Source organism: Lissotriton vulgaris, chromosome 8 (assembly GCF_964263255.1).
Source record: "Lissotriton vulgaris chromosome 8, aLisVul1.2, whole genome shotgun sequence".
NCBI classification, from domain to species: Eukaryota; Metazoa; Chordata; class Amphibia; order Caudata; family Salamandridae; genus Lissotriton; species Lissotriton vulgaris.
Genome location: NC_141696.1, coordinates 769,744,361 through 769,816,449, shown reverse-complemented (window position 1 = coordinate 769,816,449; position 72,089 = coordinate 769,744,361).

Genomic DNA, 72,089 nt, shown 5'->3' with positions numbered 1-72,089 from the left:
AGCAGAAAATCATCTCAAACTGAATGCCCTAAAGACTGAATTCCTTCTAATAGTTCCAACCGCACAAATCCCCAAAATGCAAGACTGGCTTAAACACATTACGGCGTTCAACGTCCAACCCTCCATTGTGAACTCAGCGAAGTCACTGGGAATAACATTGGACAGTAACCTTAACATGCAGAAACATATCAGTAGTGCTACAAAGGGAGCAAACTTCCAGATACACACACTGCGGAAAATGAAACCCTTCCTGCCACCCAATGACTTCAAGGAAGCAGCACAAGCTCTAATTATCCCTAGAGTTGAATCTCCAAGCATGATGATGCACCATAGTCACTCCCCGCAGTCAGGGCAATGCTAACCTCTTGATTCTGCCCAACTGAGAGATTTGAAGCATAAAGCTGAGAAAAATACGTGGACCATTCTGCTTCTGGGATTAAAATAGGTTTTGACTTCTCTCTCCCATCACAGAATTTTTCTATCAATGCCCAATACTTCCTAGTGCCCCCAGAAAGAGCCACCTCTCGAAGTCTAACCCATTTTTTGTCTTCAGCCCTCCTACGATCCAATGTCATTTTCCTTTTCCGTACCTGTTTCAGTCTACTTATTTCTCTTTGCCTTTGTATCATGGGCTTCCCAAATTGGTCTCTAATTAAACCATTAATTTCCCAATTTAGTTTTTTAATTTCCCATGGTATTATTACTAATGGAGTAAAATTAGTGACTTGCTTCTTTCTTCCAAAAGTTCTAATTGCAGCCAATAGTACTCAAACCTCTGAACCGGGGTTTCTTGGATGGAAATAAAGACAGTATTTTCGAAGACCTTCTTACAATTTGGAAGCAAATTATTTGACCAGCAAGTATGCCCATTATTACAATTATATGAGACCTTTTCATCCCTCTGAATCCAGAGTTCGGGATTCTCAATTTCTATATCTCTTCTTACAGCTAAAATACTATGGTCCCTCGTATTTGTGGCATATACCTTAAAATGTGTACATACATTAAATATTTGAAAAGATACTGCCATATAATCAATTAGGGAGTGACTGTATACACCCCGGAAGGTATAAGCAGCCGGGAAGTCCTCTGGAAATCTACAGTTTAAAGTTACAAGGTCTAAACTTCTAGGATTTTGCAAAAGTAACAAGCCTTGTTTATCTGACCTTAGATGGAATCGCAATACAGAATCTGGGATGGCCCATACCTCCTCCAATTCGGGGTTTGAAAAATACATAACTGCACTATTGGATAATTTAGGGTTAAAGTCACCCACCATCATTATACATGAGCATTCTTCGTTGTTACTTAACCTTTGCATAAAGTACAGATTGAATCAACCAATACATTTGACGCTCTCCCTGGAGGAATATACATGTTTACTAGTAAAAGAGAAATTGCTTGCCCGAGCTTTCTTCACCAATCCTCAACTTGACTCCGATACAGCATTTTGAGAGGTGCTTGTAGATCACAGGATCCCATCTTATGTCACAGCTAAGTAAAATAGCTAACCCTCCACTTGCATGCCCTTTTACAGATTATTTTGCTGTACAATGATACACATAAAAATTCAAAAAACTGAAAATCCTCCCCCATCCACGTTTCCTGGAGGAAGATTTATTTGGGGTCAAATTCTAATAGTGGTTTAAGCTTGCAACTTGTTTTTCCTACCACCGCTACATTGGATACGATTCTTCTCTAACACTCTCCAGCGAATTCACAAACATATCAACGTCTGGTACCCATCTAGCAGGACCTGCCACAAACATTTTCATCATTCTCAACCTGGCTGTCTATTTTGCCATCTGAAAGGCATTTCCCCTCCCCGCATCATCAGTAATTGCTTTATGAGCACTGCATTTTACTATTGCCAGTCATTTGGGAAGAGTCAAAATTGTCAAAAGTCACTCTATCAGCAGACCATGTTGAATTTTGTTCTCATGTAAAGTCAAGAATCCTCTCTCTGTCCAGATGCTTTCAAAATTATGGGCCACCCCAAAGGCATACTGGCTGTCAGTATAAATATTTACAGCTAGTCCTTTACTTAATTCACATGCTCGCAAAAGAGCTATCAGTTCTGCAGCATGCGCTGATCTCAAACTATAGTGTCCAGAGTGATAATAGCATACAACGCTGTAGTGGTACCATCTGACAATTTGAAGCAAGAGCCATCAACATATAGTTCCCCTTGAGGATCAGATGAAGGAGCATCAGTCAGGTCTACCCATCCCTTCATCTCCTCCTCTGTCTGAAACAGACAATCATGGACATCCTTGTCCTCTTCTTCTGAAGGGAGGGGTAGTTACGTGGCTGGATTCAGTGGACGAAGCTTTCGCAGGAAAACAGATGCCCGGACGCTGGTGGAACAAATACAAGATAAAACATGGCAGCTTAAAGTAAAGTGGAGTCCAGACACTACGTCCTCCAAAGAAAAAACAATAAGATTGCCGAGAAATTTTGAGCAATGCTGTAGATGGTGTCAGATGCCAAAAATCATTCCCAACAAATTCAAGTTTAGGGTGACCCGTGACTTACAGCCAGTCTTCACTACTAGTTGGGCATGGCTTAAGCTGGGCCGTATCACTCACACACAAACATTATAATCCTCCTCTCTTACAATTCCTAATGCCACTTTCCTACCTATAGCTAGCGAAAAACTGGTACAAAGGACCTGCACTAAATTTAACATAGACATGATGGGTGACCTCTATCCGGCTGGCCACATTTTTGATCCCGAGGATATGTCTACCTTTTCGGATGCCACATTCATGGGTCGATTTATTCTGGCCCGCTTACGCTCGGCCCTGCGAGCCCGACTGCCCGACTACCCACTAGAGCCTCCCTCATTTCCCCCCTCACATTGGTAAACACTAGCAGCAAGGGGTTCCATATCATATCCCACTTGTATAGGGCGTGTTCTGACCTGATCCCAGTGGACGATGATAGACTACGTAGCGAATGGGAACTAGACCTAGGCATCCCAATCACTGATGAACAATGGACAGCTTGCTGCAAAGTTACTTGAACCGTGTCTCTCAACAGCAGACATAAACTGATCCACTTTGAATTTTTACGTAGAATTTATATTACACTAGCCAGTAGGCACAGAATAGACACCACCAGACCACATTGTTGTCAGCGTTGTCATGCCCAACAGGCTGATTTCTCACATCTCGCCTGGACCTGCCCACGAGTCCACACTTTCTGGGTGGCGGTACACGATCTTTTAAGTAAAATGATACAGATTCCTCTGGTGCCTTTACCCGAGATAGCCCTCCTGGGATATGTGGTCCAGATCCCCATAAAATTGCGCAGGTTCATAGCTATCTCCCTGCTCCTAGAAATAAAGAGAGTTCGAGATTTATTGGGGTAGTAAGAGGGCCCTGACGTTGGCTGGCTGGATCCAAAGCCTTGCGACCTGTTCCATGAAGAGCGATCTGTATGCTGACACAATTCCGCCTTCTTCCAGACCAAAAGACGTATAGGGCCCCTTCCGCACTTTTCTCGCGACACAGCAGCAAAATCCCCCCTCGCAACAGGAGCAGGGTGTTGTACCGACGGGAATGGGTTAGGGAAATGAGCTACATCCATACACGTACCTGGACCCATGGATCGTGCTGGTAGGTGGGGATTGGGGGTGTTCTGGGAGGGAACCGCTGGACCGTAACGATGATGAACCTATGGACGGAGGTCAATTTATGCCAAATATGATATTGTCACCATTTGCTTGTCCTACTGTGCCTTAATTGATCTATCGTACTGATGGAGTTTAAACTGTACCCTATATATACTGCAATTAAACTATGTGCTCTGCTTTATTTTTCACAAAATGTTAAATAAAGCTTAATAAAAAAGTTTAGGGGACCCGCAGCAACATTGGTTTAACGCGGAGTGGCTAAGGCGCCAAGTGGCACATTGGATGTCATAAAAAAGAGCTTCAGCTCATTCTCTAGGTCCTGAGGATAACCCAAAAACATCAGTGGGTTTGAAACGCGTAGACCTCTTTCTTCGTCCAAACAAGTGTTCTGTGATAAATTTTGCGTATCAGGTCCAAAAGAATATTGCATCAACTAATGAATGTAAGTTTCGTCGGACCTGAAAACATACCAGTTTGGCCTAAGTTCCCCCTGGGCTTGTGTTGCTCCAATTCATTGTACCACAATTTTTCACCATTCCCTTGGGCTGCTTCACTTTTCCTTTCTTCTACTATTTCATGGATTTTGAGCGTGCTCACACTGTGTAAATATTTGTAACTATAAAATATGCAGGTGGCCACTATTTGGTATAATTCAAACTTGATGGTATAGCCTTACACGTGAAATCGCACACACAAACCCCTCCAGCACTCCCTACTGCATCATGCCAACTCACTTCAAAGCCTAACCGAAAAAATGATGCAACCTGGTCTTCATTTACCACCTACTCCGAAGAAAACGTTGGCAAAGTCCTCAGTGCCCTGAACCCGGCCAATCACTTCGCGGACCCGCTTCCTGCAAATGCAGTCAAAGACCTAACTCCTACGCTTCTAACTCTCTGGTCCAAGGTCATAAACTGTTCAATCCAACAAGGTTGCATCCCATATTGCCTCAAAGTAGGCCAAGTATCACCCATACTAAAGAAGCCCATGGCAGATCCTGCGGACCTGAACAAATACTGCCCTATCTCCAATATTCCAACCTTACCCAAGCTCCTGGAAAAATGTGTGCATCTACAACTAACAAAGCATATCGATCACTTCGACCTCCTTAACAAACACCAATCTGGCTTTCGGGCAGGTCATAGCACTGAATCAGCCGTGACACACATAATTAACGACACATTGCAAATCCTCGACCAAAATAGCTCCTGTTTACCCATCCTTCTATACCTCTCCTCAGCCTTCGACACGGTCAAACATGAAAACTTGTTAAACATCCTGGAACACAGAATGGGTCTATCAGGGGCAGTACTAAGTTGCTTTAACTAATTTCTCCAAAATCGGACACAACAATTCAAAGTCAATAAATCCTTGTCCAAACCAGTCCCAGTGACGTTGGGAGTCCCATAAGGCTCCTCACTATACCCTACACTGTTTAATCTCTGCATGGAACCACTCACTGAAATTCTACAAGCCTCCAACGTGCAATATCACATGTACGCAGACGACACACAACTATACCTTAAGATCCACACCCTAGAGGACATCAAAGTACTTAACACAATGCTCAGAAATACCCTTGCCTGGCTAGCAGAAAATCATCTCAAACTGAATGCCCTAAAGACTGAATTCCTTCTAATAGCTCCAACTGCACAAATCCCCAAAATTCAAGACTGGCTCAAACACATTACAGTGTTCAATGTCCAACCCTCCATTGTGGACTCAGCGAAGTCACTGGGAATAACATTGGACAGTAACCTTAACATGCAGGAAACATATCAGTAGTGCTACAAAGGGAGCAAACTTCCAGATACACACACTGCGGAAAATTAAACCCTTCCTGCCACCCAATGACTTCAAGCAAGCAGCACAAGCTCTAATTATCCCTAGAGTTGAATACGGATGTGTCTCTCTGTGCGGACTACCCAAAACCTCTACGGCTCCATTACAAGCTTCAATCAATGCAGCAGCAAGACTCATAACTGGCTCTAAACTAAGCTCCCACATTTCCCCTGATCTACAACTCCTGAACTGGCTACTTGGAAGCCCGAATTCATCTGAAAATAGCATGCCTGATGCACAAAGCCATGCATCACAAGGCCCCCAGCTACTTGGCACAGAAACTGACAATCTCGGGGGGGGGGTCAGACCCTCAAGAAATGCTGAAAAACTACTTCTGCAACCTCAAAAATTCAATAAGAAAAAAACATATAACCGATCCTTCTCTGGGATGGCACCTATAATTTGGAATGCCTTACCCCCTGAAACCAGACTCAACCCTTCCACGACCTCATTCAAAAAGGAAGTAAAAGCCATCCTCTTGGCCAAATTCACATGAATATGATACATAGAAGCAAGCAATCTTGACATTATACTGACCCTCGGTCTCACACTACGAGACAGACCGTTTATCGCTTCTTACTTTGTTCGTCCTTGTATAATACGCCACTGTACATATGTTTGATATTTACCTGCTCCTCTTTTTCTTTTATGTATATGTAACATTTATTGACTGTATAGCGCTCTGATATCTGTCAGAGTCTTGTTTGCGCTCTATAAAACTTTCAAATAATAAATAATAAATATGTTTGTAATGTTTGTATGGTCTTAAAAATATCCCCAATATTCATGTAAATATTAACACAACTGGCTTGTTGCAAAAAATTGAAAAAAGCAACATAAGAACTAAAAAGAAAGAAATATTTATTAAGGTTTACAATCACTACGAGTGTATTGTGTGATTGGTATGAGTGATGTGGTGACTAAGTGTCAGTATTGGCAGTTTTTGTGTTATTTCGATTATAGTTTGGTCCAGCCTTACTGACTAAGGGCCAGAACCCTTTTTTGATCCTTTGGATTCAGTGTGGCACATCTTTTGATAGTAATATGAGGTGCAAAAAATGTTAATTTGTACCCAGTCAGACGAGCACTGGTAAGGTGCTGTGTCTTTGTTTTATTCAAAAGTACATCCACAGCATGCAGTGTCATTACTGTGAGATCATGATTGAGAATGAGCCCTGCCGATTGTCGGATACAGACCGCCACAGCGGCTCTTAAACAACTCGGGAGGGCTCTGGCGATAGGGTCAGGCATAGCAGAAAAATGAGCAAACAGCCTGCGCTTACCTCCAAAGGCTTGTGTTAACACAGAGAATGCACATGCAGTGCTTCGTGTACGTATAATACCTAGGGCTTCTTATAATCAGGCGTGCCAAGCACAGGTGAAGAGCAAAGCGCAACTTTTAATTGTTCAAAAGCATGCTAACATTCATTCGTCTAAGGCAAGGGTTCATGCACATCTTTAGTTATCAAGCGAAGCAGAGGCTTTAGTAATAAAGAATAAACAGGTATCCAGTGCCGACAATACGAGGTGATGCCTATGAAAGCACGCACATCCCTCTGAGTCACAGGAACAAGCATCTTAACAACAGCATCAACTCGCTCAGTTGTTAGCCTCCGACCCTCCTTTGACTGCAGGTGACCTAATTAGGTGACCTGCTGTTGACAATATTAGAATTTGGAAAGAGACACTTTATGTCCTGTTTGTGCCAAATGCTTTAACAATTTACCAGTGGCATCCTGACAACCCTCTTTGGTATCGGAGGCAATAATACATTACCTATGGGAAGAGAGAGAGAGTCCAATTGACTTTTAAAAGCTTGGCTATAAATACTAGGACTTTCAGTGTACCCCTGAGGAACTCTACAAAATTGAAAACTTCTACCCGCTAAAGCGAAGCCTAATAAATGCCAGCTGTCTGGATGACAGGGATGCTAAAAAAGGCATTTTTCAAATCAATAACAGAAAACAATTTAGCTGTGGGAGGAATCATCGTTAAAAGGAAGGTAATATCAGGGACTACTGGAAACTGAGGAACAACTATTTTGTTTATCTCTTGCAGATCAATCACAAAACGATAAACATCAGGATGTGCATCAGGGGAATCCACAGGTGCAGTTTTAGGAATAGGGAGAATGAGGCTACTACACACGTTCGCTACTGTCTCCTCTACCACCCCCGATTTGATCAGGTCCTGTATAATCTGCATCAAAGCTTGTTCCCAAGCCTGTGATATTTTGTATTGGGAAATACGAGGAAATACAACATTAGCTTTGACCTTTAATGAAACTGGTGGTATAAGTAACAAACCCCTTCAAAACAAGTGAAAAAAATCCGACACACTCTCCTCTTTCTTCTGCCAACATTTCATTATCTTATCCCAATCCACTGATCTATGTGGGAGAAGAGAATGCATATAGGTAATAATGCGGCTTGGCATGTCCAAAATTTCAGGCTTCTCACCAGCCTTTCTCTCCTTATCCCATGCCCTAATCTCATTCCAAGTACCACTCAGCTCCGCTGCATGGTCCTGCGTATGCACTTGCCGCCAAATGTCCCCTGGCACCATAAACCCAAAGCACATCTCAATGTCTGCTAAAGTCATGACTGACGGGGAATCAGCCTCTGTTAATTCCTCATAATATGCGGTAACTGACTTTTAAGCACCTCACTTCTCTTACATGGGGTATAGTCCCATTGTTCCCAAAAATGAGCCTCCACCCTCTGCTGAACCACATCTCCATTCTGGTTACGCTGTTCTTGGATCTCAGGGTAAAAAACATGGTGTACCTCTCTCATTGGAAATTGGGACACTGCAGTTGGACTACGATTATGCAATCTTTCTCGATAATCGAGAAGCGCCCCAACATTACCAAAAATGAGTGCAGGGGTCATACCAACTTAATATACACAATCTCGAATATCATAAATACCTTGAGGAGATGGGCCTCCAATACACTGTTCCCACAAACCAATCAATGTAGCTGACATATGCTGAAGGGCATGCTGTTGTACAAACCGGTCAAAATCTTTCATCACACTCTATATATTTTCCACAGTATAAATCGGATTCCAAATCCATTGTCCTGCCTGATTTGCAACCATCTTCTTCTCTTCTTCACCCACATCGGCCCAAATCAATGCCCGCCCCATTCCCTCCCGTGTTGCTACCTAATCCCCTCCTTTTGACCCTCGTACTGGTGTCCCAACACTAACCAACACCATGGATGAAATACCTGGGAAAAACACAAGAGGTACAGATGCAGGTCACAATATCAGCAATGATTGTGTGGTGGGTGTAAGAGAATGAGGAGAAACATGAGGGGAAGTAACAGACACTGTAGGGGGCCTACAGTCACCACACTCGCATGTTGCAAACTGGAGGGGAGACAGAGAGAGCGTGAACCAAAGCTGTTGAATCTGTGGAAAGACCAGAAGGGGGCGGTGGGGTAATGAAGGACTGAAGTGACGGAACAACAGGATATATTTTCTGTCGGGCATAGGAAGGTGGGGGACAAGTGTCCAACAGATCCTCTACAAAAGGATCTTCATCCTCTCAAACAACATAGGACTTATTACATTGCAATCAAAACTTCCTATCTGCAGATTTAGTACCCTTTTGAATTTGCTCCTTATCATAAGCCACCACTTTCTGAACCCTTGTTTGCATTGCCATCTTCCTAGACTCCTTTTCAGCAAATATACACCTCTGTTTAGCTTATTTCTGTCATACCTGCAAAGTATCAAACATCGACTGCCTACTTCTACTAGCAAATAATTAGTCCTGTAAATAATTCAGTTTTTTTTTCATCAAAGGTACCTTCCAGTGGCCACTGAAGCTCAATATTGTCCCTCGTATAAGTGTGCCACAATGTACGAAACATAATAGGACCAATACCGTGCTTCACATAAATCTCAAAACTCGGAGTGCCTTCCGGAGGTGTAGGCTGATTTTCCTCCAGCCCTTGGCCAGTAGAACAACAGCAGCGCTCCAAGCACAACACTTTACTCCAACAAGGCATTCTAGCATCAGACGCATTCACTCTGCACCTAAATCAACACACACACACACACACACACACACACACACACACACACACACACACACCCACACACACACATACACACACACCAAGAACACACAAACCAAAGAGCTCTCCAGGTCAGTCCTCAGACTGCACCAAGACAAGATAGGCTCCAGCCCTAGGCCTTTTCAATATTAAACCAAATTCAGCAAGTGGCCTGGCAGAACATTCAAAACGCTTCATATCACAAGGGTCCACAGACTCACCAAGTTAATCAAGACGGCGCTGCACTTACCAAAACTCACCGGTGCACACGGGTCAGACAAGATTATTCTCCACTACTGACTCTTTGGACCAAATGGTCAGAACCAAGGGTTTCGCCTTTTCAGGACCCCAGCCGAGATGACCACTAGTCGAGGAGCCGCCCAATCAGACAGGCAGGGCAGCAACAAAAACCAAGCTGTATCATATGGGGATCCCCGATCCGCCCATCTGGCCAGATGCAAACCCGACCCCCTCGACCCGATTACGGGTGGGATGGGTCACATGGTGGATTTCCTGTTCGGGCACCAACGGAAGAAAGTGACACACTCGCGTCACCCGGGTCACTTTTGACCTCCTCTTGCAAAAAATGAAGAGTTGATGATGCAGTAGACAATACTAGCAAACTAGTTTATTCACAAAGTACACTGCAGTGGAGACAAGTCTGACCAGCCTCCTGTGATGGCTGACGAGGGACTGACTCTAACAAGCATAATGTTACATTATGTAGGTTGCGGAGCCCACAAAGACACGCCAATTATTAAAAAGTACCAGTAGCTGTTGTAATCCAATGGGGGCACAGAACATAAGTTTTGATTATTTGGCCTGGTATAAGCTATCTACTGTCCAAGGTCGCCTGAGCTATCTTCCCTTCTAGACAGGTGGGAGAAGGCCTCTATGTAACAGAAAAGGCATACGTTAATGAGCAAATTTCAGCATTGGAGAAACAAAACTTACCAAGGACCATTTCTTATAAATGAGCAAGTAACCGTTCTGATAACAAAAGAAAATGGCGTCTTCGAGAGCTAAAATGGTGGCACAGATGTCAACCTTACACAGCATCTGTATTTACTGATTGCGTCCACACACAATATGCAGATATAATGTATTAGCCATATAAATGCTAACATAATATTGGGTAAAACATGAGTAAGAAGATAATGTTACATTTCCACTCTATCACGCAGACACGCAGCCCTTGCGCTCCTGTTGGACTTCCACAGAAAGTCCTGGGGACCACAATGGCTCCCATGGAAACCCACACAAAGCTTTTTTTTTTTATTTGGCCTCAGGGAGAATCCCTCAACCTCACCCCATAAGGTCCAGCCTCCATAGACCTTATTCTTGTTTCAATTTTCAAAACTGAATAATCATGTCCTGAAATGGCAGTCACAACATTTCTCTTCATGTTTCAGTGAACCAATGAGAACGTGAGCTTCAGTGGGATTTTGTGGGAGTCTTTTTTTCACACAGGCGATAGATGACTGATAGAAATAAAACCCCCTCTGCTGGTCAGATTGCACTATTATTTGAGTTTGTGTGGCCATGGGACTCTCGAGAGCATCCCGCGAACACAACTGTTCAGATATACAATGTTTTTTCATCTTAATTTCTCAAAAACTACTGTACCAATTTACAGTAGCTCACAAACAGCATGGTTTGTGGACCAAGATCTAGCTTTCTGACGAATTTTTTATAATCCATTCAGCCATTTTTTTGGTACCAGAGTTCATTTTTCTTATGGAAAATGACATTGAGAAATTGGGTTTTGACACCCCATTTGTTTATCACACCACTTCACAGGACTTCTTCAGGCCTCAGTCAAGTGAAAAATTCTTATAATGATGTATTGTCTCTGATTTTTAGGTAATAAAATTCTTGTTCTGCTCAATTAATTGATGACTATCAAGTCCAGAGCTTCCAAATCGAAAATTTCTTTTTTGTCACAATATTTCATCTGTCGTCCACGAATGGTATCTAAATGTGGTGTAGTTTTTGACACCACACTCAGAGACCATTCGAGGGGGACGGTCTGTCACCAATACTGTGGATGACAGATGTATTTGGAAGCTCTGGACTTGATAGTCATCAATGAATTGAGCAGAACAAGAATTTTATTTCCTCAAACATTGACGATTTTGACTCCAAGGACTCCACCCCCTGGACCAGTCTTTCTTTCTTTAATGGAGAGGAGGGCCCCACAGCCTCCATCTCCGGGCTGATTCATCCCCGGGCCTGTGTGGGGGGACCCGATCTCACATGCATAATTTTTTCATATTTTCCCTGCATGGCCCCCCGCATTTGTATGACTTCACCCCTGGGAGGTGGCGATCCCCGGTATGTGTGCGGAGGCAGGAGCCCATCTATGCTTTATTTTTCAATTATAGACCTAGGGAGGTGGTGGTCCTTGCGGCTATGAGGTATCTGCATGGCTGCCCACATTTGGATGAGTTAGTCCTGGGGCGGTGTCGGTCCTCCGGGCTGTGAGGGGGGTGCATGGCAACCCCGCATTTCCTTTATCTTTGCTAATTATAACTGGTGAAATTCAGTGTTTTATTTTTAGGTCCAAACGCTATTTTGGCACTACCATTTTCACCCAGCTATAATTAGAGATTAACTTTCATTTTTCACAGTATATATATGTAATTCCAGATGTCATCAGTGACGTCATCAGTGATGTCACTGACCATATCATGGGTAATATGTGAGGGCATAAGCACTGCATTGTGGGAGCATTAGTTCTAGTTAGCTCAGGTAACAATAACTGCTGAATTTCACTGGTTTCGTATGTGTGAAATCTGACCCTAACTATAACATCCTGTAACCTTAGTTTACACCTAAAAAACTAAGGTTACAGGGATGTTATAGTTAGGCTCAAATTTCCCACATAGAAAATCTGTGAAATTCAGCAATTATTGTTACCTGAACTAACTATACACCCTGCAATGCACTGCTTATGACCTCACATATTACTCATGAAGTGGCTAGTGGCATCACTGATGACATCATCCAGTGAGGTTAAGTATTATCTAAGAGTTACTGATTGTTAAACATATATACTAAGCTACTACAAAAGTTACATTTGTATAGTAGCTGTACTATCCATGAGTGATACTACTTTTAGCATACAATATGTAGTGGGTGTGTGACTGTATGTATCTGTATGTAAGTGGTTGTATGTGTGGAGAAGTGGTTGTGTGAGAAGCTCTGTGAGTGAGTGAGTGGCTGTTTAAGTGGGTGCCGCTCGCAGTCGTGTCAGTGACCTGTGAAAGAGGAGGGAATCACTTTGCCATCCATCTGCCCTGAAGTCGGGACCCTCGAACATTGAGCCCGTGTGCTCCTTCTTTTTCGGAATAATTTGGGCCTGGAAGACGGAACTCTGCTTGAGCCTGTGTGCTCCATCCCGGGTTTTGCCCAGCAGCTAAGGGAGTTGAGGCAGTCAGCGGGAGCGGGACTGCGAGGCCCAGAGGTTCTTGCGCCTGGTCATCGCGCGCACCTGGTGCCTCTTCCCGCCCCCTCCTCCCTGTAAGCTCTTAACGACTCACGGCCCCCGCTCCGCGGGAGCCGCTCGCAGTCGTGTCAGCGACCTGTGAAAGAGGAGGGAATCACTTTGTCATCCATCTGCCCTGAAGTCGGGACCCTCGAACATTGAGCCCGTGTGCTCCTTCTTTTTCGGAATAATTTGGGCCTGGAAGACGGAACTCTGCTTGAGCCCGTGTGCTCCATCCCGGGTTTTGCCCAGCAGCTAAGGGAGTTGAGGCAGTCAGCGGGAGCGGGACTGCGAGGCCCAGAGGTGCTTGCGCCTGGTCATCGCGCGCACCTGGTGCCTCTTCCCGCCCCCTCCTCCCTGTAAGCTTTTAACGACTCGCAGCCCCCGCTCTGCGGGAGCCGCTCGCAGTCGTGTCAGTGACCTGTGAAAGAGGAGGGAATCACTTTGCCATCCATCTGCCCTGAAGTCGGGACCCTCGAACATTGAGCCCGTGTGCTCCTTCTTTTTCGGAATAATTTGGGCCTGGAAGACGGAACTCTGCTTGAGCCCGTGTGCTCCATCCCGGGTTTTGCCCAGCAGCTAAGGGAGTTGAGGCAGTCAGCGGGAGCGGGGACTGCGAGGCCCAGAGGTGCTTGCACCTGGTCATCGCGCGCACCTGGTGCCTCTTCCCGCCCACCTCCTCCTCCTACTTAGCCTAGCTTCCAGACGCGTACACGGGACGCGCGCGGACGGAAGCACGGGCAAAGCCCGGGCCAAGGGCGGGCCCGTCTAAGGCCATCATAGGCCGGGGTAGGCTGGGCTGGGCCTACCCTCTTGTGTTAGCTACCTGAGCCTTTGGTTTATAAATCTGTTACCGTTCTTCTAAGCCCTCTACCTATCATTGTTAGAAATGCCCTCACCGGCAAGGGAGGGCACCCCGATGAAGCAGGGAGGGGCTAAAAATAGGACCTTAGATAATTATTTTCCCCGGGCTGCGGGAGAAGGGGACAAGGAGAGTACCCTGGTTAGGCTTAGGGCGGAGCGTAGACGCTCTATAGAAAACCTGAAACATAGGCCCCTCGGTGAAAACTCCACCTCACTTAGTGAGGAACCAAACACAATAGACGATGTTCCCCTCTTGTTGAGGGAATGTACCAATATTCCATCAGATCCAACCACAAGTTTAACCCCTGCCAATAGCCCAAGCCAAAGCAGCGTGACCATAGACCTGATTTCTCAGCCTCCCCCGGCCCCCAAAGCCAAACCCAAGCTAGTTACTGTGCAAGGGGTACATGGGCCCCCACCGAATAAATGCAGGAGGAAGTCGAGGGGTGCTCAGGGTAAAAATAAAACAAAAATCCCCCACTCTGAGTTTGGGAGGCCTTCAAAACCCCCACCACCCACTGAGAGGTTAGTGGAAGAGGTACACTCAAAATCCACTGAACAGGCTGCTACTGCTCCCACCCCGATAAATGACACAGGAAATAATGTAACTAGTGTCTCCCCCTCTGTTGTTCCGCGAGGAAATTTGGAATTCTTGCTCAGGTCCCTATTATTGCCAATCAGTGAGAGCATTAAAAAGGTCGAGATCAGACTCACCATCCTGGAGGCTACATTAAACAGTATGAAAACCTCGTCCGGCCTCCATGGTAGATCCCCAGAGACCATCTCCACTTCCACGGCTCCCCAGAGGCCCTCAAATAGGGCAGAGAGTCTAGCCCTTCCACAGGCTGTTACTGTTGTTGCCCCTCCTCAACCCCCCAGGACTAACTCTGTACCAACCAAGCCACCTAATTCCAGCAGGTCATCTCCCCCTGTAGACCCAGCTCCTTCAACACAACCCAGTGATGGCACTGCTCCCCCACCTTTAATGAAGCTTCCCCCTAGGCCACGTAGGCCCAATCTACCTCCAGAGGCAAACGAGTACACGGTAGTTATGGCTGGTGTTCCCCCACTTGAAGTTCGCGAAGTTGAGAACTTTTGCTCATTGAAAAGCAAGGTAATCAAGTGGTTGAACGTGAATAGACCCCTCCCGGTATATCTAAATAATGAAATCATAATGGTTAGAAGGGTGCCCTGGGTGGGTAAAACATACAAATCCTTAATAGGGGATTGCATATTGGTGAGTTTCAGAGACGCTGGAACTGTTACTCATATATGTCAAGGGAAGAATAGGTCACTGGAATCAACAATTCAAACCCTCCATGTGTCTTTCTTTTTCCCCCCTATCCCAATGCACCCTACTCAAACTCATGACAACTGGACGAGGGTCGTCCGGAGGGGAAGACATCACAAATTTAACACTCGGCCATTATCTCGCCGCCCAAAGCTACCGTTTCACAGCTTCAACCGATTTAGTTGCCTGAACGGTCTTGAGGGGGTTGATTAACACATGGGCAGTCTCTCCAACTCAATGGGCACTGTCTCTCTAGGAGATGGAAAAAAAGGGGTCTCAACACGGGAGTTGGAGCAGCAAAGCCCCCTAGTACAGCAAACTTCATCTAGCTGGGTTGGGGGGCCCGTGCCAGATGTGCCCATGGTTACAGATATGGAAAGCACAGGGGGAAGACATGGGCTGGATACAGGATGGGTAGAGCCAGAGGTGCAAACGGGGTTACAAGGGAGAACAGAGCAGGTCTATGAGGCACTGAGAATTATTTCCTGGAATATAGCAGGTTTGGCAGCTAAATTTAACAACAAAGAGTGGTGTGATTACATTAGTAAATTCCATGTAATCAGTCTGCAGGAGACATGGGCCCTTGATAATAACTTCCACATACAGGGGTATAAATGTTTTTTTGTACCGGCGCAAAAATCTAGATCAGGGAGAGCCATGGGAGGCCTATCCATTTATGTAGATCTAGACCTCCCGGGCAGTTGGTCTACCCCAGATTGGAAATCCCATGTTATGCAAGCAGCACGGTTTACGGGGAAGGGGCTAAGATTCACTGTTTTCAACATTTACAATAATGAGGTTGGGGGAGACCACACCTCACTTGTAGGAGAGTTGGAAGACAGATTGGGCCAGGAAATTACAGCTCAGAAAACGGGGCAGTCACACGCTCTGCTGGTCATGGGAGACTTTAACTGCCACCTATGCTCGGAACTGGTTCCAATAGACACAGAATGGTCTCAATGCCCTGTAGAGAATGGGCCGCATTTCTCCCACACGCCATCAGGGTTAGCTTTTAGTAAGCTCCGGCTTAATTATGACCTAGAGCACACTATCAATATGATGGGTACGCAGAAGGATGGCACCCTCCCACCCACATTCAAGGGCAGAGGATGCTCATCTATTATAGATTATATCCTGGTCTCAAGATCCCTATTAAGTAGAATCATTAGCGTAGGGATTGAATGGAGCAGTTTCAGTGACCACAACCCCCTCGTTTTGGAGCTGATGTATCGGGCGGGCTCAAAAAGCAGAGACCAACGCACAATCATGGAGAAGGTAACAGATCAGGGCAGAAGATTAAGGTGGTCCAAAATAAACGGGGAATCTTTTTACAAGTCCCTGGTGGCCGCTGGTAAATCCGCTATTAATGACTGCTTAGATATAGATGTCCAAGGACTGAGGTTACTTGAAGCATTCGGGCAGAGGGCTGACCTGTTTGATGGCCTATTGAAAACCAGCGCGCCCATAAGGAACCATTGCAACCCTCGATGGTTCGATAGAGACTGCTCAAAGGCTTTGAGGGAGCTTAAAAATAGCCTCAAAATTAAACCAAGGGACTCCCAACAAATTAAGGTGTGTAGGGAGAAATACAAGAGAGAGACCAAGAGGAGGAAACTTGCTCTACAGGGAGAAGCGTGGGCAGATCTAAGAGAAGCAGGGGAAAAAAAGGACATGTCCGGGTTCTGGAGAATTATTAATAAACCTACCTTCCAGGAAAATGACACCCCGGAGATAGCGTCCAACATCCTCCCAGAACAGTGGGTCACTCATTACAGGGGCTTGTATACCTATGAGCCCGGTACTTCCGTGGAGCCACCTGAGATCCCACTTCAGGCCTCAGCGGTAGTATTTACCATTAAAGAGATCACTGTTGGAATTGAGGGTTTGACCAAAAATAAAGCCCCTGGCCCTGACGGAATCCCCCCTGATTTGTTCCTGAGCTGTATAGAACTTTGGGCTCCCATAATGACGAGGGTCATAAATACTTCCATCACCTGTGGTTTTCCACCGTCTTGGTCCAAGGCCATAATTGTGCCGATTTTTAAGAAGGGCAACAGAGACGACCCTAAGTGTTATCGTCCTATCTCCTGATTGATGTATCTGCCAAACTCATGGGTAGGGCGATCCTTAATAGATTGTCCGAGTGGACCGAAGAAAATAACATCCTCTCGGACACTCAATACGGATTTAGGACGGGGAAGTCCACTAGTGATCAATGCCTGAACCTTTACATGCTGACTGCCAAATACATCATGGCCAGTGATGAATCCATTTACATGGGATTCATGGATTTGGCAGCAGCATTTGATCACGTTAATAGGGAGAAACTTTGGGTCATGATGTCTCGTATGGGGATAGAGGGTGGCCTAATTAACATCCTAAGGGAACTTCATAGTGACACTACGGCCAGGGTTCGATTTAACAGGGAGGGGGGATTGACCGACTCATTTCCCTGTAAGAGCGGAGTTCGGCAAGGCTGTATTCTTGCCCCTTTTTTGTTCTCCCTTTATATTAATAATTTGGAGCAGTTTTTATTAGACTTAAAGGCAGATCGCCCAAGGGCAGGGTCGCGTCATATCCCCGTTCTGCTTTACGCAGATGACGCGGTCTTGCTCGCACGCACACCCAGGAGCTTACAAATTTTGATCGACGGATTCGTTAAGTTCATGGGCTCCCTTGATCTTTTTGTTAACCTAGGCAAATCTTATGTGCTTCTGGCTGGTAAAAAACGTTGCTCCAAATTTACTTATAAAATTGGAAGTCACATAATAGAAGAGGTTAAGACATTTCCTTACCTAGGTGTAACTTTCGATGGTGCCTTACAGTTTAACTCCCTGGTTGAGGAGCGCTGCAGTAAAATGATCGCTACTAATGGGGCTATAGCAAGCTATGGCAGGAGGTTAGGCAGATGGAGCCCGGAACAGGTGATGAACCTGTACAGCTCCATATGCTGCTCCAAAGTAATCTATGGGGCAGAGGTATGGGGCTTTGTTAATACCACAAGAATACAACAGGAGGAAAACAAATACCTAAAACCATCCTGAGGGTACCCCCAAGTACTGCTGATTTCATAGCACACAGGGAGCTAGGGAGGCCCCACCTAGATGATTTGGTAAAACTAAGGCCAATTGTGGCCTGGTTAAAAATCTGGGTTAATCCTGATGCGTCACTAAGCAGAGAAATTTTAAAGGATTGCTTAGATAGGGACAAATGTATGCGAATATCATGGCTCAACTATGTAAGGAATACCCTAGAGGAACTAGGTTATGGGAACCTCTTTAACAACCCTGAAACAATTGTAGCCCAGCATAAGATGTTGGTAAAGAAAGCCTTTTTAGAGCAGAAAATGCAACGGAGAGCTGAGGCTGAAGGGCTTAAAAAGACATTGAGGGCCCATAACCTGGTTAAGAGTGTTGAGGGAATGGAGCCATATTTGTACCTCATGCACAATGCTCAGGACAGATTTTTGATGTGTCGCTTTAGACTTAACCTACTCCCATATCTATTGGCATCACCCGCAGGGTTCTCAACAACAATTGAGCAGAAGGGATCCTGCGGCTGCGACAACAGGTCTCCGCAGGATTCCCTTCACTTTGTTCTACTCTGCCCTTTTTTTAAAATGCCTAGGCGCAGATTCCTAGTGGAAATTTTAAAACAAGCCAATTTGGAACATGCTAATGAGGCACTAGTCTATTTACAAAAAGCATCGGACCCTTTAACATTGTGCTGTATAATGAATTTCATCAAAGTGGCGGTCCATTTAAGGGTAACCAGGGAGAAGAATGAAGTTTTAAACAAAAAATGGTTACTGATCTTTTAATGTGTTGCACTCTTCTTTGCTCTTTTGTATTATGTCAATATTAATTTTTATAATTGGGATCTTGAAATTGTTTAATGACTTTTTATTCATGTTTATATGTATGTGCTTTTATGGTGATTTTTAATCATCGACTAAAGAACCCTTGAATTGAATTGAAGTGGCTGTATTGGTGAGTGATTGGGTGTCTCAGTGGTTGTATGGCTGAGTGAGTGGCTCTGTGAGTGACTGCATGAGTGAGTGTGTGAGTGGCAAAATAAGTGATTGAGTGGCTGTTTGGTCAAGTGAGTTGGTGTTTGAGTGGCGGTATTAGAGAGTGTTTCTCTGTGTTAATGGTTGTATGGGTGAGCGAGTGTATGGGGGAGTGCTTGTATGGATGTGTGAATGGGTATATAAGTGGTTGTGTGAGTGAGTGTGTAATTGCTTATATGGGTGAGTGAATGAGTGGTTGTGTTTATAGGCTGTATGGGTGAGTGAGTGGGTGTGATAATGGCTGTATAGGTGATTGAATGGCTGTGTGAGTGGCTGTTTGAGTGAATGAGTGGGTATGTGAGTGTGTCTATGAGGGAGTGAGTGGGAGTGGTTGTGTGAGTACTTCTATAGGTCTGTAGAGGGGCATGTGAGTGGTTGTATAATGATGTGAATGTAAGTGTGAGTGGTTGTATTACACATAACTGGCTGTGTGAGTGGCTAAAGAGGTATAAAAGTGGGTATGTGAGTGCATATAGAGCTTGTATAGATGAGTGAATGGGTATGTAAATGATTGTATGGAGGAGTGTATTGGCGTATGAGTAGCTGTGTGGGTGACTGAGTAGCTCTGTTACTAATTGTATGGGTGAATGAGTGGCTATGTGAGTGTGTGAGTGGGTATGTGAGTGGTTGTATGGATCTGTGATAGGTGTGTTAGTTTTTGTGGGGGTTAGTGAGAGATTGCATTGGTGTGTGAGTGGGTGTGCGGGTGTCTGAGTGGTTATATGGATGATGTCATTATTGATGTCATTTGAGATGTCATCAGTGATGCTACTGACCATGACATGAGTTATGTAATATGTGAGGTCATAAGCAGTGCAATGTGGGGGCATAATTTATTGTTAGATCAGATAACTATAACTGCTGAATTTCACCGGTTTTGTTTTTTCCAGTTAATTTCTAATGCTTTTGAAATCCTATTTGCTAACTATAATGTCCCTGTAACCTTTGTTTTTTTCAGAAAATGTCTACCTTTTTAAATTCCGTTTAATTTCTATAATGTTCCTATAACCTTTCTTTTTTTCAAGCAACATGTATGTTTTTTTAATTTATTTGCTAACATACCATCCTTGTAAACTTTGGTTATTTTAATGAATTGCTATAGTTTTTTTATGTCATTTGAAAATATATTGCCCCTGTAACCTTTGGTTTATTTAGTGAATGGGTCTGTGAGTGGGTACATGAGCATCTGAGTGGTTTTGACAGTGGGTGTGACAGGGTATCAGTATATATGTGTGTGTGTATATTTGAGGGGGTGCATGAGTGTCTGAGTGGGTCAACGAGTAAGTATGAGAGTGTCTGAGTAGGTCTGTGAGTCTGTATGTTAGTGGGCCTGTGACTGGCTCTCCCAGTGTCTGAGTGGCTCTGTGAGTGGGTGTATCACAGTCTGAGTGTGTTGTTAGTGGCAGTGTATGTGCTTTAGTGCGTAATTGGCTGTCTAAGTGTCCAACTGTCTCTGTGGGTATGTGAGCAGATGTGTGAGTGAGTAAGCCACAACAGAACCGCACTTGCACCTTTTTCAAAATAGAGTCCACAGTGTTGTACAAAATTTCTACCCAAGTGAAGTATTTTGTACTGGTTAATTACTAAGTGATACCTTCTTGGATACACATCCAGTATGTATCCTACACTACACATGCATAATAGAGCACAATGAAACATCACCAGTGATGCAATGTAATTATTACTTGTGTGTTTTGTTAAATTGTGTTCACATGAATATTCATATAGAGAAGATGAGAAGAGTACAAAGAGGCACATCATCACAAAACCAGGGTCCCCCCGCTTAACCATACAAATTAAGTGCGTTGTTGTTTGGTCGAGATGTTCTCATAATCCTTAGCATCTACAACACATCACCAAAATCAGGGGAGAAGTGCTGGGTGGCTTTTTGGTAAGCTACTCAGAATCCACACAAAAGGTGGCAAGACCATTGCATACTACTAAGGCGGATAGGGTGGGGCCTAACAAACTAACCCTCAGGTGAGTTTGAACATTTGCTTACTTTTACTCATTTAAGGAGAGAACTATGGACTTTGCTTTCACCAGATAAGGACAATAAAGAATTAATTTGTCACAGTCACAACAGATTGTGCTCCAATATATCATCAATGTATTCATCATTGCAAAACATTGCATATTGTCTTTTGACATAGAATTGCTGAGAAAAATATTTACTGATTTTATGAATTATTTTGTGAAGGTTTTCCAATAATAATATATATATATATATATATATATATATATATATATATATATATATATATATATATATATATATATATATATATATATTCACAGAAAAAACCATAGGTTATAGTGGATATATAGTTAGGAATTTGCATTTACAAAACCTTGAAAATTCAATGAAAAAACCATAGGTTATAGGCCATATATAGTTAGGAATTAGCATTTACAAAACCTTATTTTACTCGCATAAAACCATTGAAATTCCATATATAGTTAGCTAACTATAAGCGCTAACTATATATCGCGCACCCGCAATCCACTGCTGATGATGTCACATATTACATCATTCATGACATGGTCAGTGACATCACTGATGACATCACTGATGACATCTCAAATGACATCACTGATGACATCACTGATCACAACATCCAGTGATTGTATGTGTCTGTAAAGTTTAAATATGTTTCACATATTGAAGAATGAGTGGATGTATAAGTGTCTGGATGAAGAATTTAGTAGGTGCATGACTGACTGTATGAGTGAGTGATTAAATGTGTCTCACTGAGTACATGGGTTAGTGACTAAACTGTCTTAATTCGTGCATCAGTATGTTTGTTGTTGTGTAAGCTGCTGCATGTGTTGATCAGTAGCTATAAGAGTGGCCATATGGGTTATTGATTGGTTGCCCAAGTATTTGAATGGGAGGCTGAGTGTGTGTGTGGGTGGCTGGGAGGTGCGTGACTCTGTGCATAGATGTGTAAGCAGTTGATTCACTAGGAGTATGAGTTCAAGAGTGCATGTGGAAACAGCTATATGGGCGGTTGACTGTGCATGGGTGTGTTGGTGAGTGAATGGATTTCTCATTGCTACATGTGCAAGTAAGTACGTATGTAAAACACAATACATGTGAGAGTTGAGATATATAAATAACTGAACATAAGAGCCAGTGAATGTGTGAGTGACTGTATCGATCACTGTGAGCTTGTATCAGGGATTATATAAGAGAGTAAATATGTGTTATTATATGTTTGAATAAGTAAGATGTGTATAACTGTATAGTTGAGGAAATGGAGGTGTGATTGATTCTTTGCATGACTGACTAGGTGTGTGAGTAACTCCATGGATGAGTGACAGTCTGTGAGTGTCTGTTTATACTGAGTGTATGTAAGGTTATATTAGAGTCTGAAGAGGTTCATTGTATTATCACATGAGTGATGTGATCAGTGATGACAAATGAGATGTCATCAGTGATGTCATTTGAGTTGTCATCAGTGATGTCATCAGTGATGTCATTTGAGATGTCATCATTGATATCATTTGAGTTGTCATCAGTGATGTCATTTGAGATGTCATCAGTGATGTCATCAGTGATGTCACTGACCATGTCATGAATGATGTAATATGTGACATCATCAGCAGTGGATTGCGGGTGCGCGATATATAGTTAGCGCTTATAGTTAGCTAACTATATATGGAATTTCAATGGTTTTATGCGAGTAAAATAAGGTTTTGTAAATGCTAATTCCTAACTATATATGGCCTATAACCTATGGTTTTTTCATTGAATTTTCAAGGTTTTGTAAATGCAAATTCCTAACTATATATCCACTATAACCTATGGTTTTTTCTGTGAATTTCATTGGTTTTTTAATAGCAAATATGAAAAGCTTTAAAATGTCAAGTACGTGATAGATAAAAACATTTTCGTATTTATGCACGCTGATGTGCTTTGAACGCTGCCCCCCCCCCCCTCCCCTCTTTTGCCTTAGTAGTACTCTCTCTTTGCAGATACTGAAGGGTAGTTAACGCAGGCCTTTACCCCCGTTGTAATCCGTCGTGCCTCCTTGTCTCTCCATTTGATTGATTGTTGTCCAAGCATTTACTGTTTTAGAATTGGTTCTCTTTGGATCATTCTCTATTTACAAACAAGCACAAAGTCGCAATACTCTGTTTAGTCTTTGCAGATAGTGAAAAATCGTGTAAAAAAATAAAAGTAATCGAACAAAATCAGTAGGCCACTAATTGGATCTCTTTTTGACCTCGCTAAAATAGAAATATTAGGAACAACCCTTCTTGAGAAATACGAAAATAGTGAGATGAACTGAGCTCCACACCATGAGGGCTGCAAGACAGCTCGGCTCCATCACCCATCCCGCACAAAATAACGACAAACCCTATGCAAATATTAAAAATATAGACAACACACCAGCAAAGAAACAGGGTAAAACATTTTATTAAAAAACTATTTACATAACGTTGGTCTATAAGATGATGTCAGTAGTGGACCGATGTGTGAATAGATCGAAAACAGCACAAGGCTCCAAGATCCGGATAGCAAGCTCCTGGATGTTGGGTGCCATAGTTTAGAGTTCTGAATTTCAGCCTTTTTCAATGCCTGTGCTTTGTTGAATCAAAATGGCGGCTTGACACAAAGCTGACTCAAACGTTGTTACTGATGCTATGCAGACCAAAACTGGTTTTCAGTTTGTACATTTTTCTAGATTTTTCAATCCAAGTTTGGTTGACTTTGTAGAACGATGGCTTCAGATTTTCAACATACGGTGTGGTGGCGCTGACTGGGAGGGGGCGCTTCGCTCCTGCCCCCTCCCCAAGTAAGATTTTCATACGTGAAAGTACGTTAATGGTTTTGGTCCCTGAGATGCTTCGATGTCACTACCATTCTCAAATAGCATAAGTTCTGGATGTTGGGTGCCATAGTTAAGAGTTCTGAGCAGTGCTTGTAACACTGTCTGAAGCTTATTTCCACCTACTGCAGCTTCACTATTCTCAAAGTAAGTGAGTGTCGTTTGTGGACCTGACTGCATTAGAAAACAATGTGATATGTTACCTTCCTAAACAGCTTGACGGAGGCCCCTGAGGGGCGGTGTGATGGCCATGGACTCGGAGAAGACGCTTGGCTCCGACACCCTCCCCAAGTCTTATAGCACTGGTGTAGCCTGAGATCGCCCCCGACATAGGCGGCCGGCTCCCGGGGTCCGGCGGAACTTTTTGCCTTTTGATGACTCTTCAATTCTGGACCTTATCCCACAATCCGTTTGACCTGAAGACAAGCTGTAGTGGGGCGCCCCTTTATCGTTTTAGTTGCTATTCCGCCCGCTTTTGCTACACTGTGCCTCTTCCGCCATTCAGCTGTTTTCCGCCCGCTCTTGCAACTACAGCGTCTCGCTCACCATGTAGTTGAGATGCGCCCGCTCTTGCGGTGCAGCGATAGGCGGCTGCCACAGGACTCTCAAAATGGCGGCCGGCTCTTCGGTTTTGGGCCTGGTCCACTAAAATGGCCCTGGGACACCTTGGAACTCGGACGCTTGTCTGCTAGGGCTTGGGTCCCTTTCTCGAAAAGCGTCCCCTCAGCCGTCAAGATTCTACAAAAGTCTTGGGGGCCTCCGACTCCCGCAGGCTTCTGGTGGGGAGCGGCTGCCATGATTGCTCGTGGAATGGCCACGACGGAGCTACGAGATGGTAGTGGTCTCATGCTGACGCCAGCTTTAGTCTGAAACATCCAGAAACACTGTAGACTACCAATTCGATCAGTTCCGGTAGCGCCCCAACATGACCCGGAAGAGAAGAACTTGCCCTCCCCTCTTTGACTGATGGTTCTTGTTGCCTGTCCCCTCTGTTGTCATTTAACAGAACTTTTTGGACTGCTGAAAGGGGTTGTGTTCTGAACGCTGGTTGGTGGAGACATTTAGACTATATTCTTGACCTACGTTGTCGCGTAATGCGTTTTATGACACGCCGCGTTAGCGCACCCGGAAGTGATCCGAGGCGCGGCGCGCAGCGCGTAACGTAAGCATAACAGGTCATGTGACTTGTTAATAAAACTTTTCATTGGTTCATTTTACTTTTGTTAATTTAATGATGAAAAGCTTGGTCATATGACCTAAAAATTACGCTTTTTATTATTTTCGAACAATATTTTTTTTTCAAACATATGTTATAATATTCCAGGCTAATGTACTTTCCCGGAAAATTTACAACTGTCTTGCAAGTAAAATATATTCCTTTTTCGAGAAAGAGGGCGTTTCTTCCTTCCATGACAGAGCCGTTGAGTAAAAGAGATTCGGCCTGCTGTCTTAGTCGCCGATACGCCTGATTATCAGATTCTTATCGATCACTTTATGTTGCAGACATGAAAAACACAACTGCCCTTCACCATTTATCTTTACTGCGTTCCTACATATTATACCTTTTATCCGTCATGTAATTGGACTGCTTTATTTCACTTGCCTTTTACTGATTCGAAAACAGTCACTAAAAGTAAAAACTTTACAAATGAAAATACTACTACCGTGTTTTGTTTTAAAAACCTTTATTGTGAAAATGTCAGTATACAAATACGGGCCTATAACCACGTGGGCCGGCCACGGAGCAAACTGAAATCGTATATGATGAGGAGACATTTACACTGTAGAAGAACGTAACGAGCGGGCCATTAGGTGACAAGAACAAAGGTGTCTAACAGTTGCGGAATCGGTGGACGTACATTTTGTAATTAAAATACGACAGGGCCACTTACAATAACATTTTCTAGATATACATTTGCGGGCAAAGAGTTACGAGTCTCATTTATACCGGCGCCATTTTGGGCGAGGCCGGGCAGGTCCAAGATATAGTCAAAATGTCTCCACCAACCATCGGCCAGACCAGAACCCCTTTCGGCCCTTTATGCTACAAGATGGTGTCTTCCATTCAGAAAATATTGGTGGCAGCATTTTGAAAGGAAACAGAAACAGCCGTTCTCCTAGTGAGTTTCACATTGTTACATTTAGGAAGAATGTTGAAGAGTAGTATGTGGAAAATCTGAAGCCATTTTTCTACAAACTCTCAATCAGACTTGGATGGAAAAAAAAAACCTGAAGAATGTACAAACTGAAAACCAATTTTTGTCTGTATAGCACCAACAGTAACGCTTGAGTCAGCTTTGTGTCAAGCCGCCATTTTCATTCAATCAATAGCGTCCCCCTGCACACATTCAGGGACCTGGTCGTGTCTTCAGATGAAACGCATTGTAGGAAAAGAAGCAGAAAGGAAAAGGAAAAAAGTTCCGCCGGACCTAGTGAAGCTGCAGCAGGTGCAAATAAGCTTCAGACAGTCTTACAAGCACTGCTCAGAACTCTCAACTGAGGCACTCAACATCCAGGACTTGCCATTCGGATCTTGGCGCCTTGTATTTTTGTTTTGTTTTTGATGGAGGGGAAACAACAAAAAACAGACATTGAAAAAGGCTCAACAGTGCAGGGCGCCTTGTGCTGGTTCCGACCTATTCACACATCGGTCCACTACTGACATCACCTCATAAACCAACGGGGCACCCCACGCCGACTTTCGGCGCAGCATTGTAGGATGGCCACACCAGTGCGGCAATTTGCTGGACACCACCTCGGTGCCATCCAGATCTCGGCGCGTTCATTCAATCAATAGCGTCCCCCTGCACACATTCAGGGACCTGGTCGTGTCTTCAGATGAAACGCATTGTAGGAAAAGAAGCAGAAAGGAAAAGGCAAAAAGTTCCGCCGGACCTAGTGAAGCTGCAACAGGTGCAAATAAGCTTCAGACAGTCCTACAAGCACTGCTCAGAAATCTCAACTGAGGCACTCAACATCCAGGACTTGCCATTCGGATCTTGGCGCCTTGTGCTGGTTCCGACCTATTCACACATCAGTCCACTACTGACATCACCTCATAAGCCAACGGGGCACCCCACGCCGACTTTCGGCGCAGCATTGTAGGATGGCCACACCAGTGCAGCCACTTGCTGGACACCACCTCGGTGCCATCCGGATCTCAGCGCGTTCGAGTCACTGTGCCGGAAGAGTGACCGGAACTCAGCTGAACACGCCGTCTTTCGGCGCAGCATTGTAGGATGGCCACACCAGTACGGCAATTTGCTGGACACCACCTCGGCGCCATCCGGATCTCGGCGCGTTCGAGTCACTGTACCGCAAGAGTGACCGCAACTCAGCTGGACACGCCGTCTTTCGGCGCAGCATTGTAGGATGGCCACACCAGTGCGGCAATTTGCTGGACACCACCTCGGTGCCATCCGGATCTCGGCGCGTTCGAGTCACTGTACCGCAACAGTGACCGCAACTCAGCTGAACACGCCGTCTTTCGGCGCAGCATTGTAGGATGGCCACACCAGTGCGGCAATTTGCTGGACACCACCTCGGTGCCATCCAGATCTTGGCGCGTTGTGCTGCCTTCGGCCTATTCGCACATCGGTCCGCTACTGACGCCGCCTCACGTGCCAACGGATTTTCTACGCTTTTTGTAGCCCTATGTCGCATAACAGGTCATGTGACTTGTTTATAAAACTTTTCATTGGTTCATTTTACTTTTGGTTTCCTAAAGATGGAAGGCTTGGTCATATGACCTAAAAATAACACTTTTCATTGGTTTAGAACATTTTTTTTTCCCAAACGATGAAAGCCCCACCTTGTTTCTGGATCATTCAGACTGAAGCTGGCGTCAGCATGAGAGCACCACCATCTCGTGGCTCCGTCGTGGTCATTCCGCGAGCAATCATGGCAGCCGCTCCCCACCGGAAGCCTGCGGGAGTCGGGGGCCCCCAAGACTTTTATACAATCTTCACGGCTGAGGGGACGCTTTTCGAGAATGGAACCCAAGCCCTAGCAGGCAAGCGTCCGAGTTCCAAAGTGTCCCAGGACCATTTCAGTGGACCAGGCCTAAAACCGAGGAGCTGTCCGCCATTTTAAGAGCCATGTGGCAGCCGCCTATCGCTGCACTGCAAGAGTGGGAGCAACTCAACAACATGGTGAGCGAGACGCTGTGGCCGCAAGAGCGAGCGCAACTCAGCTAGATGGCCGCCACCTGGGGAGGCCCGTTCACGCCGGCTCCCCCACGCCCCCCCCCGGCCGCCGCACGCCAATTTTCGGAGCAGCATTGTAGGATACCAAAACCAGTGCGGCAGTTTACTGGACATCACCTGGGTGCCTGTCGTACATGTTGTGTCAGCCATGTGACACTGGACACAGACCGCTACTGACGAGGCCTCTCCCCGCACCACCCGGGACGCCCCACGCTGTTTTTCTGTGCTGCATTGTAGGATCCCTAAACCAGTGCGGCACCCAGGCGACATCACCTGGGTGCCGTCCAGAACTCTGCACGTTGTGCTGCCTTGGGACTATTCGCACAACAGACCGCTACTGACGAGGCCTACCCCCGCCCCACCCGGGACGCCCCACGCCAATTTTCGGAGCAGCATTGTAGGATCCCTAAACCAGTGCGGCACCCAGGCGACATCACCTGGGGGCCGTCCAGAACTCTGCACGTTGTGCTGCCTTGGGACTATTCGCACAAAAGACAGCTTCTAACCATTGTTGCTTTTTGTGTTGAGAAATGTTTAAATGTTTTTAGTTTTTGTTCCGTTTGTTAAAGTTAGTAGTTAATAAAGTTTTATAACCTTACTTTGTTGGAGTGTTATCTATTTTTTTTAAAACGGGTGAATGGGGCCTTGAATCGGGTTATTGTCATGTGTGGGCTTTGGAAGTGTGCTGCTGCAGGATCGGACATTTCAAACTCAAATGCACGTTCTTTTTCTTACCTTTCCGAAGCATGGAGCGCAATAGCAGGCAGAGAAAGGGTGATGCACGTGTTGAACACTACCTGACCTGGCAAGTTGCTGGCAGTGCCCCCCCGCCCGCTCCTGAAAGAGGGCACACACACACCGCCGCCCCGAGTACTTCACAAATCTTTAAAAGACCATGCGCTTGTTCATGAGGCTTAAATGGTTTATCACCTCTTCTAGAACCCCTGCATCGACCCTCTGACGTTTCCTGGAAAAATTACCATGTAACACAATACCAAGCCCTGTCAGCTGAAACCCCCAAGGAATCGTGGGGCATATTATCAAGGGGGTTTATCTCCGCTTTTTTGGCTTTAAAAACCATGAAAGCGGAGATAAAATTATTTCCCTATTATCAAGCTGTCGCTAACACCAGTTAGTGACAGCTAAAAGGAGATAGCGACCATCTTGGGCCCCGCTTTGCATGTCAGTGATACTTATCACTAATGACATGCAAAGTGGCGTGCCAAGATGTTAGCGACTGGAAACAGTCCCTAACATCGCTACCTTCTATTACCAACTTTTGGAGATATTCGCGCTAAGCGCGAATATCTCCAAAATCTAACACCTGCCCTGAGCAGTTCTTAGCCATGTTATCCAATGGGAGGTGGATAACATGGCTAAGAGCATTAGGTCGATAATACATGAATATCGCTGACTTTTCTGCGATAATAGCAAGGTTTATCTGCGATAAAAATCGCCGATGTGCGGCGATAATTTTTGTCTCTAAACAAGTTAGAGACAAAAATTATCGCTAGTTGTTCGTAATATGCCCCCGGGTTTTTGCTTGCAGAAATCGGGAGGCGGGAGACTAGCACTGAAATCAGTACTCACACGCCTGAATCAGGAGGATTGGCATGTCTGAATTCTCTACAGCTGGGGCCATAAACTACATCCGCAGGGTTAGGTGATAGCCTGGAACCAGCCTGGCATCTAAAATGGCTGCCGTGCACGACAAAATTGTGGCATTCGAAAAAAGGCAAGATGGCGCAGCCGCTGGAAGAGATGTATCAACATATATCAGCCTCCTCAGCCACCCTCAGGAAACATAGGGGATTAGGATATGTCTCCCGCACCCCCTTATACCTAGTACTTTAATTAACGAAGCACAAAATGGCGAATTCCCGTTTCGCTACCAGTTTGCGGCCCAGTTCGCGGCCCGTGAAGCGCTTCTACCGTGAAAAATCATTTTTTTTTTTTTTTCCCCACGGGACCCTTTAATAACCCCAACAACATTCCTAGGGGGTCAAGAGGGGGATACCTTGCCCCCTTTCATTAAATTCCCCCTTAGTTTTTCACCTTTTCTTCTCTCTCGATCCTACCGAGAGACAAGATGGCGGCCGCTCCGGACTGTCACGCAGCAAAAAAAAAAAAAAAGCTCACGCACAGCCGCTGGAAGAGATGTATCAACATATATCAGCCTCCTCAGCCACCCTCAGGAAACATAGGGGATTAGGATACGTCTCCCGCACCCACTTATAACTAGTAATTTAATTTACGAAGCACAAAATGGCGAATTCCCGTTTCGCTACCAGTTCGCGGCCGCGCTTCTACCGTGAAAAATCATTTTTTTTTTATTTTCCCCACGGGACCCTTTAATAACCCCAACAACATTCCTAGGGGGTCAAGAGGGGGATACCTTGCCCCCTTTCATTAAATTCCCCCTTCGTTTTCCACCTCTTCTTCTCTCTCGATCCTACCGAGAGACAAGATGGCGTCCGCTCCGGACTGTTTAGAATGTTGACAGACACCGGAGAGCCAATCAGCTTTCTGCGCGCAAAGTTCCGATAAGCGAAAAGTAAGCGGACCGGATCGCTGCCCAGAGCGCTGTTACAGATATATATCTTGGTTTGAACGTTAATTTCTCAAAAACTACTGGAGCACATATATTGAGACCTAGCAAAGGCACATCGGGCTAACAGTCCCTACAATTTTGCCAAGTTTCGTGCAAATCCATTCAGCCGTTCGAGCTAAAAGTGAGTCCAACCGCCCTATGGAAAACTCAATGCAAAAAACGCGTTTTGGGACCCCCCTTTTTTCTCAGCCCCCCCTTGACGAAATCCCACCAAATTTTCAGGGGCTGCTCAGAAACAAAATGTGCCATTTTCCTGAAAATTTCAGCCGATTCCGTCCACAAACGCCAAAGTTATTAGACATAGAATTTTCAAAAGTCCCATAGGGAAAAAATTCTAACTATATATACCTACTGGCGATAGCCAGTAGGTAATATATATATATATATATATATATATATATATATATATATATATATATATATGTATATATTATTGTATTGTCTAACTATAATGTCCTTGTAATGTATAGTTTTTTTCTGTCAATTTCTAAAGTATTCTTTGATTGTATGTAAAATGCTATTCTTTAGGTATAACATGCTTGTAACTTTTTGTTTTTTAGTGAATTTGTAAGTTTTGTTTAGAGTGGTTGTGAGGTGTGCACACTAATGTGTTGTTTTTATTACTATTTTTGATTGTAAAGGTTTTCCAATAATAAATATATATATATATATATATATATATATATATATATATATATATATTACCTACTGGCGGTCGCCAGTAGGTATATATAGTTAGGATTTTTTCTCTATGGGATTTTTGAAAATTCTATGTCTAATAACTTTGGCGTTTGTGGACGGAATTGGCTGATATTTTCAGGAAAATGGAACATTTTGTTTCTGAGCAGCCCCTGACAATTTGGGGGGGTTTCATCAAGGGGGGGCCGAGAAAAAAGGGGGGTCCCAAAACGCATTTTTCCCATGTTAATTTCCATAGGGCGGTTGGCCTCACTTTTAGCTCGAACGGCTGAATGGATTTGCACGAAACTTGGCAAAATTGTAGGGACTGTTAGCCTGATGTGCCTTTGCTAGGTCTCAATATATGTGCTCCAGTGGATTTTGAGTAATTTAGGTTCAAAAAAATATATATATCTGGGCGGAGCCTAACCACACATCTGATCTGATTGGCTGTCAGCACTTCATCCAAGAAGTGTTGGCAGCCATCTTGGGACCAATATACATGATAGCACCTCATTAAAAAGCATTGTAGTTAATAGAGGGTTTTAGGACTTTAGTTACATTATAAATCATTTGTTGATGGTACCATACTCGTTTTAGGAATTGTGGTGGGTTCTAAGGTGATTTTACCATGTGAAAAAACCTTCTGCTGTGATATCATGAATATTGTTTGAAAGAAAACTAATATCTCATGATTTTCCCACAGTGGTTTGGAAGGGGATCTATAAGCTAAACTGAAAGCATATTTTCTGTAAATTCACATTATCTTTCTCAGTCATGTGAAAATGAAGTCTGACATTCTCAGTAAAACATGTACATCCAACAAGGACAGAGACTGTCAGTTGATTCCTTTGTGTTCTACTGCAGCCTCCTAGAGTGTTCTAAAGAACAACTAGAGCGCTAACAGTCCTACTTATTACAAAGGTATGGCACACCTGAAGCCATCTTGATTGGAATAAAGTGGTCACTCTTAAAACATTTAATTTAAAAAGAAACAACATGAGGGGGTATATTTTGCCATAGAAAGTATGATTAGTGCTGCAGAATGAAAAATTAGGGCACATTTTGAGTGACTTCTCAAATCCTTTTCTATTTCATTAAAACATTCTGACATGCAGTCTCCCAAAATGGCCACCAGAGACAAAAGAGCCCAAATGTAGCCCAAATATCACCCAGATGTAGCCCAAGTATAGCCCAATGACAGAATGTCCCAGAGTGTTCTAAAGAACAACTAGAGCGCTAACAGTCCTACTTATTACAAAGGTATAGCACACCTGGAGCCATCGTGATGGGAATAAAGTGGTAACTCTTAAGACATTTAATTTAAAAAGGAACAAAATGAGGGGGTATATTATGCAATAGAAGGTATTATTAGTGCTGCAGAAAGAAAAATTAGGGCACATTTTGAGTGACTTTTCAAATCCTCTTCTATTTCATTAAAAAATTCTGACATGCAGTCTCCCAAAATGGCCACCAGAGACAAAAGAGCCCAAATGTAGCCCAAATATCACCCAGATGTAGCCCAAGTATAGCCCAATGACAGAATGTCCCAGAGTGTTCTAAAGAACAACTAGAGCGCTAACAGTCCTACTTATTACAAAGGTATGGCACACCTGAAGCCATCTTGATTGGAATAAAGTGGTAACTCTTAAAACATTTAATTTTAAAAGGAACAAAATGAGGGGGTATATTTTGCCATATGAATTATGATTAGTGCTGCAGAAAGAAAAATTAGGGCACATTTTGAGTGACTTCTCAAACCCTCTTCAATTTCATTAAAAAATTCTGACATAGTCTCGCAAGATGGCCACCAGAGACAAAAGAGCCTAAATGTAGCCCAAATATCACCCAGATGTACCCCAAGTATAGCCCAATGACAGAATGTCCCAGAGTGTTCTAAAGAACAACTAGAGCGCTAACAGTCTTACTTATGACAAAAGTATGGCACACCAGAAGCCATCTTGATTGGAATGAAGTGGTAAGTCTGAAAACACTCAATTTAAAAAGGAACAACATGAGGGGGTTAATTTTGCCATAGAAAGTATGATTAGTGCTTCAGAAAGAAAAATTAGGGATCATTTTGAGTGACTTCTCAAATCCTCTTCTATTTCATTAAAAAAATTCTGACATGCAGACTGAAACATGCACTTTGAATACCAGCAGCAGATGTCCCTGGTGAGCAGTAGCTTTACTACAGTGATCTAATGTGCAACTAGAGTGCTAACATTCAGAATTTATGGTAAATGTGTGACACATCTGAATGCCTTCTTGATGAAACCAAAGTAAACAAGCATTGAAAATGCAATAGATCTCGTCCTCATTTAAGTTAAAGCCATTCTGTTTGTAATGAGGTGGCTTTTTAGCTTTGCTTTTATTAGTGTTTTTTCAACTTTCATGTAAATAATGCACCGTTTTCACCAAATCGACTTTGCCCAAGCACACCCTTCCCTTCGGCCAACAAATCCCGAAAATTCGGCACACCTGCCGATCCACTCTCCCTACAGCTCACCCAAGCCCCGTCCCTCTAGCGCAACTGGAACACCCCAAATTCACCCTCTCCATGCGCACCAAAAACTCCCATTGAATAACATGACAATTCGCTACTCCGCACAAAAATTGCTCTTTAAAGCACTTCCACTGCTCCGATCCGCTTCAAACTTGGCTGGACACTAGTTCCAGCGATTCCCTAACATCTCACCAAAAATCAGCCCAATCCATCCACTGGAACGGGGACGAATTTCAACCCGAATACGCGCCCCCCGCAAACACAAAAAAAAGCCATAAAACTGCCAAATCTCGACCAAAAACCGCCAAAATCCCTCAAAACCTTGCCAACACCAATACGCACGAAACTGACCCGGCCCCTCAGCCCTAGGCTCCGGGAACCCTACTTAATTGACCCAAAAGCCCTAAAAAAGCAACATAATACACACGAAAACGCCCTAACAACCCTAAAATGCATATAAGTATATGTATGCATGCATTTATGTTTGTATTTATATGTAGATATACAGATGATATATGTTTATATATGTATGTATATATATATATTTACTGAAAAAACCATAGGCTATAGACCATATATAGTTAGGAATTAGCACTTACAAAACCTTGAAAATTCACTGAAAAAACCGTAGGTTATAGACCATATATAGTTAGGAATTAGCATTTACAAAACCTTGAAAATTCACTGAAAAAACCATAGGTTATAGACCATATATAGTTAGGAATTCGCATTTACAAAACCTTATTTTACTCACACAAAACCATTGAAATTCCATATATAGTTAGTTGCACTAACTATATATCGCGCACCCGCAATCCACTGCTGATGATGTCACATATTACATCATTCATGACATGGTCAGTGACATCACTGATGACATCACTGATGACATCTCAAATGACATCACTGATGACATCACTGATGACAACATCCAGTGACTGTATGTTTCTGTAAAGTTAAAATATGTCTTACATATTGAAGAATGAGTGGATGTATAAGTGTCTGGATGAAGGATTTAGTAGGTGCATGACTGACTGTATGAGTGAGTGATTAAATGTGTCTCACTGAGTGCATGGGTTAGTGACTAAACTGTCTTAATTTGTGCATCATTATGTCTGTTGTTCTGTAAACTGTTGCATGTGTTGATAAGTAGCTATATGAGTAACTATATGGGTTATGGATTGGTTGCCCAAGTATTTGTATGGGATACTGAGTGTGTGTGTGGGTGGCTGGGAGGTGTATGACTCTGTGCATAGATGTGTGAGCAGTTGATTCACTAGATGTATGGTTTCAAAAGTGCATGTGGAAACAGCTGTATGGGCGGTTGACTGTGTGCATGAGTGTATTGGTGAGTGAATGGATATCTCAGTGCTACATGTGAAAGTAAGTACATATGTAAAACACAGTACATGTGATAGTTGACATATATAAATAACTGTGCATAAGAGCCAGTGAATGTGTGAGTGGCTGTATGGATCATTGTGAACTTGTATCAGGGATTGTATAAGAGAGTTAATATGTGTTAGTATATGTTTGAATAAGTAAAGTTTGTATAACTGTATAGTTGAGGAAATGGAGGTGTGATTGATTCTTTGATTGACTGACTAGGTGTGTGAGTAACTCCATGGATGAGTGACAGTCTGTGAGTGTCTGTTTACACTGATTGTATCTAAGGTTATATTAGAGTCTGAAGAGGTTCATCGTATTATCACATGAATGATATCATCAGTGATGTGATCAGTAATGTCAAATGAGATGTCATTAGTGATGTCATCAGTGATGTCATTTGAGATGTCATCAGTGATGTCATTTGAGATGTCATCAGTGATGTCATCAGTGATGTCACTGACCATGTCATGAATGATGTAATATGTGACATCATCAGCAGTGGATTGCGGGTGCGCGATATATAGTTAGTGCAACTAACTATATATGGAATTTCAATGGTTTTGTGTGAGTAAAATAAGGTTTTGTAAATGCGAATTCCTAACTATATATGGTCTATAACCTATGGTTTTTTCAGTGAATTTTCAAGGTTTTGTAAATGCTAATTCCTAACTATATATGGTCTATAACCTACGGTTTTTTCAGTGAATATATATATATATATATATATATATATATATATATATATATATATATATATATATATATATATATATATATAAATATATATATCCAAACACTCTTCTCCAACTAGCAAAGAAGCGAGGGCCACAGTGGGGAGTAGAATGGGAGCATTTTATTCGAATTGTACTGGCATAATGCATTTCGGCAGACCACTGCCTTCCTCAGACGCCAAAAGTATAACTGGTGATTGCTTCCCTCATTTGAAATCACACCTGCCGCAGTTTCATTGGCTGCGGATCGTCACTCCCCCACCTGTAGTCTCGGCTCACTTACTCGCAATTCGTAGGAACTGCAAGTCCCACAAACCATCATTCAGGTGAGTGCTGCCCAGGGAGTGTCCAAAGTATGTATATATTATTGTATTTCCTAACTATAATGTCCTTGTAATGTATAGTTTTTTTTCAGTCAATTTCTAAAGTATTCTTTGATTGTATGTAAAATGCTATTCTTTAGGTATAACATGCTTGTAACTTTATGTTTTTTAGTGAATTTGTAAGTTTTGTTTAGAGTGGTTGTGAGGTGTGCACACTAATGTGTTGTTTTTTATTACTATTTTTGATTTAAAAAATGTGGGAGCCGTGGACCCGTCGTAACTCATCATGGTGGAGTCACAACTCCAGCGTGGTTTTGGCAGAACTGAAATAGATATAGAGACACTAATAGTTTTGTTTAAGGTAAGTGGTTTCGTAATAAAATCATTAAAGTGCTATTATTTTAGAGGGAAAACAATCTAAAGGTCATTTTTGTATTTTTTGAGGAGGTGTGAATCTATCGCAAACCGTGCATTCACATATTTCCAGAGTCACAGGAGGGTCGCAACCTTGGCTTCATTTTGGCATAACTAAAACACATATTAAGACACTTTAAAATGTTTTTTTTAGGGTAAGAAGTTCACTTATAGAGTAAGTAAAGTAGCATACTTATAGAGGAAATTCATTTTAAAGGTTGTTTTAATACATTTTGCGGAGTCACATGTGTCTTTTCACACCTATCTATCGTATTTTACAACTGTGTTTTTGTTTGTGTTTGAGTAGTAATTTTTCCCCCAGAAAGCTGGCATCTGCAGCACCACCGGCTGGAGACAACAATGGACATTCCTCCCATGAAGATGAGCCATAAAGAGCCAAGAAACAGAGCATTATGTAGGAATTCTTCTCCCTCCCAGCTGGACAAAAGAAAGTTAACGTGTGGAAGGTGACTTGCACACTGTACAATAAGGTGCTCTCCAGAAATGTCCCACAAAATATAATAATGCAGTACAACCAGTATTAATAAGCACCTGTGGACCATAAACTCTACCCAACTTTGCAGATCACTAATAGAGAGGGAAAGAAATGAAAGCCCATAATCTTCTTCATACGGTGATGAACGAAGCACCTCATCTGGTCCTTCTCTTTCAAGTGCTCCTCCAACCAGCGTCCTTGAATTTGCTGCAGTGGGACAATTTTGTTTAACATATAGGTCAATTTTGACTATGGGAGAGCAGTTCACCCCTACCCTGACTGTGACAATCAACACTCACGAGTGTTAGTTTTTAAAAAAAACAAATAGTTGGTGCAAGATTTTTGCTTTAGCTTGACAAACAGTATGTTTTCTATTTTGTTGTGAATATAGTAAAATGAAACACAGTAAAACCAACACATTTTTTAAAATACAAACATTTTACAATTTTTTTAAAAAAACAATTAATGGTTCTGATTAGAACAGCCAATTTTGGTGAATGCGTCTTGTTCTATGTGTTGGTGTGTAAGTTAGTGTATGGATGATTGACTGGGTGTGTGAGTAACTGTATGTGTGAGTGTCTGTATAGGTGAGTGAGTGATTGTGTGAGGGGTTGTATGACTGTGAGTGCCTGTGTGAGTGTCTGTATGGGTGAACAAATGTGTGGGTATAGGAGTGGATGTATAAGTGTCTGTATGGCTGTATTGACCACATATGTGAGTAGATCCATGAATAAGTGAGTGTTTGTGTTAGTGGCTGCATGTGTGCATGCGTGGCTGTGTGAGTAACTGCATAGGTGAGTGAGTGGAGCATTAGAAGAGTATGGGTGGCTGTATGAGTGAGTGAGCAAGTGAGTGAGTATATGAGCAGTGTATGGATAAGTGAGTAGCTGTATAAGTATCGATGTGAGTGAGTGGCTATGTAAGTAGAATATAAGTGAGTGAGTACATGTGTCATTGACAGCCCCAACACCTTGACACCCTGGGGTAATTGTTCATGCTTTACAAATACTGGTATTAATATTATTATCACATGGGTGAGTGGGCGAGTGCATTAGCAGTGTATAGGCGAGTGGCTGATTGGTGTTTGGGTAATTCAATAGGTATATTAGTGCCTGTAAGGGTGAATTAGTGGGTAGCTGACAGCCTGTATAAGTGACTGATATGGTGTATCGGTGCACAGTCGAAATATCTATTCCCTAATATCGACCTACAGTAATATAGAGTTGTAAATATCGAAGGTGAAGAATATCGAGGTCAGAATATAGCGTTGGACACAATATCGACCCTAAGGTAAGTAATATCGTTTTTTTTTATATCGATGTAAGTAATATCAAAGTTAGTAATATCGATATCAATTATATCGATGCCACTATTTTCGATGTTACTAATATCAATATTTGTTTGTTGTTATGTATTTTATATGTATGAGTTATATGTTTTTATTAAGTATTTTATTTGTTTTAAATTATATGTGTACTATTTATTATATATTAACATTTTTATTTTTAATTTAATTTGATGTTTAAGTACTGGAGTGGGTTGTGGGTTTATAGGGGAATAGGGTGGGACCTAATTTAATTATATTAAATTAATTATACATTTTTAGTAATTGTAAATTAATTTTAAATAATTTGTGCGTTTAAGTTCTGTAGCGGGTTGTGGGTTTATAGGGGAATTGAGTGGGAAGTAATTGATTTGTAATTAAGTAAATATTTATTTTTAATTGGTATTGATGATTATTTTATTTCTAATTATCTATTAATTGGTAATTAATTATTTTAATTTGTAATTAAATTTATTAATTGGTAATTAAGGTTTGTAATTGGTAATTACATTTTTTAACTGGCAATTAATTTTTTTAATTGGTAATTACGGTTTGTAATTGGTAATTACAAATTTTAATTGGCAATTATTTTTTTAATTGGTCATTGAATTTTTTGACATTGGTAAATAATAATTTTTATTGTTAATTAATTTTTATTAATTGAACATTTATTTTAATAATTGGCAAATCATTTTTTATAAAAAATACTTTTTATCCAAAAATAGATTTACTGTTTACCATTTTTCAATTGTTAATACATTTTTAATTATTAATATGTTTTTTATTTAGAAAAATATTTTAGTGTTCAATATTATTTGGTTATTTATATTTATTAATTAATATTTATTGGTATTTATTGTTAATTTATTGTTAATTAATCATTTAATTGTAATTATGTTTTTAGTAATTATCAATGGGGATTTGCAAATGATGTAGTTATTTAAAAATAAAAAAATTATTTATTTTATTTAGAACAAATATTTATAAGTATTTTATATTTAACTTCTACACTATCCAATGCTTTCCCTACAGTTGCACTCTCTGGAGTGGGAATAGTAAATATTTCCCCTACGCTATTCAACGCTTTCCCTACTGTTGCACTCTCTGGAGTGGGAATAGTAATTTTTACCCCTACGCTATCCAACGCTTTCCCTACAGTTGCATTCTCTGGAGTGGGAATAGTAATTTTTACTCCTACGCTATACAACGCTTTCCCTACTGTTGCACTCTCTGGAGTGGGAATAGTAATTTTTACTCCTACGCTATCTATTGTTTTCCCTACTGTTGCACTCTCTGAAGTGGGAATAGTAATTTTTACCCCTACGCTATCCAACGCTTTCCCTACTGTTGGACTCTCTGGAGTGGGAATAGTAATTTTTACCCCTACGCTATCCAACGCTTTCCTTACTGTTGCACTCTCTGGAGTGGGAATAGTCATTTTTACCCCTACGCTATCCAACGCTTTCCCTACTGTTACACTCTCTGGAGTGGGAATAGTAATTTTTACTCCTACGCTATCCAACGCTTTCCCTACTGTTGCATTATCTGGAGTGGGAATAGTAATTTTTACCCTACGCTATCCAACGCTTTCCCTACTGTTGCACTCTCTGGAGTGGGAATAGTAATTTTTATCCCTACGCTATCCAACACTTTCCCTACTGTTGCATTCTCTGTAGTGGGAATAGTAATTTTTACCCCTACGCTATCCAAAGCTTTCCCTTCTGTTGCACTCTCTGGAGTTGGAATAGTAATTTTTAATCCTACGCTATCCAACACTTTCCCTACTGTTGCACTCTCTGGAGTTGGAATAGTAATTCTTACCCTGACGCTATCCAACACTTTCCCTACTGTTGAACTCTCTGGAGTGGGAATAGTAATTTTTACACCTACGCTATCCAACCCTTTCCCTACTGTTGCACTCTCTCGAGTGGGAATAGTAATTTTTACCCCTACGCTATCCAACGCGTTGCTTACTGTTGCACTCTCTGGAGTGGGAATAGTAATTTTTACCCCTACGCTTTCCAACGCTTTCCTTACTGTTGCATTCTCTGGAGTAGGAATAGTAATTTTTAACCCTACGCTATCCAACACTTTCCCTACTGTTGCACTCTCTGGAGTTGGAAGAGTAATTTTTACCCCTACGCTATCTAACGCTTTCCCTACTGTTGCACTGTTTGGAGTTGGAATAGTAATTTTTACCCCTACGCTATCCAACATTTTCCCTACTGTTGCACTCTCTGGAGTTGGAATAGTAATTTTTACCATTACGCTTTCCCTACTGTTGCACTCTCTGGGGTGGGAATAGTAATTTTTATCTCTACACTATCCAACGTTTTCCCTACTGTTGCACTCTATGGAGTTGGAATAGTAATTTTTACCCCTACGCTATCCAATGCTTTTCCTACTGTTGCACTCTCTGGAGTTGGAATAGTAATTTTTACCCCTACGCTATCCAACGCTTTCCCTACTGTTGCACTTTTTGGAGTTGGAATAGTAATTTTTACCCCTATGCTATCCAACGTTTTATATAATTAATTTTAAAAATATTAAAAGTATATTTAATCTTTTTTTATTTATTAAACATAATTACTTTACTTTTTATTTATGTTTTTGTTTTATGTTTATAAATGTATTTGTAATTTATAATATTTTTTATTAATTTATACATTATTAAAATAATTATTACAACTTATTGTTAAGTACATATATATTATATATTTTCTGTATATGTTTAATTAATGCATTATTATTGTATATATATTATTTATGAATTTTAAACATTTTTAGATATTTTTAACTATGTCGATTTTAACATCGATATTTTTTACATCTATATTTTATTTTCGATATTTTTGTACTTACCATGTTGTAGATAGGATGTCGATATTCTTGCCTTTGATATTTTTGCATCGATATTCCTGTAGGTCGCTATTTTGTAGGTCGATATTTTGTCAGTGATCCGGTGTATCAGTACCTGTATGATGAATGAGTGCCTGTGCATGTGGCTGTTTGAGTGTGTGAGTGGGTGTGTGAGTGATTGTATGGTGAGTGCCTGCCTGTGTAAGTCACTGTAAGGGTGAATGAGTGAGTGTGTGAGTAGCTATATGTATGAGTGAGTGGGTGCACAAGTGCCTGTATGGGTGAGTGAGTGGGTATGCAAGTAGCTGTATGGGTAAGTAAGTAGAGTGTGAGTGTCTGAGTGGGTGTCTGAGTGGCTATATGAATACGTGACAGGATGTGTTAGTGCTTGTATGGGTGTGTAAGTGGTTGATTGTATAGGTAGGCAAGGGGCTGTATCAGTGTTTGTATGGGTGGGTGAGTGAGTGATTGTATGAGTGGCAGTATGGATGAGTGAGTGTGTTTGTATGTGAGTAACTCTATAGATGATCGAGTAGATACATTAATAGAGTTAAGATGAGTGAGTGGGTATGTCAGGGGCTGTATGGTTGAATGATTAAATGTGTGAGCAGTGTATAGGTGAGTGTGTCAATATATAAGTTGTATGTGGGTAAGTGAGTGGCTGTATTGGTATGTGTGTGAGCGAGTGAGAGGCTGTGTAAGTGGTTGCATGAGTGAGTGTGTGGGTGTGTCAGTGGTTGTATGAGTAAGTAAGTAAATGCATGAGTGGTATATGTGTGAGTAAATGGGCATGTCATTGGCCATTCATCTAGCCATTCATGAATGGCTAGATGTATCAGTGGCTGTATGGATGAGTTAGTGCATGTGTGACTGCTTATATGGGTGAGTGAGTTGGTGCATGAATGTCTGTATGGGTGAGTGAGTGGCTGTGTTAGCAGCTGCATGGATAAGTGAGTTGATGTGTAAGTGCTTGTTTCGGTGTGTGCATTGCTTTGTGAGTGGTAGTATGGGCTAATGAGTGGGTGTGTGGATCTCTGTATGTGTCAGTGTATGTATGGGTAAGTGAGTGGGTGTGTGAGTAACTGCACGGGTGAGTGAGGGAATGAATTAATATAGTATGGGTTACTGAGTGGGTATGTCAGTGGCTGTTCAGGTGAGTGGGTGGGCATATGAGTAGTGTATGAGTGAGTAAGTGAGTTTCTCAGTGGCTGCATGGGTTAGGGAGTATATGTGTCAGTGTCTGTATGGATAAGTATGCATGTTTGTGGCTGCCTATATGGATTAGTGAGTGATTGGATGTATGGATAAGTGAATGGGTGTGTGAGTGCCTGTATGGGTGTCTGCATTGCTCTGTGAGTCATTGTATGGGTTAGGGATTGGGTGAGTAAGTCACTGTATAGGTGAATGAAAATGTGTGTGAGTGTATGGTATGTATGGGTAAGTGGGTGGGTGTGTGAGTAGCTGTATGGGTGTGTGAATGGGTATGTGAGTGACTAAATGGGTGAGTGGGTACATGAATAAATAGAATATTGGTGACTGCATGGGTGTGTCAGTGTCTGTATGGATGAGTAAGCAGATGCTTGAATAGTGTATGGGTGCATAGGAGGCATGTATTCAAGTGAGCAGTTCTATGAGTATGTGTGTAAAATCTGAACCTAACTATAATGTCTCTGTAACTTCTGTCTTTTTAGTGAATTAGTAGGGGTTTTTAATTATTATTCCTAACTATAACCTCCCTGTAAACTTTGGCTATTAGTACATTTCTCGGGTTTTTATTGGTTTTGCCTGCGCTGTGCTTGTAAAATCCCTTGTATTTAATATATCTTAAAATGTGGCTCTTATCATTTCCCAAATTCCGAATTACTGTGTTCATTTGCTTTTGTGGGGAAATATTTTTTTTAACTTCCCCTGGCTGTACACATTTACAATACTTTTACTAAGCTGGGCAGACTATTTAAACACCATTCCCGGTCAAGATAAGATCTTTTCCCACGGAAAAGGCAGACGCTTCTAACAGTATGCTGGAATGCTTGCTTTTTGTTACTAATTTGTGTAAAGGAGATGCTTTAGCCTTAGATTATTTGTGGCATTTCCTATTCATGCCTCAGTCCCTTTCTTTGTATTATTTAGGCATTATCGGATTGATTTTTTAAACTTAATCCATTTGGTCATTATGATCAAATTCTAAATGTTGTAATAAACATTGCATGTTAAAAATAAAGTTAATAAACAAGAGATATGCTATATTTGACTACTAAACAGGCAGCCATTAGTACTGTTACCTTGCAGACAACAGGGTCATGATTTGAATTGTTGCAGAAGGTGCAGTAACAACAGGCCCCGAATGTAGTCGAAACTCTCCAAACACGTAATATTGCTATATTTGACCATAAGCAGTTAAAAGGGTCTTGAATTGAATGTTGCAGCAGGTGCAGTGACACCAGGACCAAAAGGTCAAGACACTCCACTAAACACCTACAATTGCTTTCTTTTACTACTAAACTGGCAGTCACAAGTGCAGTTACCTTATAGGCAACAGGATCATGATTTGAATGGTGCAGCAGGTGCAGTGGGACCGGGGCCAAAAGTTGTCATAACTCCTCTAAACACCAAATATTGCTATCTTTCAAAAATGCAGTTATCTTGCAGGCTGTAGGGGAATATTTTGAATTGTGCAGCAGGTGCAGTGGCACCGGGCCAAAAAGTTCAGAACTCCTCTAAGAACATAATATTGCTATTCCATCAATTAATTTTTGTATTTACCTCTTTCGGTTAATTTTTCAAAATGTTGCTATTACTTACCCGCACTGTACCACTAGTACCAGCACAATATATTGCCTTTGTGTACATAAACAAGTCTTAACACTTTAGCAGACTTTCTGTAACTTATATTGTACAACTACTCAGCAAGCTACAACTTACAACAAAACACAGCTTATTGTTAATCACACAGGTGAAACCTGCAGAATTTACCAATGCTTGTTTAATTCTATTTCCTAACTATAATGTCCCCGTAACCTTTGTTTTTTCAGTGATTTTCTAGGCGTTTTTTTAATGTAAAGTAAATGTTTCATTGCCATACGTTAATCCAACTGCCCCACACACGGCCTTTCACCGTGCACATCGGGGGTGGCTGCCGCGGCCAGGATCTGTGGCTAACCACCCCATGAAGCCAATCCAATGCCATGCACAGGCTTTGCATGGTGGGAAGTTGGATGCAGGGCCTGGCCAGCGGCCTAGTCCTGCTGCCAATTTCACACATGTTGTTTGTACAATCTGAACCTAACTATTAAGTTTCTGTAACCTTTGGTTTTTAATGAATTTCTAAAGTTATTTTAATTCTATTTCCTAACTATACCATCCGCGTAACCTTTGGTTTCGTAAGTAAATTTCTACAGTTTTTTTATGGTATTTCCTAGCTATAATGTCCCTGTAAACTTAGTTTTTTCCAGTGAATTACTAGGGTTTTTTTTGCGTGAAGTGATATTTAATTACTATACGTTAATCCAACTGCTGCTGTGCACGGCCAAAGATCCTGGCATCAGCCAACCCTGTTGCAAAAATGAAGCCAGTGTCTGGGTTCAGGGACCTGTCTTGTGTGTGGGCTATCTACCAGCAGTGTGTAGGTGTAGCCGTTCAGAAAGAAAATAAATTTTTCTTTCTTGTTATCCCCTCACTCACCGGAGTTTCCTCACGGTGACATGCTTCATCATCGGGGTCATCCCAGTTCTCTACGAAAAGGGGCGTGCTGCGACTCTCGAGCTACGAAGGAGCACTATGAAGTGAAGGACTATGTGTGGTGAGAGTAAGTGGAGTGGATGTGTGTGTGAGTGTTAAAAATACCGTGCTAGTGGGCCTCAATGTTTTATTCTGCTCCTAGACCGGTATGTTAAAAGTGGGGTTTGTACTGTGGACCAACCTGTGATGTGGGTTGGTTCAGTATCTGGTCTGGTCAGCCAACCCTGTGCCATGCATGGCCTTTGACTTTGCACAGCAAGGGTTTGGCTACAAGGACGACCTGCTGCCAGGCCCTATGGCCAACCCCCAAAAGGCAGCTAATCCAAGATAGAAGCAGCCAATCTTCCTCCCTGGGCTGATTACAGCCTGGGGGACCCAATACCCTGGGGCCCAACACATTTTGTGGGGGGAGGGTGGCATGTGTCCCATTCCTGGGCCGATTTTGGCCCTTAAGACCCCATCCTGGTGCATTTCTTTAGTGGAGGGGGTACATGACCCCCCTCCTGGGCCGATGTTGGCCCTGAGATCTCCCGGGGCCCAGCCATTCGGCAAAAAGAAAGGGGGCATGTATCGCTCCTCCTCAGTCGGATTGTGGACCTGGGTACCCCATCTCCTGGGGCTTGGTTATATTATAAATGGGAAGGGAGCACACATACACTCTCCCTCTGCCAATTTGGCCCAAGGATCTCATCCCCCAGGGCCCTGGTGTCCACCCAGATCAACAAACATATCATTGTTGGGGGCCATGGGGGATCACCAAGGCCCCCACAGCTCCAGCTGGCTCCCCACATCCAGTGGGAGCAGGCAGTGATCCCATCTACACAGAGCAGCTAAGAATGCTGCTCCCTGTGGTCGGCAGCAGTATTGAGATCTGTTTTTCTGTCCACATTACTGTGGGCAGGGAAACAGTTCTGAAGTCCACCGCAGTTGGATTTTTAAAGCTCCCACCAGCTGGGAGCAGACTTTGTTTTTGCTCTCACTTGGTGGGAACTTTGAAATTGCTCCTCTCACTAAGTTAGAGAAAGCACAGGTTTCTCCTCAAATGCTGTGTGCGCAGGGAAACTGCTATGTCCTGGGATTGGGCACCACAGGACATGGCAGGTGACTAATCCATGGGATGGGGTCCCCAGGGCCATTAATGGTTTGAGGATGGCGGTCTCACTGCCCCCTCCCTTTTCAAATAGCTGCTAAGCCCCATGGGTTTGGAACCCTGGGGATGAAATTTGTCCCAGAGGTGGGCTGCCTGCAATTTTGGCCAAAGTATGGGGTCCCCGGTGCCAAAATCAGACTGAGAATGGTGCCACCCTTCACAATTTATAATAACGCTGGGCCCTGGGGGATGGAGTCCCTGGTGTCCTAATCAGCCCAGGGAGGGGGCCACATGCTTCCCCCCCTCCCCCATGATGATATTATGAATTCCCCCAAGACCAGTTCCACCCGGGTGGCAAAACAAATACAAGCATGGTTACCATGCTTGTCTTTTAAAATTATTTATTTTGCAGCCGATCAGCAGATTCTCTGTAAATTAGCAGCAAAATAAAAAAAGATGTTGTCCCCTGTGGGACCCCACCTCCAGGCGTTAGGGGTTAGGGTATTCTTACCCAACCCCCCTTCTGTTTTTTAAACATTTTTCTTGGGACTCGGGCAGAGTCCTAAGATGGAAGTCAACAATTCCTGGTTGAAGTGGTGGCAGCCAATTAGATCTCACCATGAGATCTGTCAGATTTGCGGAGAATTCATATCTGTCGATATACATAAATCTTTTTCTTTAATAACTCCAAAATCACTGAACCAATTTACACAAAATTACAAAAAGAGATCTTTGTGAACAAAGATCTGGCTTGCTACCAAATTTGATATAATTCCATTCAACGATTCAGGTTGTAGTTGTGTCTAAAATCTCTGTGGGAAACTGCATGGGGAAAATACATTTGGGATCCCCTTTTTCCTCGGCCCCCACTTGGCAAACATCTCCAAGTCTTTTAAGACTGCTGCTGAAGTGCATGGCAAACTAGTTTTGAAAATTTTGTGAAAATTCGTCAAATAGCACCAGAGTTATTAGCAAAACAAAAAATGCTTTTCCTATGGAAATGAGGTCCTAACTATAGCTACCTATTGGTGACTGTCTGTAGGTCAAATACACACGCACATACACACACACACACATATATATATATGTATATATATATATATATATATATATATATATATATATATATATATATATATATATATATATATATATATATACCACGTGACTCCTCCTCGAATTTCTCGGCGTCTCAGACCCAGCACAGCCTCGCACGCCACGCACGCCAGCAAACAAAGGGAGACGGACCACAACGAATCAGCATCAGTAAGTTTATTGATGCACAGAGAGCAGCTACGCGTTTCTGGCAAGTTATGCCCTTGATCACGCTGCAACATGCACAAAAGACAGAATGCTATTTTTAAATGCAGTGTTAAAGGGAACACCCCCTCACAGTGACGTGATACATCATGTGATGAATGAAAAGTGAAAACCTACTGCCACTAGTGGCTAATGCTAATGCCATAGAATCAGCACATACAATATATATATATATATATATATATATATATATATATATATATATATATATTCAATGAAAAAACCATTGGTTTTAGGCCATATATAGTTAGGGATTTGCATTTAAAAAACCTTATTTTACTCGCATAAAACCATTGAAATTCCATATATAGTTATAAGCGCTAACTATATATCGCGCACCCGCAATCCACTGCTGATGATGTCACATATTACATAATTCATGACATGGTTAGTGACATCACTGATGACATCACTGATTACATCTCAAATGACATCACTGATGACATCACTGATTACAACATCCAGTGACTGTATGTTTCTGTAAAGTTAAAATATGTTTTACATATTGAAGAATGAGTGGATATATAAGTGTCTGGATGAAGGATTTACTAGGTGCATGACTGACTGATTGAGTGAGTGATTAAATGTGTCTCACTGAGTGCATGGGTTAGTGACTAAACTGTTTTAATTTGTGCATCATTATATCTGTTGTTCTACAAACTGCTGCATATGTTGATCAGTAGCTATATGAGTAACTGTATGGGTTATTGATTGGTTGTCCAAGTATTTGTATGGGAAACTGAGTGTGTGTGTATGGGTGGCTGGGAGGTGTGTGACTCTGTACATAGATGTGTGAGTAGTTGATTCACTATATGTATAGATTCAAAAGTGCATGTGGAAACAACTGTATGGGCGGTTGACTGTGCATGAGTGTATTAGTGAGTAAATGGATATCTCAGTGCTACATGTCAAATTAAGTACATATGTAAAACACAGTACATGTGAGAGTTGACATCTATAAATAACTGTGCATAAGAGCCAGTGAATGTGTGAGTGGCTGTATGGATCACTGTGAACATGTATCAGAGATTGTATAAGAGAGTAAAGTAAGTATGTGTTAGTATATGTTTGAATAAGTAAGGTGTGTATAACTGTATAGTTGAGAAAATGGAGGTGTGATTGATTTTTGGCATAACTGACTAGGTGTGTGAGTAACTCCATGGATGAGTGACTATCTGTTTACACTGATTGTATCTAAGGTTATATTAGAGTCTGAAGAGGTTCATGGTATTATCACATGAATGATATCATCAGTGATGTGATCAGTCATGTCAAATGAGATGTTATCAGTGATGTCATCAGTGATGTCATTTGAGATGTCATCAGTGATGTCATCAGTGATGTCACTAACCATGTCATGAATGATGTAATATGTGACATCATCAGCAGTGGATTGCGGGTGCGCGATATATAGTTAGCGCTTATAACTATATATGGAATTTCAATGGTTTTATGCGAGTAAAATAAGGTTTTCTAAATGCAAATCCCTAACTATATATGGCCTAAAACCAATGGTTTTTTCATTGAATTTTCAAGGTTTTGTAAATGTAAATTCCTAACTATATATGGAGTATAACCTATGGTTTTTTCTGTGAATTTCAATGGTTTTTTAATAGCAAATATCAAAAGCTGTCAAATGTCAAGTACGTGATAGGTAAAAACGTTTTCGTGTTTATGCACGCTGATGTGCTTTGAACGCTGCCCCCCCCCTCACTCCCCCCTTTTCTCTTAGTAGTACTCTCTCTTTGCAGATAGTGAACGGTAGTTAACGCAGACCTTTACCCCTGTTGTAATCCGTCGTACCTGCTTGTCTCTCCATTTGATTGATTATTATCCAAGCATTTACTGTTTTACAATTGGTTCTCTTTGGATCATTCTCTATTTACAAACAAGCACAAAGTCGCAATACTCTGTTTAGTCTTTGCAGATAGTGAAAAATCGTGTAAAAAAATAAAAGTAATCGAGCAAAATCAGTAGACCACTAATTCGATCTCTTTTTGACCTCGGTAAAATACAAACATTAGGAATAACCCTTCATGAGAAATACGAAAATAGTGAAATGAACTGAGCTCCACACCATGAGGGCTGCAAAACAGCTCGACTCCGCCACCCACACCGCCCAAAATAACGACAAACCCTATGCAAATATTATAAATATACACAACACACCAGCAAAGAAACAGAGTAAAACATTTTATTAAATAACTATTTAGATAACTATTTTATACTTTTTATTGCCCGATCCGGCTAGCTCAATCGATAGAGCATGAAACTCATGCACTGATAACAAGCGTTGAGAGTTTGTAGAATGATGGCTTCAGATTTTCCACATACGGTGTAGTGGCGCGAACTGGCAGGGGGCGTTTGGATTCTACCCCTTCTCCAAATAAGATTTTCATACGTGAATGTTCGTTCATGCTTTTTGTCCCTGAGTTGCTTCCATGTCACTGCCTTACATAAATGGCATAAGTCCTGGTTGTTGAGTGCCATACTTCAGAGTTCTAAGCAGCTCTTGTAACACTGTTTAAACCTTATTTGCACCTGCTGCAGCTTCACTATTCAAAGTAAGTGGAGTCCATTTGTGGACCTGACTGCATTAGAAAACAATGTGATACGGTGACTCCCTAAACCGCTTGACGGAGGCCCCCGAGGGGCGGTGAGATGGCGCGGACTGAGAGGGGGCGCTTGGCTCCTGCCCCCTCCCCAAGTCGCGTTGCCCTGGTGAGGCCTGAGATCGCCCCCGGCATAGGCGGCCGGCTCCCGGGGTCCGGCGGAATTTTTTCCCTTTTGAAGAATCTTCCATTCTGGACCTTGTCCCACAATCCGTTTGACCTGAAGACACGCTGTCGTGGGACGCCCCTTTACCGTTTTAGTTGCCATTCCGCCCGCTTCTGGTACTCTGTGCCTCTTCCGCCATTCAGCTGTTTACCGCCCGCTCTTGCGACTACAACGTCTCGCTCACCATGTAGTTGAGTTGCTCCCGCTCTTAAGATTTAACCGAACTTTTTGGACTGCTGAAAGCGGTTGTATTCCGACCGCTGGTTGGTGGAGACATTTTGACTATATTCTGGACCTGCATTGTCGCGTAATGCGTCATATGACGCGACGCGTTAGCGCACCCGGAAGTGCTCCGCTGCGCAAGGCGCAGCTTCCCGGAAACGATCCAGAGCGCGCCGCGCAGCGCGTAACGTAAGCATAACAGGTCATGTGACTTGTTAATAAAACTTTTCATTGGTTCATTTTACTTTTCTTTTCCTAATTATGTAAGACTAGGTCATGTGACCTAAAAATAACACTTTTCATTGGATTAAAACATTTTTTTTCCCAAACGATGAAAGCCCCACCTTGTTTCTGGATGTTTCAGACTGAAGCTGGCGTCACCATGAGAGCACCACCATCTCGTAGCTCCGTCGTGGCCATTCCGCAAGCAATCATGGCAGCCGCTCCCCACCGGAAGCCTGCGGGAGTCGACGGCCCCCAAGACTTTTGTACAATCTTCAAGGCTGAGGGGACGCTTTCGAGAATGGAACCCAAGCCCTGGCAGACAAGCGTCCGAGTTCCAAGGTGTCCCAGGGCCATTTTACTGGACCAGGCCCAAATCCGAAGAGCCGACCGCCATTTCAAGAGTCCTGTGGAAGCCGCCTATCGCTGCACCGCAAGAGTGGGAGCAACTCAACTACATGGTGAGCGAGACGCTGTAGCCGTAAGAGCGGGCGCTAAACAGCTGAATGGCGGAAAAGGCACAGTGTAGCAAAAGCGGGCGGAATGGCGACTGAAACGATAAAGGGGCGCCCCACTACAGCAGACAAGCCTCCGCCATGTGCTTCAAAACTGCATATGTATCTCGTGATATCAAGGTTGGGCAACCAGTACACAACAAGCAGTTACGAGTCCCATTTACACCGGCGCCATTTTGGCCACGGCCGGGCAGGTCCAGGATCTACTGAAACATAACAAATGAGGCTGACGTCTCTGAAGCAGTTGACGAACAGCAGGACATACCAAATAAACATTAACTCTCTAAAGCTGTTAACTCACTGCAGAACAAAACAAGTGAACCTGAAACCTCTGGAATAATTGTCGCTGAAAAGAACAACACACAAAACTCTGTAGAGCCTGAAGAAAAAAAAACAGAAGGGCACTGTAGTTTCAGACACACTTAACACTAATGACTAAACAAAGATATCGTCTGTTTATGAAGCAGTTATCATCTTGACAGAATTGACAAAGAAGTGTACAGACACCAATGCTATTAAGAAACACAAGGAAATCCTAACGCATCAGCATTCTCGGAAGAGGTTGACACAGATAACATCTTAAGGAACAAAGAAAGACCTGTTCACTCTTGACACCCCAGGTGCTGTGTATGTTGCACTATAGTGCTGCATCGAGAAAACGGGCAACCCCATTGATGTGGATTTTTCATTATTGATTATTGTAAAGAAATGGCGACTCCCCCCTTTAGCAGATTAGCTAAATGTTTGCGTAATTTAGGCATAAAAGTTATATTATTGTTGTTGTTGTTGTTATCGTTATAGTTCTGGTTAATTTCAAAAAATGGTTAAATATATTTACAGTTTTTGTTGCGTTCGTTATATTTAAATGTTAATAAAGTTTTAAAATCTAACTTTGTTGGAGTGCTATATATGTTTAAAAAATCAGGTGAATGGGGCCTTGAATCGGGTTATTGTCATGTGTGGGCTTTGCAAGTGTACTGCTACAAGATCGGACATTTCAAACTCAAATGCACGTTCTTTTTCTTACCTTTCCGAAGCATGGAGCGCAATAGCAGGCAGAGAAAGGGTGATGCACGTGTTGAACACTGCCTGGCCTGCAAATTGCTGGCAGTGCCCCCCGCCCGCTCCTGAAAGAGGGCACGCACACACACCGCCGCCCCGAGTACTTCACAAATCTTTAAAAGACCATGCGCTTGTTCATGAGGCTTAAATGGTTTATCACCCCTTCTAGAACCCCTGCATCGACCCTCTGACGTTTCCTGGAAGAATTAGCACGTAACACAATACCAAGCCCTGTCAGCTGAAACCCCCGAGAAATCATGGGGCATATTATCAAGGGGGTTTATTTCCGCCTTTTTGGCTTTAAAAGCCAAAAAAAAAGAGATAAAATTATCTCCCTATTACCAAGCTGTCGCCAACACCAGTTAGTGACAGCTAAAAGGAGATAGCAACCATCTTGGGCCCCGCTTTGCATATCAGTGATATTTATCACTAATGACATGCAAAGTGGGCGTGCCAAGATTTTAGCGACTGGAAACAGTCCCTAACCATCGCTATCTCCTATTACCAACTTTTGGAGATATTCGCGCTAAGCGCGAATATCTCCAAAACCTAACACCTGCCCTGAGCAGTTTTAGCCATGTTATCCAATGGGAAGTGGATAACATGGCTAAAAGCATTTGCTGGATAATGCATGAATATCGCTGACTTTTCAACGATATTCATGCATTGCGGCCGTTTTTTATCGCATTTGCGATAAACCTTGCTAATAGCAAGGTTTATGTGCGATAAAATTCGCCGAAGTGCGGCGATAATTTTTGTCTCTAAACAAGTTAGAGACAAAAATTACCGCTAGTTGTTGGTAATATGCCCCCGGGTTTTTCCTTGCAGGAATCGGGAAGCGAAAGACTAGCACTGAAATCAGTAGTCTCACGCCTGAATCGGGAGGGTTGGCATGTCTGCATACTCTACAGCTGGGGCCATAAACTACATCCGCAGGGCTAGGTGATAGCCTAGGTCCGGCCTGGACAATCGGACACAGAGGAAGAGGAGTGTCAGAGGGTGCGGTAGTGAATAGGGTGAAAGGGAGGTGTCGGGCGGGCACAGGGTGTGATTCTCAGAGAAGAGCAGCGCAGATGGGGGGGAAGTATATGTCCCATGCATGAGAGAGAGAGCGGGGGTGACCAGTGCGTGGGGGAGATGCTTGCGAGGGTGGGGAGCCATGCTGAGGACCGGCGGCGTGCAGAGAGTGGCCCTGGTCAAGGCATCTAAAATGGCTGCCGTGCACGACAAAATTGTGGCATTGGACAAAAACACAAGATGGCGCAGACAATGTTTATCAATAAGGATTCATTTATAACAAAATATTTACTCGCAGTGACAAAATGGTGGTCAACACTTCCTGATTTCCATCGAATCGAACGTTAACAAACGTCACGCAGCAAAAAAAAAAAAAAAAGCTCACGCACAGAGCAGTTTTTAGCCATGTTATCCAATGGAAGGTGGATAACATGGCTAAGAGCATTTGCTGGATAATGCATGAATATCGCTGACTTTTCAGCGATATTCATGCATTGTGGCCGATGTGCGGCGATAATTTTTGTCTCTAAACAATTAAAACGAAGCACAAAATGGCGACTTCCCGTTTCGCTACCAGTTTGCGGCCCAGTTCGCGGCCCGTGAAGCGCTTCTACCGTGAAAAATCATTTTTTTTTATTTTCCCCACGGGACCCTTTAATAACCCCAACAACATTCCTAGGGGGTCAAGAGGGGTATACCTTGCCCCCTTTCAATAAATTCCCCCTTCGTTTTTCACCTCTTCTTCTCTCTCGATCCTACCGAGAGATAAGATGGCGGCCGCTCCGGACTGTTTAGAATGTTGACAGACACCGGAGAGCCAATCAGCTTTCTGCGCACAAAGTTCCGTTTCGCGAAAAGTAAGCGGACCGGATCGCTGGCCGGAGCGCTGTTACAGATATATATCTTGTTTTAAACGTTAATTTCTCAAAAACTACTGGAGCACATATATTGAGACCTAGCAAAGGCACATCGGGCTAACAGTCCCTACAATTTTGCCAAGTTTCGTGCAAATCCATTCAGCCGTTCGAGCTAAAAGTGAGTCCAACCGCCCTATGGAAAAATGAATGGGAAAAACGCGTTTTGGGACCCCCCTTTGTTCTCAGCCCCCCCTTGACGAAACCCCACTAAATTTTCAGGGGCTGCTCAGAAACAAAATGTGCCATTTTCCTGAAAATTTCAGCCGATTCCGTCCTCAAACGCCAAAGTTATTAGACATAGAATTTTCAAAAATCCCATAGGGAATTAATCCTAACTATATATACCTACTGGCGATAGCCAGTAGGTAATATATATATATATATATATATATATATATATATATATATATATATATATATATATATATATATATATATATATATATATATATATATTCACTGAAAAAACCATAGGTTATAGACCATATATAGTTAGGAATTAGCATTTACAAAACCTTAATTTACTCGTACAAAACCATAGAAATTCGAATATATAGTTAGTTGCAATAACTATATATCGCGCACCCGCAATCCACTGCTGATGATGTCACATATTACATCATTCATGACATGTTTCTGTAAAGTTAAAATATGTCTTACATATTGAAGAATGAGTGGATGTATAAGTGTCTGGATGAAGGATTTAGTAGGTGCATGACTGACTGTATGAGAGAGTGATTAAATGTGTCTCACTGAGTGCATGGGTTAGTGACTAAACTGTCTTAATTTGAGAACATTATATCTGTTGTTCTGTAAACTGCTGCATGTGTTGATCAGTAGCTATATGAGTAACTATATGGGTTATTGATTGGTTGCCCAAGTATTTGTATGGGATAGTGAGTGTGTGTGTGGGGGTGTCTGGGAGGTGTGTGACTCTGTGCATAGATGTGTGAACAGTTGATTCACTAGATGTATGGGTTCAAAACTGCATGTGGAAACAGCTGTATGGGCGGTTGACTGTGTGCATGAGTGTATTGGTGAGTGAATGGATATCTCAGTACTACATGTCAAAGTAAGTACATATGTAAAACACAGTACATGTGAGAGTTGACATATATAAATAACTGTGCATAAGAGCCAGTGAATGTGTGAGTGGCTGTATGGATCATTGTGAACTTGTATCAGGGATTGTATAAGAGAGTAAATATGTGTTAGTATATGTTTGAATAAGTAAGGTGTGTATAACTGTATAGTTGAGGAAATGGAGGTGTGATTGATTCTTTGCATGACTGACTAGGTGTGTGAGTAACTCCATGGATGAGTGACAGTCTGTGAGTGTCTGTTTACACTGATTGTATCTAAGGTTATATTAGAGTCTGAAGAGGTTCATCGTATTATCACATGAATAATATTATCAGTGATGTGATCAGTAATGTCAAATGAGTTGTCATCAGTGATGCCATTTGAGATGTCATCCGTGATGTCATTTGAGATGTCATCAGGGATGTCATTTAAGATGTCATCAGTGATGTCATCAGTGATGTCACTGACTATGTCATGAATGATGTAATATGTGACATCATCAGCAGTGGATTGCGGGTGCGCGATATATAGTTATTGCAACTAACTATATATTCGAATTTCTATGGTTTTGTGCGAGTAAATTAAGGTTTTGTAAATGCTAATTCCTAACTATATATGGTCTATAACCTATGGTTTTTTCAGTGAATTTCAATGGTTTTTTAATAGCAAATATGAAAAGCTGTAAAATGTCAAGTACGTGGTAAGTAAAAACATTTTCCTATTTATGCACGCTGATGATTCTTGGAAGAGGCTGACACAGATGACATCTTAAGGAACAAATAAAGACAAATTAAGGATGAGGAAGTTGTCACTTTAGTTTTTTCATCAGCTAGCGATAGCAATAAACACATGGTAATGGAGATTAGAGAGGCTACAGATGGGTGAATACATTTTGAAAAGAAATGGCGACTCCCCCCTTTAGTAGATTAGATAAATCTTTGCGTAATTTGGGCATAAAAGTTATATTATTGGAAGTAGATGGTTATAGTTCTGGTTAATTTCCATTCAGAGTGTCCTACACAGCACCACTCTAGGTAAACACTACTTTATGTAAAACCTGGGACATAGCACTCATTGGAATGTTTGTGATCTTTCCTGTTAAGATGCATCATAAGTTATTTTAACCATTCCATATAAAGTCATGCATAAAAATGAATACACAGACACAAATAACATGTGTATCCAAAAACAAAATACAGATTTCGGCCTTATTTATTGCCTCTAGTTTTCAAAGGCAAATTTCTGTGGAAAACATGCACATTAAGGGTTGCCTTTCCTTAAACCTTTGTTTTTAAAAAAAATGGAAGAAACAAAAAATCTTCCCTTCCATAAATAACCCAAGACTTTTTTTTTGTTATGGCAAGGTAACGAAATAGAGAATAAACTATAGTTGGTCACCATGGTCCGGACGAAAATGAAAAATCAATGATACTAAGTACCTGTAAACACTGAGCAGACATGTGAATGTGACATTCTGATTATTGCTATGCCGAATATGTATATAACTGCTCCAATCACTATACTAATAAACAATCTTTTGTTCTGTTTTGTAAAGTAAAACTATTGTGAACGCAAGTATTATACATAGTAAGTGTTTAATATAGCATTTGTCAGTCATTGGTTAAGCAGCTAGGATCTGTTCACTCTTGACACCCCAAGTGCTGTGTATGCAGATTTCGGCCTTATTTATTGCCTCTAGTTTTCAAAGGCAAATTTCTGTGGAAAACATGCACATTAAGGGTTGCCTTTCCTTAAACCTTTGTTTTTAAAAAAATTTGAAAGAAACAAAAAATCTTCCCTTCCAGAAATAACCCAAGACTTTTTTTTGTTATGGCAAGGTAACGAAATAGAGAATAAACTATAGTTGGTCACCATGGTCCGGACGAAAATGAAAAATCAATGATACTAAGTACCTGTAAACACTGAGCAGACATGTGAATGTGACATTCTGATTATTGCTATGCCCGAATATGTATATAACTGCTCCAATCACTATGCTAATAAACAATCTTTTGTTCTGCTTTGTAAAGTAAAACTATTGTGAACGCAAGTATTATACATAGTAAGTGTTTAATATAGCATTTGTCAGTCATTGGTTAAGGAGCTAGGACCTGTTCACTCTTGACACCCCAGGTGCTGTGTATGCAGATTTCGGCCTTATTTATTGCCTCTAGTTTTCAAAGGCAAATTTCTGTGGAAAACATGCACATTAAGGGTTGCCTTTCCTTAAAACTTTGTTTTTAAAAAAATTTGGAAGAAACATAAAATCTTCCATTCCATAAATAACCCAATACTTTTTTTTTGTTATGGCAAGGTAACGAAATAGAGAATAAACTATAGTTGGCCACCATGGTCCGGACGAAAATGAAAAATCAATGATACTAAGTACCTGTAAACACTGAGCAGACATGTGAATGTGACATTCTGATTATTGCTATGCCCGAATATGTATATAACTGCTCCAATCACTATGCTAATAAACAATCTTTTGTTCTGTTTTGTAAAGTAAAACTATTGTGAACGCAAGTATTATACATAGTAAGTGTTTAATATAGCATTTGTCAGTCATTGGTTAAGCAGCTAGGACCTGTTCACTCTTGACACCCCATGTGCTGTGTATGCAGATTTCGGCCTTATTTATTGCCTCTAGTTTTCAAAGGCAAATTTCTGTGGAAAACATGCACATTAAGGGTGGCCTTTCCTTAAACCTTTGTTTTTAAAAAAATTTGGAAGAAACAAAAAATCTTCCCTTCCATAAATAACCCAAGACTTTTTTTTTGTTATGGCAAGGTAACGAAATAGAGAATAAACTATAGTTGGTCACCATGGTCCGGACGAAAATGAAAAATCAATGATAGTAAGTACCTGTAAACACTGAGCAGACATGTGAATGTGACATTCTGATTATTGCTATGCCCGAATATGTATATAACTGCTCCAATCACTATACTAATAAACAATCTTTTGTTCTGTTTTGTAAAGTAAAACTATTGTGAACGCAAGTATTATACATAGTAAGTGTTTATTATAGCATTTGTCAGTCATTGGTTAAGCAGCTAGGACCTGTTCACTCTTGACACCCCAGGTGCTGTGTATGCAGATTTCGGCCTTATTTATTGCCTCTAGTTTTCAAAGGCAAATTTCTGTGGAAAACATGCACATTAAGGGTTGCCTTTCCTTAAACCTTTGTTTTTAAAAAAATTTGGAAGAAACAAAAAATCTTCCCTTCCATAAATAACCCAAGACTTTTTTTTTGTTATGGCAAGGTAACAAAATAGAGAATAAACTATAGTTGGTCACCATGGTCCGGACGAAAATGAAAAATCAATGATACTAAGTACCTGTAAACACTGAGCAGACATGTGAATGTGACATTCTGATTATTGCTATGCCCGAATATGTATATAACTGCTCCAATCACTATGCTAATAAACAATCTTTTGTTCTGTTTTGTTAAGTAAAACTATTGTGAACGCAAGTATTATACATAGTAAGTGTTTAATATAGCATTTCTCAGTCATTGGTTAAGCAGCTAGGACCTGTTCACTCTTGACACCCCAGGTGCTGTGTATGCAGATTTCGGCCTTATTTATTGCCTCTAGTTTTCAAAGGCAAATTTCTGTGGAAAACATGCACATTAAGGGTTGCCTTTCCTTAAACCTTTGTTTTTAAAAAATTTTGGAAGAAACAAAAAATCTTCCCTTCCATAAATAACCCAAGACTTTTTTTTTGTTATGGCAAGGTAACGAAATAGAGAATAAACTATAATTGGTCACCATGGTCCGGACGAAAATGAAAAATCAATGATACTAAGTACCTGTAAACACTGAGCAGACATGTGAATGTGACATTCTGATTATTGCTATGCACGAATATGTATATAACTGCTCCAATCACTATACTAATAAACAATCTTTTGTTCTCTTTTGTAAAATAAAACTATTGTGAACGCAAGTATTATACATAGTAAGTGTTTAATATAGCATTTGTCAGTCATTGGTTAAGCAGCTAGGACCTGTTCACTCTTGACACCCCAGGTGCTGTGTATGCAGATTTCGGCCTTATTTATTGCCTCTAGTTTTCAAAGGCAAATTTCTGTGGAAAACATGCACATTAAGGGTTGCCTTTCCTTAAACCTTTGTTTTTAAAAAAATTTGGAAGAAACAAAAAATCTTCCCTTCCATAAATAACCCAAGACTTTTTTTGTTGTTATGGCAAGGTAACGAAATAGAGAATAAACTATAATTGGTCACCATGGTCCGGACGAAAATGAAAAATCAATGATACTAAGTACCTGTAAACACTGAGCAGACATGTGAATGTGACATTCTGATTATTGCTATGCACGAATATGTATATACCTGCTCCAATCACTATACTAATAAACAATCTTTTGTTCTGTTTTGTAAAATAAAACTATTGTGAACGCAAGTATTATACATAGTAAGTGTTTAATATAGCATTTGTCAGTCATTGGTTAAGCAGCTAGGACCTGTTCACTCTTGACACCCCAGGTGCTGTGTATGCAGATTTCGGCCTTATTTATTGCCTCTAGTTTTCAAAGGCAAATTTCTGTGGAAAACATGCACATTAAGGGTTGCCTTTCCTTAAACCTTTGTTTTTAAAAAAAATTGGAAGAAACAAAAAATCTTCCCTTCCATAAATAACCCAAGACTTTTTTTTTGTTATGGCAAGGTAACGAAATAGAGAATAAACTATAATTGGTCACCATGGTCCGGACGAAAATGAAAAATCAATGATACTAAGTACCTGTAAACACTGAGCAGACATGTGAATGTGACATTCTGATTATTGCTATGCACGAATATGTATATAACTGCTCCAATCACTATACTAATAAACAATCTTTTGTTCTGTTTTGTAAAATAAAACTATTGTGAACGCAAGTATTATACATAGTAAGTGTTTAATATAGCATTTGTCAGTCATTGGTTAAGCAGCTAGGACCTGTTCACTCTTGAAACCCCAGGTGCTGTGTATGTTGCGCTATAGTGCTGAATCGGGTACATTTTTCTATTTTTTTCTACAGCACCCTCAGTGCATGAACAACTATAGCAAGAGTAGAAAATATTATCATTGCCTTTTAGTCTAGACTTCATTTTATGTGTTTTGAGTGGGAGAAACGCCGTCTTTCGCCATTTTATGTGTTTTGAGTAGGAGACACGCCATCTTTCGCCATTTTATATGTTTTGAGTGGGAGACACGCCGTCTTTCGCCATTTTATGTATTTTGAGTGGGAGACACGCCGTCTTTTGGCGCAGCATTGTAGGATGGCCACACCAGTGCGGCAACTTGCTGGACACCACCTCGGTGCCATCCGGATCTCGGCGCGTTGTGCTGCCTTCGGCCTATTCGCACATCGGTCCGCTACTGACGCGGCCTCATGGGCCAACGAGTTTTGTATGCTTTTTATAACCCAAAGACGCATAACAGGTCATGTGACTTGTTTATAAAACTTTTCATTTGTTCATTTTACTTTTGGTTTCCTAATGATGGAAGGCTTGATCATATGACCTAAAAATAACACTTTTCATTGGATTAAAACATTTTTTCTTTCCCAAACGATGAAAGACCCTCCTTTTTTTTTCTTACTCAGCAATCAAAAAAGGTTCCGTTAGATGACAACAGAGGGGACAGGCAACAAGAACCATCACTCAAAAAAGGGGAGGGCAAGTTCTTCCCTACCGGGTCACGTTGGGGCTCCACCGGAACTCATCGAATTGATAGTCTACAGTGTTTCTGGATGTTTCAGACTGAAGCTGGCATCAGCATGAGAGCACCACCATCTCGTAGCTCCGTCGTGGCCATTCCGCAAGCAATCATGGCAGCCGCTCCCCACCGGAAGCCTGCGGGAGTCGGGGGACCCCAAGACTTTTATAGAATCTTCAAGGCTAAGGGGACGCTTTCGGGAATGGGGCCCATGTCCTAGCAGACAAGCGTCCGAGTTCCAAGGTGTCCCAGGGCCATTTTAGAGGACCACACCCAAATCCGAAGAGCCGGCCGCCATTTTAAGAGTCCTGTGGCAGCCGCCTATCGCTGCACCGCAAGAGTGGAAGCAACTCAACTACATGGTGAGCGAGACGCTGTAGCTGCAAGAGCGGGCGGTAAACAGCTGAATGGCGGAAGAGGCACAGTGTAGCAAAAGCGGGCGGAATGGCAACTGAAATGGTAAAGGGGCGCCCCACTACAGCAGACGAGCCTCCACCTGGGGAGGCCCATTCACGCCACCTCCACCCCCCCCCCCCCCCCCCCACGGGGCGCCCCACGCCGTTTTTCGGAACAGCATTGTAGGATACCAAAACCAGTGCGGCAACTTACTGGACATGACCTGGGTGCCGTCCAGATCTCAACGCATTCTGCTGCCTTGGGACTATTCCCACAACAGACCGTTACTGACGAGACACAGTGCAGCAAAAGCGGGCGGAAAACCGCTGAATGGCAAGTGAAACGCTAGAACAACGCTAGAATAACATCTGGAATAATTGTCGCTCAGAAGAACAACACACAAAACTCTGTAGTGTCTGAGGAAAGCAAAACTGAGAAGGTCATTGTAGTTTCAGAAACACTTAACACTAATGACTTAACAAAGATATCGTCTGTCTATGAAGCAGCTGTCATGTTCACAGAATTGACAAAGAAGTGTGCAGACACCAATGCTATTAAGAAACACAAGGAAATCCCTAACGCATCTGCATTCTCGGAAGAGGTTGACACAGATGACATCTTAAGGAACAAAGAAAGACAAATTAAGGATGAGGAAGTTGTCACTTTAGTTTTTTCAATAATGTAAAATATGCAGTCATTGGCTATGAAGAATGTCTAGTGAAGCAGAAAAAAGGCCATTTGATTAATCATCGAAAATTGAGTAATTGCGTAATTTAGGCATAAAAGTTATATTATTGGAAGTAGATGGTTATAGTTCTGGTTAATTTCCATTCAGAGTGTCCTACACAGCACCACTCTAGGTAAACACTACTTTATGTAAAACATGGGACATAGCACTCATTGGAATGTTTGTGATCTTTCCTGTTAAGTTGCATCATATGTTATTTTAACCATTCCATATAAAGTCATGCATAAAAATGAATACACAGACACAAATAACATGTGTATCCAAAAACAAAATACAGATTTCGGCCTTATTTATTGCCTCTAGTTTTCAAAGGCAAATTTCTGTGGAAAACATGAACATTAAGGGTTGCCTTTCCTTAAACCTTTGTTTTTTAAAAAAAATTGGAAGAAACAAAAAGTCTTCCCTTCCATAAATAACCCAAGACTTTTATTTTGTTATGGCAAGGAAACGAAATAGAGAATAAACTATAGTTGGTCACCATGGAGTTTAAAAAAGGGATGGTTCTTCACCAGATTAGATATTTACCCAGACCCTCATTCTCCAATGTGATGAACTAGGCTAAAATTCTTCTGGTGCCTGCACCCTGTCACAGAATATCACCCCAAAACATGAAAGCGCCCAAACACCAGATTGAGTTGAACCCCACAGTAAGCCTTATTTCTTCAGGGCCTCAGAATTTCTTTTGCTTTGCTCATGGAAATTGTAGGATATAGGACAGATAAGGTGTCACCATTAAGAAAGGGTAGTATTTAAATTTGCATATCAATTATGTTTAACCTTTTAAAAATATGATATGCTAGCTTGAACTTATGCTTTACATTTCAAGCCGAATTCAACAGCTTAAGTAAGTAGGTTTTCGTAGTTGTAACTTTAAAGGGTGATGTAGCAAACTGTAAAGATTTTCTAAAACAGTGGAGCGTATTTAGTTTTTTAATGTACATGTTTTCGAAACGATTACACAAATGAAACATTTGTGAGTTTTAAATTTCCGGAGAAGTATAATTTACCAATAGTTTTCTCTGTAGATGTTTTTCCATTAACAAACCCAGTTCCATCACCCGCCCAGGATATCACTACTGTTCCCCATGTCATAAAACCTTAGGATGTTCAATAACTGAAACAGCTAATATGGGTTTACTTACAGGGGACATCTTTTGTTCTGTTTTGTAAAGTAAAACTATTGTGAACGCAAGTATTATACATAGTAAGTGTTTAATATAGCATTTGTCAGTCATTGGTAAAGCAGCTAGGACCTGTTCACTCTTGACACCCCAGGTGCTGTGTATGTTGCACTATAGTGCTGCATCGGGAATACGGACAACCCTATTGATGTTGATTTTTCATTATTGATTATTGTAAAGAAATGGCGACTCCCCCCTTTAGCAGATAAGCTAAATCTATGCGTAATTTGGGCATAAAAGTTATATTATTAGAAGTAGATGGTTATAGTTCTGGTTAATTTCCATTCAGAGTGTTGCTTCTGTTTTAATAAAAATGTTTTAAGGTGTTTACTGTTTTTGTTGCGATGTATATATTTATAAGTTATTAAAGTGTTATAATCCTACTACTTTGTTGGAGTGCTATATATTTTTAATGTGACACATAATTGTGAAGACTTTGATGTACAAAAAGGCATCCCTGGAATCTTCCGCTTCAGGCACGGTCCCACACACCCTCACAGTGAGAATCCCCTCCCCAATCACAATACAGGATGGTTATCAGATTGTAGGAACGCGTGTAGTGTGACGGATCTCATCGGGTGGGGGCCTTGATCTACTGTAACTCCTTTGAAGAGGGGTGATTCTTTACAGTTGAGGCCATAAACTACATCCGCAGGGGTAGGTGAAAGCCTGGGACCGGCCTGGACAATCGGACACAGAGGAAGAGGAGTGTCAGAGGGTGCGGTAGTGAATAGAGTGAAAGGGAGGTGTCGGACAGGCACAGGGTGTGATTCTCAGGGAAGAGCAGCGCAAATGGGGGGAGGTTTATGGCCCATGCATAAGACAGAGAGCGGGGGTGACCAGTGCGTGGGGGAGATGCTTGCAATGGTGGGGAGCCATGCTGAGGATCGGCGGCATGCAGAGAGTGGGTCTGGTCAAAGCATCTAAAATGGCTGCCGTGCACGACAAAAGTGCGGCATTGGAAAAAAAGCAAGATGGCGCACACAATGTTTATCAATACAGATTAATTTATAACAATTATTTTTAACAATATATTTACTCGCAGTGTCAAAATGGCGGTCAACACTTCCTGATTTCCTTCTAATCGAACGTCAACAGACGTCACACAGCAAAAAAAAAAAAAACGTTCACGCGCAGCCGGTGGAAGACAAGTATCAACATATATGAGCCTCCTCAGCCACCCTCAGAAAACATAAGGGGTCAGGATACGTCTCCCGTACCACCTTATACCCTGTAATTTAATTAAAACTAAATACAAAATGGCGAATTCCCATTTCGCTACCAGTTTGCGACCCGGTTCGCGAACCGGGAAGCGCTTCTACCGTGAAAAATTAATTTTTTTTTATTTGCCCCACGGGACCCTTTAATAACCCCAACATCATTCCTAGGGGGTCAAGAGGGGTCTACCTTGCCCCCTTTCATTAAATTCCCCCTTCGTTTTTCTCCTCCTCTTGTCTCTCGATCCTACCGAGAGACAAGATGGCGGCCGCACCGGACTGTTTAGAATGTTGACAGACACCGGAGAGCCAATCAGCTTCGCTTCGCAAAGCTCCGTTACGCGAAAAGTACGCGATCTGGAGCGCTATCCGGGACGCTGTCACAGATATATCTGTTTTTTTAAACGTTAATTTCTCAAAATCCACTGGAGCACATATATTGAGACCCAGCAAAGGCACATCGGGCTAACAGTCCCTACAATTTTGCCAAGTTTCGAGTAAATCCATTCAGCTGTTCGAGCTAAAAGTGAGGCCAAACGCCCTATGGAAAAATGAATGGGAAAAACGCGTTTTGGGACCCCCCTTTTTTCTCGGCCCCCCCTTGACGAAACCCCCCCAAATTTTCAGGGGCTGGTAGGAAACAAGATGTGCCATTTTCCTGAAAATTTCAGCCGATTCCGTCCACAAACGCCAAAGTTATTAGACATAGAATTTTCAAAAGTTCCATGGAGAAAAAATCCTAACTATATATACCTACTGGCGACCGCCAGTAGGTAATGTATATATATATATATATATATTAGCACGATTTTCACCAGCAGGTTCCCTCCTCCAGTCCGGGGAAGAAACCACACAGGAGCCGTGGCCACGATTCAAAAGTGCAGTTTATTGCGAATCACAAGGACCTACGCGTTTCGGAGTAAAACACTCCTTCCTCACAGGAAGATAGATATATATGTATTACCTACTGGCGGTTGCCAGTAGGTATATATAGTTAGGACCTAGTTACCATAGGAAATTCAGAACATTCTATTGGGAATAACTTTGGCGCCGATTGAGGGATCTGCCTGTAATTTTCCTTAAATTTGCCTCGCTGTGCTCCGCTCCTTCCCTGAAAGTTTCGGGGGGATTCGTCAAGCGGGGGCCGAGAAAAAAGGGGATCCCAAAACATGTTTTCCCCATGTTAATTTCCTTAGGGACATTCAGACAAGGCTACAGCTCGAACGGCTGAACGGAATTACACCAAATTTGGCAAAATGGTAGGGACTGGTATGCAGCAGTGCCTATTGTATGTTTGGTGTAAATCCCTCCAGTAGTTTTTGAGAAAATTGAATGTGAAATTAAGTCCAATGCAATTTCCCATAGGACCTTTAAACACAGCTACAGCCCGAACGGCTGAATGGAATTATACCAAACTTGGCAAAATGGTAGAGCCTGGTATGCAGAAGTGCCTTTTGTATATTTGGTGAAAATCCCTCAAGTAGTTGTTGAGAAAATTCAATTTTCCCAAATTATATGTCTATGGGCGGGACACCGTGAGTGCACTGTAAGCTTACTGTACTCTGTACCTTCCCGAGTACGAGCTGCATGCTGATTGGCTGCTACTGTCTGTGAACATTCCGAAACAGAAATTGTTGGCAGCCATCTTGTGCCTCGTAGACTGAGGCACAGGAAAGAAGAAAAAAGAAACGCGTAGAACTCAAAAAGGGGGCAGGGTAGAAGCACCCTGACCCCCTAGGCCTGCTCAGGGGGTCCCACAAGGCCCCCAGGCCCAAAAAAAAAATATTTTTTACGAAAAATCGAGGGGGTACGTAGTTAACGCAGGCCTTTACCCCCGTTGTAATCCGTCGTGCCTGCTTGTCTCTCCATTTGATTGATTGTTATCCAAGCATTTACTGTTTTAGAATTGATTCTCTTTGGTTCATTCTCTATTTACAAACAAGCACAAAGTCGCAATACTCTGTTTAGTCTTTGCAGATAGTGAAAAATCGTGAAAAATCGTGTAAAAAAATAAAAGTAATCGAGCAAAATCAGTAGGCCACTAATTGGATCTCTTTTTGACCTCGCTAAAATAGAAATATTAGGAACAACCCTTCATGAGAAATACGAAAATAGTGAGATGAACTGAGCTCCACACCATGAGGGCTGCAAGACAGCTCGGCTCCGTCACCCACCCTGCCCAAAATAACGACAAACCCTATGCAAATATTAAAAATAAATACAACACACCAGCAAAGTAACAGGGTAAAACATTTCATTAAATACCTATTTACTTACCTATTTTATACTTTTTGTTGCCCGATCCGGCTAGCTCAATCGATCGAGCATGAAACTCATGCACTCTGATAGCAAGCGTTGCTACTGATGCTATGCAGACCAAAACTGGTTTTCAGTTTGTAAATTTTTCTAGATTTTTCCATCCGAGGTTGGTTGAGTTTGTAGAACGATGGCTTCAGATTTTCCACATACGGTGTGGTGGCGCGGACTGGGAGGGGGCGCTTCGCTCCTGCCCCCTCCCCAAGTAAGATTTTCATACGTGAAAGTACGTTAATGGTTTTGGTCCCTGAGTTGCTTCGATGTCACTAATGACTTAACAAAGATATCGTCTGTCTATGAAGCAGCTGTCATGTTCACAGAATTGACAAAGAAGTGTGCAGACACCAATGCTATTAAGAAACACAAGGAAATCCCTAACGCATCTGCATTCTCGGAAGAGGTTGACACAGATGACATCTTAAGGAACAAAGAAAGACAAATTAAGGATGAGGAAGTTGTCACTTTAGTTTTTTCAATAATGTAAAATATGCAGTCATTGGCTATGAAGAATGTCTAGTGAAGCAGAAAAAAGGCCATTTGATTAATCATCGAAAATTGAGTAATTGCGTAATTTAGGCATAAAAGTTATATTATTGGAAGTAGATGGTTATAGTTCTGGTTAATTTCCATTCAGAGTGTCCTACACAGCACCACTCTAGGTAAACACTACTTTATGTAAAACATGGGACATAGCACTCATTGGAATGTTTGTGATCTTTCCTGTTAAGTTGCATCATAAGTTATTTTAACCATTCCATATAAAGTCATGCATAAAAATGAATACACAGACACAAATAACATGTGTATCCAAAAACAAAATACAGATTTCGGCCTTATTTATTGCCTCTAGTTTTCAAAGGCAAATTTCTGTGGAAAACATGAACATTAAGGGTTGCCTTTCCTTAAACCTTTGTTTTTTAAAAAAAATTGGAAGAAACAAAAAGTCTTCCCTTCCATAAATAACCCAAGACTTTTATTTTGTTATGGCAAGGAAACGAAATAGAGAATAAACTATAGTTGGTCACCATGGGGTTTAAAAAAGGGATGGTTCTTCACCAGATTAGATATTTACCCAGACCCTCATTCTCCAATGTGATGAACTAGGCTAAAATTCTTCTGGTGCCTGCACCCTGTCACAGAATATCACCCCAAAACATGAAAGCGCCCAAACACCAGATTGAGTTGAACCCCACAGTAAGCCTTATTTCTTCAGGGCCTCAGAATTTCTTTTGCTTTGCTCATGGAAATTGTAGGATATAGGACAGATAAGGTGTCACCATTAAGAAAGGGTAGTATTTAAATTTGCATATCAATTATGTTTAACCTTTTAAAAATATGATATGCTAGCTTGAACTTATGCTTTACATTTCAAGCCGAATTCAACAGCTTAAGTAAGTAGGTTTTCGTAGTTGTAACTTTAAAGGGTGATGTAGCAAACTGTAAAGATTTTCTAAAACAGTGGAGCGTATTTAGTTTTTTAATGTACATGTTTTTGAAACGATTACACAAATGAAACATTTGTGAGTTTTAAATTTCCGGAGAAGTATAATTTACCAATAGTTTTCTCTGTAGATGTTTTTCCATTAACAAACCCAGTTCCATCACCCGCCCAGGATATCACTACTGTTCCCCATGTCATAAAACCTTAGGATGTTCAATAACTGAAACAGCTAATATGGGTTTACTTACAGGGGACATCTTTTGTTCTGTTTTGTAAAGTAAAACTATTGTGAACGCAAGTATTATACATAGTAAGTGTTTAATATAGCATTTGTCAGTCATTGGTAAAGCAGCTAGGACCTGTTCACTCTTGACACCCCAGGTGCTGTGTATGTTGCACTATAGTGCTGCATCGGGAATACGGACAACCCTATTGATGTTGATTTTTCATTATTGATTATTGTAAAGAAATGGCGACTCCCCCCTTTAGCAGATAAGCTAAATCTATGCGTAATTTGGGCATAAAAGTTATATTATTAGAAGTAGATGGTTATAGTTCTGGTTAATTTCCATTCAGAGTGTTGCTTCTGTTTTAATAAAAATGTTTTAAGGTGTTTACTGTTTTTGTTGCGATGTATATATTTATAAGTTATTAAAGTGTTATAATCCTACTACTTTGTTGGAGTGCTATATATTTTTAATGTGACACATAATTGTGAAGACTTTGATGTACAAAAAGGCATCCCTGGAATCTTCCGCTTCAGGCACGGTCCCACACACCCTCACAGTGAGAATCCCCTCCCCAATCACAATACAGGATGGTTATCAGATTGTAGGAACGCGTGTAGTGTGACGGATCTCATCGGGTGGGGGCCTTGATCTACTGTAACTCCTTTGAAGAGGGGTGATTCTTTACAGTTGAGGCCATAAACTACATCCGCAGGGGTAGGTGAAAGCCTGGGACCGGCCTGGACAATCGGACACAGAGGAAGAGGAGTGTCAGAGGGTGCGGTAGTGAATAGAGTGAAAGGGAGGTGTCGGACAGGCACAGGGTGTGATTCTCAGGGAAGAGCAGCGCAAATGGGGGGAGGTTTATGGCCCATGCATAAGACAGAGAGCGGGGGTGACCAGTGCGTGGGGGAGATGCTTGCAATGGTGGGGAGCCATGCTGAGGATCGGCGGCATGCAGAGAGTGGGTCTGGTCAAAGCATCTAAAATGGCTGCCGTGCACGACAAAAGTGCGGCATTGGAAAAAAAGCAAGATGGCGCACACAATGTTTATCAATACAGATTAATTTATAACAATTATTTTTAACAATATATTTACTCGCAGTGTCAAAATGGCGGTCAACACTTCCTGATTTCCTTCTAATCGAACGTCAACAGACGTCACACAGCAAAAAAAAAAAAAAACGTTCACGCGCAGCCGGTGGAAGACAAGTATCAACATATATGAGCCTCCTCAGCCACCCTCAGAAAACATAAGGGGTCAGGATACGTCTCCCGTACCCCCTTATACCCTGTAATTTAATTAAAACTAAATACAAAATGGCGAATTCCCGTTTCGCTACCAGTTTGCGACCCGGTTCGCGAACCGGGAAGCGCTTCTACCGTGAAAAATTAATTTTTTTTTATTTGCCCCACGGGACCCTTTAATAACCCCAACATCATTCCTAGGGGGTCAAGAGGGGTCTACCTTGCCCCCTTTCATTAAATTCCCCCTTCGTTTTTCTCCTCCTCTTGTCTCTCGATCCTACCGAGAGACAAGATGGCGGCCGCACCGGACTGTTTAGAATGTTGACAGACACCGGAGAGCCAATCAGCTTCGCTTCGCAAAGCTCCGTTACGCGAAAAGTACGCGATCTGCAGCGCTATCCGGGACGCTGTCACAGATATATCTGTTTTTTTAAACGTTAATTTCTCAAAATCCACTGGAGCACATATATTGAGACCCAGCAAAGGCACATCGGGCTAACAGTCCCTACAATTTTGCCAAGTTTCGAGTAAATCCATTCAGCTGTTCGAGCTAAAAGTGAGGCCAAACGCCCTATGGAAAAATGAATGGGAAAAACGCGTTTTGGGACCCCCCTTTTTTCTCGGCCCCCCCCTTGACGAAACCCCCCCAAATTTTCAGGGGCTGCTCAGAAACACAATGTGCCATTTTCCTGAAAATTTCAGCCGATTCCGTCCACAAACGCCAAAGTTATTAGACATAGAATTTTCAAAAGTTCCATAGAGAAAAAATCCTAACTATATATACCTACTGGCGACCGCCAGTAGGTAATGTATATATATATATATATATATATATTAGCACGATTTTCACCAGCAGGTTCCCTCCTCCAGTCCGGGGAAGAAACCACACAGGAGCCGTGGCCACGATTCAAAAGTGCAGTTTATTGCGAATCACAAGGACCTACGCGTTTCGGAGTAAAACACTCCTTCCTCACAGGAAGATAGATATATATGTATTACCTACTGGCGGTCGCCAGTAGGTATATATAGTTAGGACCTAGTTACCATAGGAAATTCAGAACATTCTATTGGGAATAACTTTGGCGCTGATTGAGGGATCTGCCTGTAATTTTCCTTAAATTTGCCTCGCTGTGCTCCGCTCCTTCCCTGAAAGTTTCGGGGGGATTCGTCAAGCGGGGGCCGAGAAAAAAGGGGATCCCAAAACATGTTTTCCCCATGTTAATTTCCTTAGGGACATTCAGACAAGGCTACAGCTCGAACGGCTGAACGGAATTACACCAAATTTGGCAAAATGGTAGGGACTGGTATGCAGCAGTGCCTATTGTATGTTTGGTGTAAATCCCTCCAGTAGTTTTTGAGAAAATTGAATGTGAAATTAAGTCCAATGCAATTTCCCATAGGACCTTTAAACACAGCTACAGCCCGAACGGCTGAATGGAATCATACCAAACTTGGCAAAATGGTAGAGCCTGGTATGCAGAAGTGCCTTTTGTATATTTGGTGAAAATCCCTCAAGTAGTTGTTGAGAAAATTCAATTTTCCCAAATTATATGTCTATGGGCGGGACACCGTGAGTGCACTGTAAGCTTACTGTACTCTGTACCTTCCCGAGTACGAGCTGCATGCTGATTGGCTGCTACTGTCTGTGAACATTCCGAAACAGAAATTGTTGGCAGCCATCTTGTGCCTCGTAGACTGAGGCACAGGAAAGCAGAAAAAAGAAACGCGTAGAACTCAAAAAGGGGGCAGGGTAGAAGCACCCTGACCCCCTAGGCCTGCTCAGGGGGTCCCACAAGGCGCCCAGGCCCAAAAAAAAAATATTTTTTACGAAAAATCGAGGGGGTTCGTGCACCGTGCGCGTACCCCCGCGATTTTTTATTTGCGGCCCGGGGGGGCCTTGTGGGACCCCCTGAGCAGGCCTAGGGGGTCAGGGTGCTTCTACCCTGCCCCCTTGGCGTGTTTTGCACCTTTGTTTCACTGCTTTCTTGTGCCTT